At 36.6% G+C, this 72,089-nt stretch overlaps 2 protein-coding genes across 2 annotated transcripts in view; both read left to right on the top strand.

Moving 5' to 3' along the window:
• Nucleotides 1-6,478: 6,478 nt before the first annotated feature.
• LOC131436389 (uncharacterized) lies at nucleotides 6,479-59,980 on the top strand. The gene is made up of 4 exons (XM_058605093.1): nucleotides 6,479-6,717; nucleotides 6,791-7,018; nucleotides 32,889-32,992; nucleotides 59,696-59,980. The coding sequence occupies exons 2-4, from the start codon at nucleotides 6,868-6,870 to the stop codon at nucleotides 59,867-59,869; spliced, it is 429 nt and encodes a 142-aa protein (XP_058461076.1). The 5' UTR covers nucleotides 6,479-6,717; nucleotides 6,791-6,867; the 3' UTR covers nucleotides 59,870-59,980.
• Nucleotides 59,981-66,410: 6,430 nt separating this feature from the next.
• The window catches only part of LOC131436604 (adenosine deaminase 2-like), an 11,790-nt gene continuing 6,111 nt past the window's right edge, over nucleotides 66,411-72,089 (top strand). The window contains exon 1 of the mRNA XM_058605420.1: nucleotides 66,411-66,750. The gene's annotated coding sequence lies outside the window, so the exon portion shown is untranslated. The remainder of the gene's footprint in view (nucleotides 66,751-72,089) is intronic.

Here is a 72,089-nt window from a genome sequence, read left to right on the forward strand (position 1 = left end):
CCGTGCAAATCACTTGTTACCTATGACAATCAGATGGCCACATGTCAGCATTGTCAAAACAACTTACCATCCAACAAACCAGCAACTGCAAACAATGTACAAGGCTCATCTCCAGCAACTAGCAATGAAACCAACAACAATACCATCGATGTGGCAATGGATGACGAGACGAACCACGAACGAAGTGCCCCTCAATCCTCGCAGGAGGGAAATGGAAGCTCCTCTCCCCCTAGAAAAAGGATGAGAACGAGATCCAACTCAAAAAAAAATTTATTTAAAAAATCGGCTCAATCGGCCACGTAAAGCTTGTACGCAAATAGGCCTGAATAAAAAATATCTTTTAAATAAAAAAAAACTAGTTTAAACAATTATTATACTCGGGTCTTTTGATGTTATAACTTTATGCTTCATTTCAGTTGCTTGCATTGTTTGTCATCGATAAGCTGCTAGGATCAGGGTCATTTTGCCGAAAGCCATTTCGCCGAAAGGATAATTTTGTCGAATTCGTCATTAGTCTTAATATCGTAATTGAAATTGATAAAAAAAGACAAATAAAAAATGATTATGTTTACTCCCGTTTCATTGACCTACAATCGTACTTCTGATATGATCCAGAGACTTTGTAATTTTTGTAGGTTTATTCATGGCCCTCAGAACGGAATTCCCAAAATAACTTATTAACTCTACTAGTGTAGCTATCAGGCAATTGTTTGCAGAATTTTCCGATAACTGAGTGCAGATGGAAAAATATCTAATGCGGCTTCGCCACATCGTTTTGTTCGTATGCTACCGCTCGTTCGGACCTAATTGAAACAAGGAAACCCAGCTTTGAGTAGAATGGCTTTGTGTCGCCGAGCCATCTTGGCTTCGGTTATGTGGCTGTGCCACATGCGGAGATATAAAAGCTTTTTCGGCGAAGTGACCCTTTCGGCGAAATGACCCGCTCCCAAGCTGCTACCATGAAAAGTTCAACTAGATTCATAGCTGCTTTGATCACGGGTTATGTTGCTACCTTTCTCGTGGCAGATGAAACACAATGTTCGAGTGAATAATCAGCTGCAAATATTCTCCTTGATTTAAAATAATTGAGTATAGGTTTCAGTGGAATTTATCGAAATCTGGCTTTAAACCAATTTAATTTTACACCAACATAGATTAAGCTCTTCCAAGTGATCTGTGAAACGCTTATGCATAGCAAAGCAATTATAACCATACAATTCCTGCCTGCAGAACTCACGTTTAATTATTCAGATTTATATGATTCACATTAGCACTAAAATATCACAAACAAATCAATAATTGAAAATTTTACCTTCATCCTAATTAAACACATCAATTTTTATCTTACCCTTTGAGCCACTCTAATTAATGTATTAATATTGATATATGAGATTGAGAGAATACTCTACTTATAAGCATGAAGAAAGGAAGAATTGTATTTTACCTTCCACTCGTGTGTTTGCTGAGTGTTTTTCTATTTTACTACCCACTCCTCTATTTATAGCATAGAAAAAAAAAACTTTCACAGAATGTAGTACAAAATGTTGTTCGCAACATTGTACGCAATTTGTTCAACCTTTCTGTGCTACCATATCGTGGTGAGTTTGCATAATTGCTCTATTCAAGAGGTGAGTTGACGACACAAATAACTGTTTCCGGACCTTCATATTGTAACAAGTTTATAATTGAAGGGGATTCTCGTATCGAATACTGGTTTCGTTAGTTTGGGAAATAATAATTTATCACACACAACTTGACTGCTGATATTTTTCTCTCATAAAAAGTATGTATGTGGATTTGAAGAACTTCAAACATTAAATTTTTTATTGATATGCCGTCATTTTCGAATAGAAGAATACTCACACGACAAATGTTGTTAAGAATTAAATGTAAAACAAGCTTACTAGTGTCAGTGGTTTGTGTATTACGATACGTTTGATTTAGTACGTTAACCATAGATCAAACCAACTTGTGAAACCAACTCAAAAACCTCAAAAAATTTTCTAAACTGGTCTCAAAACTACACAAAACGATAGTCATTATCAGTAGGCAACTAAACAAACCGATTCTGGCTATCCTGGTTCCCGGTATCCGATTCCGGAAGTAGCGGAAATAGTGGTCATATATACCAAAATGGATCTCACTTACTTTTCTCAGCGATGGTTTGACCGATTTCCACAAACTTAGATTCAAATAAAAGGTCTTCCGGTCCCATACGGAATTCCTGAATTTCATCCGGATCCGACTTCCGGTTCCGGAATTATAGGGTAAAGTGTGTTCAATATTGTACACCGTCACTTAAACCGGCGAAACAAAAACGTAAAAAAATTCCTAAACTGGTCTCAAAACTACACAAATCGATAGTCATTATCAGTAGGCAACTTAACAAACCGATTCCGGCTATCCTGGTTCCCGGTATCCGGTTCCGGAAGTACCGGAAATAGTGGTCATATATACCAAAATGGATCTCACTCACTTTTCTCAGCGATGGTTTGACCGATTTCCACAAATTTAGATTCAAATGAAAGGTCTTTTGGTCCCATACGGAATTCCTGAATTTCATCCGGATCCGACTTCCGGTTCCGGAATTATAGGGTGCGTACTAGAAGAGTTTGTGTGTCATGTTAGTTGGTGGCCGTACGAACCGACTTCGAATATACCGGTTCTCGGGTTCCGGTGCCGGAAGTGCATATAATAGTGAACCCATTTCGTTCTCTTAATTAAGGATGGCTTACGCAATCAAAGCACTGTTTTATTCTGTATGTTATGCATAAACAATCACTTGGTTTCTTTCAAAAATCGAAGAGAAAATTTGAATAGAATACCACAATATTATATGTACATGAGAAAGGCATCATTACACCACTAGGTGGATTAAAACAGGTTTTTCAATATGTTATTGCAATGTCCCTTCTAAAATGTATGATATTGCATATTCATTACAAGAATTTTTTTGTCCAATCCGTTTCGTTTATAAATAAAAAATATTCCCGTAAAACACAATATCCGCTCAACTCTGTCTTTTTGTGACTTATTCTGCAGTTCAGTGCAACCAGTTTGTCAAAGTGGCATGCACAAGTGAACTTAAAACAACTAATTTGGCAATAATTTGTTCTCAAACAAATGAAAAGCCCGAATTTTGATTAGAATAATTAATTCCTTCAATTTTTGGACAATATTATGAAAATTACATTAATTTTGAAGTTTATGATTTTCATCACTCTGTAAAAAGTTTTGTGACACTGGTTTCCTAAATATGTACACCGAAACCTCCATTTACGAACTAAACGGAGATTCGTAAAAAGAGGTAGCTCGTAAAAAAGGTTTACGTTATTTGGAATTTACTTCGTAAAAAAAGTTTTGTGTAATGAATGTGGAAACCGTTCATCGAATCGAAACGGATGTGAAGAGTAAGTGCACGAAAAATAAAGTTTGCGCTCGTTTCAAAATCCAGGATGGCAGCTTCCGGTTTATTGATATTGCTTACAACTCCTAACAATATGGGTATTTTTGGAAAAAGATTGATGAGTAGATGCCGGAAAACGATTTTTGAGGTTCTGAAATTCAATATGGCGACTTCCGATTTCTTGATATACCTCAAAAACCCTTACAATGTTGGTATTTTCGAAAAGGATTTGATGTGTAGCCTTTAAACGATGTTTATGATCGTTCTGAATCCAAAATGATCACTTCCGCTCTATTGATATTCGTTGAAAATACTCACAACACGGATATTTTCAGAACAGATTTGGTGTGTAGGTACCAAAAAAGCAAGATGTTTGTGATCGTTTTGAAATCTAATTCTTTCCGAAAATACCCATATTGTAAGGGTTTTGAAGGAATGTCAAGAAAACGGACGTCGCCATCTTGAATTTCAGATTTCCTAAAATTTTGCCTAAAAACTGTCATTCCATTAGTTCACGTAAGCTTCGTCCTCCGTGTTCCAAGCCAACAAACAGGTCGATACTTGAATTGCTAGAAAGGAATTGCGAAACCATTTATTTTCGTTAGTTTGGATGGTTTTTGAACTTTTTACTACTGGAAAAAGCAAACGAGACGATAAAATTACCCGCAGATTTGTCTTAATCGCGAAAATCAGTCTTTTTCACGAAAAATGCGCGAGGGTAAACAAATCGAAAAAGGGAGAAACTCTTTTTATGTTGATTCATTCAATGGATATAGAGGAAAAGTGAATAAAATGTACCTTTTAAAGATAAACCAACAGTTCATCGATTTATCAAAAATTTATCTGAGAATATACAATAATTTCTAAATAGGAACTGAACCAAAATCCAAACATTCATTGATGTTTTTCTCCATTTGCTGTCAATGTTAGATTCGCCCTTCTTTGAATAACAGCTGATATGGAATTATGCTAGTAGCTAATGGAGTGTTAGTGCTAGAAAGTTGAAACCGAAAAACTGTTCACAAGTAATTTCCAGGAAAACAGAAAAGTAAATTTACGAAACAGTAAATTTATCGGGATTTATCGGTTATTATTGAACGGCTTGTGGGTTATTTTTGCTCCAAATACGGCAATTTTGCTTATTAGCGTATGTGCCTCATCACTGAAGATAGTTCTGCGGTAAAAAAGCGGAGCTTCGTCCAATTGATTAAGCGATTAATTGATGTTTCCAAACCCAAATCTTAACGCAAAATTTTCCATAGAGTCGATGGAGAAAGTCCAACTTCTTGCCCACGACGACGAATCGATGAGTTGTCGTTTTCTTTGACAGAACGACCGGAATATTTTCTTCTGTACGCACTCTTTTCATTCCTGTCGATGGTTTGGCATCCAATGGAGTAAATGTAAACCTAAATTTGGTAATTAAGTTCTTTATGGTGGTCTCAGATGGACGATTTTATATGCACCATAAAATTCACGAAGTTCTCTACAAACGGTTTAAATTTAATACTGATAAAGAAAATAAATTTCCACTATTTGGAAGCGTTGTTCGGGAGTTAACCTATTAATGATGATTTGCCAAACAATACTGAGTAATGACGTCACTTTACACTGTCAAAACAACTTATAGACAATAGAGTAACCTCTATTGAAAAAGCAAACCAAAAAACACCCAATCTAATAAAAAGGAGTATACATGTTTATGTAACAGAAAACAATATAAATATTTTAAATATTGACAAATTATTGTACGATAATGTTTCTGGATACTAGGGCAATACAATAAGAACACTAGCTGTAAATTCGGCTACCTCGTGAAAAATAGGGAGGCACTGTAAAAACTTCTATTCCCTGGCAAGTTCAGATTTATTTTCGTCAATAAATTCGCTAGAAAGCTGATGATGTTGCAAGACATTTACCGCTGTGGACGAAAAACCCAGATTTTTGTGACAATTTCGACTCAGGATGCTCGAATGTACAAGCAAGAGTTCCTGAAAATAGGTATTCTTCCGTAAATTGAAATGTAACTTTTTTGGCATAATTTGGCATGTTACCGCAATAGCGAAGGAGTGCTACAGTAGTATATACAACGGAATAAATTTCTTCTTTGACAAGAACATCAATCCACTCAGCAGCCCTCAAAGCCGCTCAATTGAGCAGTACTAGTCAATTATCAAGCAAAAGTTGATAAAGAGAAGAAAAGTGAAAGAAGATGCGACAGAGATGAGGTTTTGAGATTTTACCAGAACCAAATTGTTCGTATTTTTTTCCAACTACAATAAATGGGCTCCATTTTGAATCTTCAACATTAGCATTTCATAAGCATTTTTCCTCGACGAATCAGTTTGTGTTGCGACCAGTTATAAAGTAGACACAATAAAATAGATAATCTTTGATAATGCTCAAAGAATTTTAATCCAAAAAGATGTCAAATATTTCTTCAAAATGTCGTCTGCTTCCTCGATTAATTCGAATTATCGAAAATTAGGGCTGAATGAATAAATAAATTCCTACAATGATAACAAATAGGGATCAGCAGGAGAAGTTTGTCGGAAGGTAAAATCCTACCGCCCGTTATGATTAGATCCGGTCATCCACCGACGCCACTTGCAGTGAACGCAGCGAGCAGGAATGTGTTTTTGTTGTCGGCAGGTGCCACATCGTTGTTCCCCATCTGCCAGGACCCGTATCTTGTTTTGCACCAGAAATGTACCTATGACTGCTACTGATAATCCGAACCATAAATGCTTACCACTGATAGGTGCCAATTAGTCGTATTTAATCAGGGATGAAGTCATGCATGTTCGTTTGTTCCTTGTTGAATCCCGCGACCATATCGAAATCATGCCAGATGGAAGCCTGATGTGGATCAAGGACTATCCTTCCAGTGGCGCTGCAACCCTTTCTCGTTCGCCGGCAATCAACTGGCAATTGATATCGCCCAATTGGATCTGCTTTCCTGCTGCCTAATCTGCGATTCATTTCATTGCTTTACACAAGGGCACTTAGGAAATGTTATATGGCTCTGAATTGTTTAAGCAAGATTTAATTTTTATATGAGCTTCAATTGCTTCCTTTTCCAGTAGACCGTTAGAAGCCTTCGGGTGTACACCAGAAGAAGCTACCGAGGATACCGAGAAGTCGTGACAAAGTGAAAAAGCCAAAAAGTAGATTAATTGTCATTTGAGTCTAAAAGCGGTTGGATAATCCCCCAACAAGAATCGCTTCCAGAACGTGTGTTGGAAAAACCATCCGACGAGTAACTAAAGTGCGTGAGAACTAGTGCCATTTGGATTCATCTGGCGGAATAAGTAAGCACGTACCGAAGCAGATTTGATTCCGAGAAGTGGAAATTGAGTTTTTTTTCTTGTCTTCGCAAAACAGAGAAGCGAGATCTTTTTTCTGACTGCGAAATCCGGAAAGTTGCTTTTGCTTCAGCCAGTGTACGAGTAGCAGCAATAATGCCAAGGGTAGTAGGGAAAATGAGCAGCTTAGCGGCCGTAATCCTGCTGATTATCGTCGGATTAGCGGTTGAAGTTCGTACCAAAATGATCGACGTCGGAGGGGAAAAATCTGCTGCACAGAAGTACTTTGATGCCGTTGCACCGGAAGGTAAGTTACGGGTCTATACCAGAAATGCGTTGAAAAGTGTACAGATTCGAAAAAAGATACTCTTGCAATTAAATGTTTATGCCAAATGACTTATTTTATTTATTATTTATTCTCATTTGGCTAATGCGAGTGCAGTCTTCTAAATTATGATGCCTCTTAAGTTTAAAAGATCGTTTAAAAGTTGTTTAGTTTCTCGAGTTCGTCGTTTTTCACATTTTTTCATGCATATTTTATTCGATGGGGAATCATGACCAGGGGAACGTTTCCTTATCGGTGCCGTTCTTTGCTACCTTTATGCGTGTCATGCATCCAAGCACGTGGCTTTATCCAGTCCTCAATCGCATACAACTTTCATTGTAAATACAATCACTGCCACAGGCTCTTTCCTTTCCGAGAACTTTTCGTTTCCTTCTTCTGCGCAGTTGCTCTCTTTCTTCGGTTCAACTATTTTCCGAGACCACAGATGCAAGACTGAGATCACGCTTGTTCCATGTGTGGTTGTAGCAAAGAACAAAAAGCAGGGAAACTCGGGAAATGTATTTCCATTCTGGCGTCGCCGACAGTGCTTCTGGCATCGAACGTGAAAACTTTTACGGGAAATTTCTTGTCGAATTTATTCACATAGTCAGACCTGGTATGAAGTATATCTAATGTTGTTGAAACCGCGAATCTCGATTCGCTTCAAGTTGTGGTTATTCATTCGTACATTGGTCTAATGTGTATCTAAGCTGTATTTATCCAGAACAAAAGATGCAGACTTACCAAAGCTGTGTTTATCTAGAACAGTAATTCCCGTTGTGGTCCCAACATCCCACAAATGGACACTAGTTCAATTTAAGTGGACAGTAAACTCAAAATTGGCCACAGGTAAACGACTAGTTGCCATTAGTTTATTTCGCTCCGACTAAAATCTATCTGAGAAAAGTTCAGAGCAAACGAGTTCATGACAAGTTTATTTATGTAGATATGTGGGAAACTACTCAATGAATCAAAGTTATCAGATCAATCATGTCAATTAAAAGTAATTTTATCGTGAATACGACTAACTTTACTATCGGGTTGCTTTTCAGGCAGCAACATAAGGAGTGTATCGAAAATAAGCTATCCACATTTTTTTCTTTCAAATTATGATAAAAAACGATATTTGATTCAAACTAAAAATTGATCCTTTATTGCACGAGGTTAAACTTGAGCATAATGAAAACCGGATGAAGTTATTTCTTCACGAATTCTCTAACTTTTGATCGAACGCTCTTCATCAAGTTCCGGACAAGTGTTGCATCGCATTTTTTGACGCTTGAGTCCAAAATTTTTTTGAACTCCTACATGTTCCCAGCTGGCTTACCAGTCTTATTGAAGACCCTCTTCACGATTGTCCAGTAACGTTCGATGGGTCGAAGCTGATGACAATTTGGTGGATTCAGTGAATACTATGCTTCTTATATAAAGGCAGCATTCTCTTCTGGAGTCACTAAGATCGATAGATTTCTGCATTTATAGTTCCGGTAGTTCCGGAAATCGCATGCATCCGGACACTGTAAAAGACGCGAATACAATTTCCGGGCTCTTGTTGCTGCTCGCTTCTTCTGTTCTACACTTTGTTTCGAGATTTTCTGCTTTTTGTAGGTCTTCATGTGATTTCGCCTCTTGATACGCTGGATCATTCCGACACTCGTTCCTGCTTTTTTGACAAATCACGTATTGACATTAATTTGTTCTTCATGATTAGAAATACCACTTTCTGGTCCAGTTTAGGGTTTGAAGAACCGGGTTTTTTGCCTCTTCCTTGTAGCTCATCCAAAGAATAGTGTTTCTTAAACTTATTAATGAAGGTTTTAACAGCGCCATGATGAATTCCAAGCCGCTTCGCCCATTTTCGCACAGTAATACCCTTCTTACTTAGCCATGTGTCCAGAACCTTAATTTTCACTTCCTTTTCAATACGCGACATTTTGAAAACGCAGTATTTCAACCGCACAAACAAGTAAACAAACGAAAGCTGACAGCCAAACGCACAGCATGCTGTGATCTGAGCATAAAAAACCGCCACAAATAACACATGCGTACAACACGAATGATTGAGGATAGCTTATTTTTGATACACTCCTTTATTTCTGTTCCATAAAATCGGAAATATAGTCATAAAATTTTCAGTAGTTTTAGATATAAAATAATAACTTAAAACAGAATTTTCCCTACACAAAAATCTCAGAATTGCGGAAGCAAATAATGTCCTCATGGTAATAACCAAATCATATATATAATAGGGCTGAAAAGTCACCACTTGTGGCTGAACACCCAATTTGAATCTTAATAATTTAATTTTAACTCATATTCCAATAAATAATTATTAAAAAAAAAAAAAAAAAAAAATAACTTAAAATTGATGTTTTCCAAAGCTTTTGATATGAACGAGCAAAGAGGTGAAATTCAGAGCCAAAATGAGGCGCACAAAAATTCAAACATATGAATTTAACGAATCATCGCACAAAGCGTATCGTGAAAAACCGACACATATGTTAGAGATACGGAATATTTTCATTGATTGAGTGCTTTGGGCTGACGACTCGTTTTGTTCGCTAATCAAACAGACTGATACTAACTGTGGATGGTTATAAACCATGAGTATTTTTAATTAACTAATATGAGAGAGACATATTTGTCCATGTTGCTCAAGATGGTCGATTTGGTCATTCATTTTATAACCAAAATGCTAAATAAAAATCCTTGAACTTAGCCTCTAATAATGTTTTCTGCTTGTACAACTTAGTTTAAACCTGTATTCGTAAGTTCTCAAAACAAGAGTAATTGGAATAATTTAAAGGTTGAGGAAATTGAGGTGGAATAAATTATTGATTTGTTTCATTGTTGTTTTAATTATGTGCAAAATTTCTTGGTTATAAGTTAATGATATTATACCATTTCTCACGAATTTTTGAAAGAATTTTCTATTTTTTTTGTGCACGTTTGGCAAGTGGACATTGATAACTTATGTTATTAAAATTTTGTAAATTCAAAAATTATAGAAATCTATATACATATATATATATATATATATATATATATATATATATATATATATATATATATATATATATATATATATATATATATATATATATATATATATATATATATATATATATATATATATATATATATATATATATATATATATATATATATATATATATATATATATATATATATATATATATATATATATATATATATATATATATATATATATATAGTTTGTATGTTTGTAACGCCATAACTTTGGAACTACTGAACGGATTGCCAAACTTGGCACAGGTACTTCTTGCATTTCAGAGATGGTTTAAGGAGTATTTTTATAGGGAGGAAGCGTATCAAGTATCATAAACAAGGGGGGTCATGAAAAAATTCATATAATTTGACAATAATCGATACATTTTAAAGACCATTGAAACATTTTGCATACCTTATATATAACTATATATGGTGGACGTAGCAAGTGCCTTTAAAAAGGGGGTTGTAATGTTTGTAATGACATTACTCTGGAATTACTGAACGGATTGCTATCAAACTTGGCACATGTATTTCTTGCTCTTCAGAGATTTTTATAAAAATATTTTCTTCAGAGTCTTCAGAGATGGTCATAAGCGTATTTTTATGGGATGAGGAAGCGTAGCAAGTGTCATTAACAAGGAGGGATCATGAAAAAATTCATATAACTTGACGAAAATCGAAGACCTTAGAAACATTCAGCATACCGTAGATATGATTTAATGGGGGATGGATGTAGCAGCCTTTAAAAAGGGGGGGGGGGGGGGGTTTATGTTTGTACTGGCATAACTCTGGAACTACTTAACGAATTGCTATCAAACTTTTCACATGTATTTCTTGCTCTTCAGAGATTTTTCTAAAAATATTTTCATGGGGAAAGGGAGCGTAGCAAGTGTCCTTATCAAAGGTAGTCGTTAAAAAATATCTAATTTGACGAGAATCGGTACTTTTTTGAGACCATAGATACTTTTTGCACAACTCAGATATGATTATAAGGATATTCGGTGGGGGGTGGATGTAGTAAGTGCCTCTAAAAACGGGAGTGTAATGTTTGTAACGGCATAACTCCGGAACTATGGCACCAATTGCTATCAAATTTGGTACAGGTATTTCTTGCTCTTCAGAAATAGTCATAAAAGTATTTTTATAGGGGAGCAAGTGTAGCAAGTATCATTAATAGGGGGACATAAAAAAATCATAAATTTTGAAAAGAATATAATTTTTGAAGACCATGGAAACATTTCCCATACCCTAGATATGATATATATGGAGGGTGGATGTAGCAAGTGCCTTTAAAAAGGGTAATGTAACGACATAACTCCGAGACTACTGAACGGATTGCTATCACACTTGGCAAAGATACTTTTTGCTCTTCAGAGATAGTTGTACGGGTATTTTTATGGGGGAGGGAACGTAGCAAGTATTCTTAACAGGGGTCATGAAAAAATTTATTTAATTTTACAAGATTCGATACTTTTTGAAGATTAGGGTATTCGTTTGGGGTGGATGGGGGAGGTGGTAAATGACGAAATTTATATAATTTGAAGAGAATCGACATTTAGAATACAAGGAGGGGTTTTTGAAAATAAATTTTCATCTCCCATTTTTTGTAAAACAAGAGAGTGGCAAAAATTTCAAGGTCGTAGTAAATAATATTGCTGTTGTTAATTTGAATGCATCTCAATTTTCTTTAAATAATCCTAAAAGATATGGCTCCATTTTGCCGTGGAATTCAGGGAAAATAATCTTTATCTGCTTATGAACGCGAGTGTATTTAAGTCTCAGCATAACTACGAAACAACTAAACGAATCGTCACCAAGTTTGGCACATGCACGATATTTTTTTTAAAACACAGGAACTTTCTACACTACTCAGAGTAATCATGGAGGAGATCTGTAGTAAGTTCACTGACAAAAAAGAAGTTAAATCAAAATAGATTATTAGGTTATTTTGAGGGTGAAGAAGTGTAGCAAGTGCCCCGAACATGGAAAGTGGAAGGGAAAATTGATCGTGAGCATATTTCTAGCAACTAAGTGAGGTTCACACAAATATTCACAAGAGGGAGGGGGAACAAGTATTCTCAACATTGATCTGAATTGACGAAATCATACAATCAAGGTGCATTTGTTTATGTAAATTGAGAAAACTGTCGACTCAAGGTGATGGAAATAAGTTTACATTTGTATGAACTTAAACTTTATTCTATAGGATTTACTCCCCGGCGAACGACCAAAATTGTTAAAGCCAGGGTAAAATATAAATGATATACAAAAGTTTTTCCATAGTACGCATGTAGTTATGATGTTAAACAGCCTTTCGTTATCGAATAATCATTATTAGATGGAAAATTTTGAGCAATTACGTGGAAATAATGATGTCATAAAAATTTTTATGAAGAGGAGGGAATATCAAGTGTTTAAAGCCATGGAAGCCAAAGGTATTGAATTTCATTCAGTAATAGCCGTTCAACCGAGAAGGTTGTGTATAGAAGCGTACAGTTTAATAACGCTGGTTAGTTTACACGCGTTAAATACGACAACGGTTGAACTACAGGTAGAGACCTGTTGGCAGCAGCCGTTAAAACGTAAAATCGTGCTGCATAAGAGAGCCCTAGTGCTGGGCCAAGCTGGTGAAGGAAACAACAAAGGGCGTTTCCCAAGCTCTACCCAGGCCACAATATACAGCCACAAGTGCTGAGCAGGAGAGTGCAAAGGCACATTGAAGAAGAAGAGTGCAAAGGCACACAGAAGCAGGAGAGTGCAAAAGCACACCGGTGCGAAGGCACTTCGGTGCAGAAGCATATCGGTGCGGAGCACAAGGAAGAAGGAGACAAGACAACTCGGTCTTTCCACTGCCATACAACACGCAGGTATACACCGGTGACCTGCGCTGGTTGCAGCTGGCGAAGACAAAAGTAAATCGGAAATCGAGTGGTGCTGGATGTCAGGTAGCAGTAGCATCACATCCAACAATCAGCATCCAACAAGAACATCTAGAGCAACGAGGATCTACACGGCAGTGCACAACGGAGATAGACAACAATTTCAAGGTAGAAGTTTTTTCTTTTCCTTTTGATTGAGTACTGTGTAGTGTTGGTTTCATTTTTTATTTTAAAGTTTGATTAAAAACATTTTAATGTGATGGATGAATCAATGGACGTAAATCCTAGCATGAATCCTATACCCCCACGAACGAAAAAATATCAGGAGAGCTCTTCTGGGCCTTGGATAGTCTTTTTTAGATGTATATCAAAGCCATTAAACATTTACCAAATTTCTAAAGGTTTGACATCACGATACTCTTCAATCAAAGAGATCATAAAAGTAAATAACTATAAAATTCGTGTTGTGGTAAATAATTTGAAACACGCGAATGATATTGTCTCTTCGGAACATTTCATTAAAGAGTATAAAGTTTACATACCCTCCAAAGATGTCGAAATTGACGGTGTTGTTACCGAAGCGAGTCTTTCGGTAGATGATTTACTCAAGCATGGTGTTGGTCGTTTCAAGAACTCTATGCTTGAGGGTGTGAAAATACTGGAGTGCAAACAACTGTACTCAGTAGTTTATGAAGAGGGAAAAAAAGTTTATCGCCCATCAGACTCGTTTCGAGTGACATTTGCCGGATCTGCGTTGCCGTCCCATGTCTATGTCGATAAAATTCGCCTCCCTGTTCGGCTTTTTGTTCCAAATGTAATGAATTGTACGAACTGCAAAAAATTCGGACACACAGCTACTTACTGTAGTAATAAACCAAAATGTATTAAGTGTGAAGGACCTCATAAAGATAATGATTGCAACAAGGAAATTGAAAAATGTATTTATTGTGGGGAAAGTCCTCATGAGGATATTTCAGTATGCACTGCATTTAAAGTGCACAAAGACAAAATTAAGCTTTCTTTAAAAGCACGGTCTAAGCGCACATATGCAGAAATGCTTAAAACGGTCATTGATGTCCCCCCTTTGGAAACCGAAAACGGGTTTTCAAATCTAGAGGAAACAGAGGACTCTGACTCTGACGAAAATAGTGAAGGTAATTCGTTTATCACTACCCAAGGGTCAGTTAAGAGAAAGAAGTCTTCTTCCAAATTACCAAAAAAGACACCTTAAGTTTCATCTTCAAAAAAAGATCCCCGTGTTAAACAAAAAAAGTCAAAACCAAAGACTGTGCCTCCTGGTTTGTCAAATTCACAAACCAATCCAGGATCTAGCACAGAAAAAGGTAATAATCCTGTGGGCTCCATTTCACAGCCACCAACAGGATTACTGAAGTTTTCGGAAATTGTTGAATGGATTTTCTCAGCATTCAATATATCTGAACCCTTAAAGACCCTCATAATGGCATTCCTTCCAATAGCTAGACATTTTTTGAAGCAGTTATCAGCTCAATGGCCAATTGTCTCAGGTTTTGTATCTTTTGATGGATAATTTATCACCCGCCGCAAATGATACAATCACTGTCCTGCAGTGGAATTGTCGAAGCATCATGCCAAAACTTGATTCATTTAAAATTTTATTGCATAGTCAAAAATGTGATGTATTTGCTTTATGCGAAACATGGCTTACTTCAAACATAGCTTTAAATTTTAATGATTTTAACATTATACGTCTCGATAGAGACTCTCCGTATGGTGGAGTGCTTTTGGGAATTGAGAAATGCTGTTCCTTTTATAGATTAAACATCCCTTCAACTTCTAGTATAGAAGTTGTTGCTTGCCAAATAAACATTAAAGGCAAAGATATTTGCATAGCTTCGGTTTATATTCCTCCAAAAGCACAAGTTGGACAGCGACAGCTTAATGAAATGGTTGAAGCCCTTCCTGCTCCACGATTGATTCTGGGGGATTTAAATTCGCACGGAATGATGTGGGGTTCCGTTTACAATGATAGCAGATCATCTTTAATACAAAACATTTGTGACAATTTTAGCATGACGGTATTAAATATGGGTAGCATGACACGGATCCCAAGACCTCCTGCACGCCCAAGTGCATTAGATCTATCTCTTTGCTCAACATCAATTCGACTAGATTGCACCTGGAAAATATTGCCTGATTTACACGGTAGCGATCATTTACCAATCATCATCTCAATTAGCTGTAACAAATGTATTGCTAATTCAGCTAGTATTCCATATGATTTGACAAAAAATATCGACTGGATTAAATACCAAAGTAGAATCTCTAGTATTTTGAATTCAATGGAAGAGCTTCCTCCACTTGAAGAATATGACTTCCTCATTTGTTCGATTCTGGAGGCAGTAGAACAATCCCAAACTAAACGCTTTCCTGGGCCAACGACTAACAGAAGGCCTCCCAACCCCTGATGGGACAAAGAGTGCTCAGAGGCTAAACTCGCAAAACAAAATGCTTGCAAGTCGTTTCTAAAACGGGGAGGAGGAACTCCTCAGAATTTTGAAAAACTTATGGTTTTAGAAACCAAGTACAAAAGCATACTTCGAGCCAAAAAATGTAGCTATTGGAGACATTTTGTCGAAGGTTTGTCAAGAGAAACCTCAATGAGCACTCTTTGGAATACGGCCAGACGAATGAGGAATCGTAACGTAGGAAATGAGAGTGAGGAATACTCGAACCGATGGATATTTGATTTTGCGAGGAAAGTTTGTCCAGATTCTGTTCCTACGCAAAGCATTATACGGGAATCTCCTCCAAATAATGGTTTTATTAATAACCCATTTTCAATGATGGAATTTTCTATAGCACTCTTGTCTTGTAACAATAACGCCCCTGGGTTGGACAGAATTAAATTCAACTTGGTGAAGAATCTGCCCGACCTCGCAAAAAGACGTTTGTTGGAATTGTTCAACAAGTTTCTTGAGCAAAACATTGTTCCGCCTGACTGGAGACAAGTGAAAGTTATCGCCATTCAAAAGCCGGGGAAACCAGCTTCCAATCACAACTCATATAGACCCATTGCGATGTTGTCCTGCATCAGAAAATTGTTCGAAAAAATTATTCTACGACGTCTCGACACTTGGGTCGAGACGAACGGTTTGTTGTCAGATACTCAGTTTGGCCTCCGTAGAAATAAAGGGACGAATGATTGCCTTGCATTACTTTCGTCTGACATCCAAATTGCCTTCGCTCAAAAGCAACAAATGGCATCTGTATTTTTAGACATTAAAGGAGCATTTGATTCAGTTTCTATTGATGTTCTTTCAGACAAGCTCCACCAACATGGACTTCCAGCGGTTATAAATAATTATTTGCACAACCTTTTTTCAGAGAAGTGCATGTATTTTTCACATGGCGATTTGGCAACATTCAGAATTAGCTACATGGGTCTCCCGCAAGGCTCATGCCTCAGTCCGCTCCTCTATAATTTTTACGTGAATGACATTGACAGCTGTCTAGTAACCCCATGTACACTAAGGCAATTGGCAGATGATGGCGTGGTTTCAGTTACTGGGCCCAAAGCTATTGATCTGCATAAACCATTGCAAGATACCTTAGATAACTTGTCCGTTTGGGCTGTTCATCTTGGTATCGAATTCTCTGCGGAGAAAACAGAGTTAGTCGTCTTTTCACGAAAGCATGATCCCGCGCAGCTTCAGCTTCATATGATGGGAAGAATGATCCAACAGGTTTTGACTTTCAAATACCTTGGGGTGTGGTTTGATTCCAAATGCACGTGGGGAGGACACATTAGGTTTCTGATAACAAAATGCCAACAAAGAGTAAATTTTCTTCGAACAATAACAGGATCTTGGTGGGGTTCTCATCCGGAAGATCTAATAAAATTGTATCAAACAACGATACTTTCAGTGATGGAATATGGATGCGTTTGTTTTCGTTCCGCTGCAAACTCTCATTTTATCAAACTTGAGCGAATTCAGTACCGTTGTTTGCGAATTGCCTTAGGCTGCATGCACTCGACACATACAATGAGTCTTGAAGTTCTGGCGGGAGTTCTTCCATTAAAAGATCGATTTTGGGAGCTTTCATCACGCCTGCTAATAAGATGTGAGGTGCTGAATCCCATGGTAATTAATAATTTCGAACGACTAGTCGAGCTTCGATCTCAAACAAAATTTATGACAGTATATTTTAACCATATGTCACAGGAAATCAACCCTTCAAGATATATTCCTATCCATGTCAGCATCCTAAGTGCCCCTGACTCAACTTTATTTTTCGATACATCCATGCAGCGTGAAGTGCGTGGAATCCCGGATCATCTACGCTCGACGGAAATCCCAAAAATATTTTCAAGTAAGTTCAGGCATATTGACTCTGAGAAAATGTTTTACACGGACGGATCGCGAATTGAAGAAGCGACAGGGTTTGGTATGTTCAACAATAATGTTTCGGCCTCATTTAGGCTTCAAGAACCTGCATCTGTTTATATAGCAGAGCTAGCAGCAGTTCATTATAGTTTGAGTGTAATCGTCACATTATCTCCAAACCATTATTTCCTCTTCACAGATAGTCTGAGTGCAATTGAAGCCATTCGCTCAATCGCTGCTGGCAAAAATGAACCGTTTTTCTTGGGTAAAATAAAACAGTGTCTGAACTACATATTGAATAATAATTATCTAATCACTATAGTCTGGGTCCCGGCTCATTGCTCCATTCCAGGCAATGAAAGAGCCGATAATTTAGCCAAACGTGGTGCTATTGAGGGTGAAATTTATGAGCGACCGATTGCTTTCAACGAATTCTATAGCTCGTCTCGCCAAAGAACACTTGCCAGCTGGCAAGCATCTTGGGATAGAGATGATCTGGGTCGGTGGATACACTCAATTATTCCGAAAATATCGACAAAGGCATGGTTCAGGGGACTGGATGTGAGTAGGGATTTCATTTGTGTGATGTCCAGACTCATGTCCAATCACTACACGTTAGATGCACATCTCCTTCGAATTGGGCTCTCCGAGACTAATCATTGTGCTTGCGGAGAAGGTTATCGCGATATTGATCATGTCGTTTGGACATGCGTGGAGTATCGTGATGTCAGATCTCAACTAATAAATTCTTTGCGTACCTAAGGTAAACTATCCAATATCCCAGTTCGAGACATTCTTGCTTGTCGTGACCTTTCATACATGAAACTTATTTATCATTTCATAAAGAAAATTGGAGTTTCAATTTAATAAAGGCCCCTTTTAAGACTTAGTTCTGATCCCAGCTGCGTCCATGAGTTCAACCAATAGCTAAATTAGAATAAAAATTATGTAATGATACAAACAAACTCGAAACAGTTTATGAAATTGTCAACAAAATGTCTGAAAATAACAGCTTATTTTATAGTTTATAGAAGTTAATCGTTTGGTTCAAATAATATTTCCGAGTAGATTTCATAATTAATGACGAGTTACCTAAGATGATATTTAAGCTATAAGAGAATATGTTTTAATAAATTCAAAACGTTGTGACTATGTTAGAATTAAATTAGGATAAGAATATTATGTAAAAGTGATGCTACGGCGAAGAAAAACTTATGTAAACTGCCTTAAGAAATAAACGTATTTATGGAAAAAAAAGGTATTGAATTTGACGAGGAAGAACGTTACAAGCACATATACATAATAATTCAAGTACGTAACAAGCACATATACATATGAAACTCGGAAGTTACTAAGAAGGTTTTAATAGAGAGAAATGTGTTTTAAATGTTTCTAACAAAAGGATTCAAATATAAAACTGACCTAATTTGTCGAGAATACCATGAAAATTATAATCATTGTGAGATCTGAGATGGGGCACTGATTTTATCGCAATCTGAACATGAACGAAGCATTGTTCAATCGGGTTGTCGTCTAAGTTGTTTTTCTCTACAATCAGAGTATTTCACTAGGCAGGACAATTTCGAGAATTTTTTGTGGCCTTGCTTTCCCGCAAACATTTCCGAGCAACGCCGGGTAATTCAGCTAGTTATAGCTATACAGTTTGTATTTTCGAGACATTGCGAGGGTTTAACAAATAGGTTCTTGAAAATGATGCCATATTAATTCCTAAATTGAATTTTGAAATCCTGGTTGGTTTTTTCAAATTTAAACGGATTTATGAATAAATATGATATGCATTTTTAAAATCATCGTAGCCTTAGATTTCCACCGTACGATTATACAATATTCGAAAGTGTGGAAAAATCATGTTTGTTTCGCTTGTATTAACGTCATTCAGTTATGTCTCTAACATTACCCACCTTAGACTTTTTTCAATAAATCATTGTTGAATCTAATACAAAATCAAGGTAATCTATTAGTTGAAAATATAATGTTCATTTAGGGGTTAGCCAAATTTTGTGCTAGGGCACATTACCGTTACATTTACGAAACGTGTGAACGTATGAAATGAGTGTTCGTCAATTACTGTTTGTTTGAGCCAACACCATGCAGTTTTTTCTGCTATGAAGCGCGCCAAGTTATTTCAAATGATAAGTGGAGATAGCTTTTAATAAAAATCTTCATGCATGAATCGGTACAATTAAAATGTCGAAGTTATTCAATTTCAAAATTTGCAAATCTAAACTACTGACGGTTAGCTGTTTTTTTTGGATGATTAAATAAATGTGTAATTATGTACGAAACTGTCAGTTTTTCGTCTAAGTCGTATATAAAAAATCCCCTAAGAACGATACATAGTTTTGCCCACATATGTCACAAGAAAACACACCCAATGTAGAACTTTTCTTCATTACCCAACGGAAAAACAGACTAAAAATATGACTGGTAAAGTTTTAATAACGATAAACAAATACAGGCGACACAAGGATTTTTTTCGATTATAGAGGTTTTAACCTTAAAGTCATTCTCCTCTTCGGGTCAGAAACACTTTCTGACCCTATGTGCGGGGTTGGAAATCAAACCCAGGTGGACTGCGTGCAAGGTATTGACTTACCCATCACGCTATACCCGTCCCCTTGGCGACACAAGTTTTTGGTGACAGTTATTACTTCGCAACCTTTTCCAATCCGGGGCAATCTTTCTGCCAACTGAGCTACTTTGGATGTGATGAAACACACCACAATTTAACTGAAAAAGTGCTAAATCGATTGACAAATGATTATCGGGTATGAAGGGCACCAGAAACTATAATATATTATGAGCATTCGACAAAAATAGGTTTAAAACCACTGATAAAGAACAAAAGATTCAAAATTACCCAATCGACTACAAGATATGAGAGACGATAAACTAAAATACGTGTACTAATTGAGCGAATTATTTTTATATTTTGATTGTTAGAAGCATGTTTCAAAAAATAGTTTGCATCCATTTAGGAGAACTGCGGACGATTATCAAAATAAGGTAGCTATCCGTATATTCATCAAATGTCAAACAACGTGATGATAAACAAGCTATCAACAAATTGGCTCAAGTGACACGTTTCTAGGATTATTTGAAAATTTCCTCATTGTGTGTGAAATCATGAGAACAATACTTTTCCACTACTTAAGCAGGAATAAATTTGGCAACTAATGAGGAATCCTGTACGTTCAGAAAAAACCTTTTAGGATAAAAGTTCATAATATCATGTATAAATCTGCGGTATTCTTCAAAAAAAAAAATTTTCTTCGATTCTTGAAAGAATAATCGAAATAGGTCTGCTGACAATGACTATCGATTGGAGTGGTTTTGATGCCAATTTAGCAAATTTTTGACGATTTTTGTTTCGCCTAAGTTTGTGAAAGTTAGTTCTGCTATCACCGAGAAAAGTTAGAGCAAAAAAATGTTACATACACACATACACATTTTGCGTACTTGACGAACTGAGTTAAATGGTATTTGACACTCGGTCAAAAAGTCGGTTTTCACAGTGATTGCATAATCTTTCTGTTGTCACTAATAGATTCGAAAACATTTTACATCCGGAAATTGCTTTCCAAATCATTGCTTTTTGTCTAATTTTGCTATAAGAATCGACTTATCGACATCTTCAATACTTCGTTCAGTACTAATAGGCTCAAGTGGCACGTTCCCTTAATTTTACTGGAGATTTTTGCCATGCCATGGCTTCTCTGATTTACCAGATGAAAAGGGAAGGAAAAAAATGAACTTGGAAGGAAATTGTGTAGTGGGTGGAGTGGAAAAAACACAAAACAAAAAGAAGCAAATCGTTCTGTACTCTCCACGAATAATACTCAGAACGCTGAATAGTAGCCATGTGATAGTTGAGTTTTCAATTTCCAGTCAGAGCTCTGACCAGAATACTGCCAAGATGCTTGGAAAAGTGTAGTAGACACTTTGACATTTTCAGATTCAAATCTGGTAAAAATTTTGTTGTCTGGGCTCAAGTTTGTAAGCTGCGTCAGTAGTTGGCATGTTTGGATGCAACCCAAGAACGAATCTTCAGCTTAATTTAACTAGTTGACAGAGGCAAAACTTATTCAGGATCAACAAAATCATTCGTTGCCTCAGCTCTAGCCAACTCATCAGCCCATTTATTTCCAGTAATACCAGAATGACCGGATACCCAAACGAAGTAAACAGAATTTGGAATGCTGAAGGTCTTCAATTTGAGTTCGACATGCGATCACTAGATTCGACCGTGAATCATTCAAACTAAATGCCTTTAAAGCTGTCAGGAACAAAAATAAATTCGTTTACCACCGAATGATCGTGATGATCGAGCAAGTTACTGTTCATGGATTATACCTATAAACAGCTGTAAAATTAAACCAAACATCGTACTCCAAAGTTCAATTTCGCTTTCTCTCATTCTGATTACAAATTTTACCCGTCGCTAACTGAACAATTTGTTACTATTAAAACTTGAGTAATGTTCAATATATGCGTTTGTGTTGATGATATCCTAAGTCTGCTGCCAGGGCCGTATTCATACCAGGGGAAGAAAGAGCCCAACATTTCTGAGGGCCTTAGCGTACTTAAGTATAAGATGAAAATGTTTAACATAATTTTGATAGGATTTTCTATGCTTATTCTAGGCTTTATTTCGGTCCTGCATGAAATGATTGAAGTCAACACTCGACATCAACTGCTGGCGATGACAGACTTGCATGTTAATTCATTTTGTACATCGCTGCATTAGAGTAACATAGTAGATTTGTCGTGTCAAATCACTGGCCAAAATTAATCTACGCGTCGTACAGCACTCTCTAGAGCTGCAATAATTTAAATCTATTTCGAAACGTAGAATGATTGTTTTGTTGATTTATTACTTTTTCTCTTTTTTTAATGACTAAGTATAGTAGTCAGCATTTTCTTTTCTTATCTCGATATTCAGCTAACCGGAGACCATTTGGCAGAAGCAGGAAATGAAATTTATAGAATGGTAGTACTCAAGGGAGAGCAAGGAACGTCTCTTGCTCTCTCTTAAGTACTATCATCCTATAATTTTCATTTCCTGTTTATACCAAATGGTCTCTGGTTAGCTGGATATCACAAAAAAAGAAAAAAAACCTGTTGATTTATTCATTAGAATTTTCCACTAACAATGCTCCGGAAATGAAAATGCAAGATCCGTTACTGTCAGCTATAGCAACTAGTAAAATAAACTTCGTAGCCGTTTGTTTGAATAACAAGTTTGTTTGAGTTGCATCAAATGTGACTTAAACAAATATAAACTCAAGATGGAATGGTCAATGATTTTTCATGTATCGTTCAAATAGGACTCGATAAACTCGATTCACCGTCAGTGACAGTTCAATCAAAAACAAATAATTTTGTATTTGGTTCAAAGATTAGTTTAACCGAAACAGTAAATGTCTGTTCTATGCGCCGTAACTATGATGATGTTAGTTTTCATATTAGTAACAAATCATGTTCAAATATGCATGATATCGAACAATCTCACAACACTTGTCGCGGTTCTTTCTATTTAAGTGTAGAAGTAATTTATAATATTTAACTAGCCCAATATTTTATTACTGTAAGACGGATCCATTCACTTTAGAAATGAAAAAATCGTTTACGGGAAACTTTCGTTTATTTTCTTTCGGTATTATAGCGTAGCCATGCTATTTTTTGTCTCGCTTGTCTATGTTTATCGACGCTTTTTAACAAGGGGCTAATAAAAGTATACTATTACTGAGATCTCGGGTTCACAGTTTTGCCTTTCTCTATAGAAAAGTATAACAATTGCTGGAAAAACCTACTTTCGAACGGAGCCTCGGAGACCCATAGTGTTGTATACCATTCGACTCAGTTCGACGAGATCGGAAAATGTCTGTGTGTATGTGTGTGTGTGCACTTTTCGAAGATATTTTTACCGCTCAAATTTTCTCACTGACTGAATCGATTTTAACAAACTAAGGCTCATTTAAAAGCTACTCTCAAATGGCTGTGACTTCTGGTTCCGAAGATATAACGGTATAAGTGACGTAATCGACAAAACGTGTTGTTTTTCCACCGCGCAAGTTGCTCGGAGATGGCTTAACCGAATTTAAAATGTCTAGACCCGTTTGAAAGCTATTGTTAGGTCATTGATCAAGTTCGAAGATCAAATGGGTGTGAATTTTGGTTCAGGAAATATGATGGTATAGGTGACGTAACCGAGAAAACACGTTGATTTTTATCGCTCTTATATGTAAGGGTGCTAATATTTTGGAATCACCTCTAATTTCGTAAAGCGCTGGCGCTCAAAAATTTAAGCACCTCGAAAAAAGTCCTCATGCAAAATTTGAGCTAAATCGGACATGGGTACATGAAATTTCCGAAATCGAAAATATTTTTTAATGCCAAAAACTATTAAAATTGCATGAAACGTCGAGATTTAGTGATATCTCAAAATAAAATTTCCCAGAAAGACGATTTTAGAAAAAAATTTTCGAGATGACACTAAATCTCGATGTTTTATGCAATTCTAAGACTTTTGACATCAATTTTTTTTTTCGATTTCAGAAATTTCAAATAAAAATTCTTTAGTTTTTATCAGTATAACAGTTCGGCTGAAAAGTTCGTATCGTTTAATAGAAACACACATTTTTTTGCCAACATTCGTTTTTATTATTCAACATAATTGCCATCAGAGGCGATACAGCGATTATAGCGATCTTCCAACTTTTCGATACCATTTTTGTAGTACGATTTGTCCTTTGCCTTAAAATAGGCCTCAGTTTCACCTCTTCATTGCTTCTAAATTTTTCACCAGCGAGCATTCTCTTGAGGTCTGAGAACAGGAAAAAGTCACTGGGGGCTAAATCTGGAGAATACGGTAGATGAGGGAGCAATTCGAAGCCCAATTCGTTCAATTTCAGCATGGTTTTCATTGACTTGTGACACGGTGCATTGTCTTGATAAAACAAAACTTTTTTCTTCTTCAAATGACGCCGTTTTTTTTCAAATTTCGTCCTTCAAACGCTCTAATAACGCTATATAATAGTCACTGTTGATGGTTTTTCCCTTTTCAAGGTAGTCGATGAAAATTATACCATGCGAATCCCAAAATACAGACGTCATAACCTTACCGACCGATTGTTGAGTCTTTCCACGCTTTGGGTTCGGTTCATCGCGTGCAGTCCACTCAGCTGACTGTCGATTGGATTCCGGAGTGAAGTGATGGAGCCATGTTTCGTCCATTGTTATATATCGACGAAAAAAATCGGTTTTATTTCGATATAACAGCTCTAAACACTGCTCAGAATCATCAATTCGTTGTTGTTTTTGATCGATTGTGAGCTCACGCGGCACCCATTTTGCACAAAGCTTTCTCATATCCAAATATTCGTGAATAATATGTCCAACACGTTCCTTTGATATCTTTAGGGTGTCAGCTATCTCGATCATCTTCACTTTACGGTCATTGAAAATCATTTTGTGGATTTTTTTCACGTTTTAATCGGTAACAGCCTCTTTTGGACGTCCACTGCGTTCATCGTCTTCGGTGCTCATATGACCAGTACGAAATTTTGCAAACCACTTACGAATTGTTGCTTCGCCCGGTGCAGAGTCTGGATAACACTCATCAAGCCATTTTTTGGTATCGGCGGCACTTTTTTTCATCAAAAAGTAGTGTTTCATCATCACACGAAATTCCTTTTTTTCCATTTTTTTCACAATAACAAAAGTAGCTTCACTCAAAATGCAATATCTCACAAACTAATAATCGGACAGCTGTCAAATTTATACACGTATCTTTTGAAGGTTGGTACTAACTGAAAATGGTATGGATTTAATTCTAGTGGCGCCCTCTCATAGAAACGATACGAACTTTTCAACCGATCTGTTATAAAGCGTAAGACAGTTTTTAAAAGACTGACGAATACAACAGCAAATATGGAATTTGTGAAACAGTTACCGCTAAGCCGGGATTCGGTCCTGTAAGTTTTTGTATCAGTTTGCAAATAACATTATTCTGCATGTAAACTATACACAGAAACAGATTAAATGAACTGAAAAAACCGAGTCGGTTCTGTTGTAATTTTATCTGAATTTAACTTCTGGTTCCGGAATTACTATGCTACATGTATTTGCACTAGAACTACGATTGACAAAGCAGGTAAAAATTCTTCTGCAATTTGTCTTAAAACCGGTTCAATACGTGAGATCTGTTAGTTGACGGCCAAACTAATCGATTATGACTAAACCAATTTTCCGGTTCCGGAAGTACCCCGTATGTTGCTATTTCTCTAATCCCATATGTGGCTATTGAATTTGTTCCAGAACCGACTTCAGGTTCCGAAATAACAGTGACAAGTGTGATTACCATTACAAACCGCCACTTGTTGAAGTAAGTTTTTCACATCAGAAAACATTCTACACAAAGACTCTGAAAATTTTTTGTCTGAATTGGCTAGCTGCCACTACAATCGAGAGACACTGAAAAACTTGGAAGTACTAATCGGAATGCTTCAGAGAAATTTTATAGAAACGAAAATAGTGGGTGGGTAATTTCAGGGACATAACTGGAGCACGTGAATCCGAACGAAACTGGCATGTTTCTTACACACATCCGGATATTAATAATCGTTCTTATTAGTTGATTGAATGAGAGATTTTACTTTTGCTGTTCCGCTTCCAGAATCTATACCGAAGTATGATATTTTGACAACAAATGTATTCTACCACACCAGTTTTGGTACTTTTTGCTATCATTTTTATATCTACACCAGAATCTGAATTCTGAAATTGATGCTAGAATTTTGGAATTTAACTAATGTTTAGAAAATAGGTTCATAACTTAATTCTAAAACTGAATCCTGAGTTGAGTTCCAGTCCCAGAAACAAAATACCAAATTCAATTTTAGCATGCAGATTCTGAATTCTTAACCTGAATCGTAGAAACGAATTAAGAAACTGAATTTTGTTCCAGAATTTTGAAGTCGAATTCCTGAACTGGAATTCTGTATACGAATCTCGAACATAAATTGAGATACTAAATTCAGTTTACACAATCTAGAATTAGGATTTAGTTTCAGAGTCCTAGTTTTAATTGAACCTGTATTCTGGAATTAAATTGTAAATCTAAATAGTTCAGGAATCAGGCTCTGAAATTCAGTTCCAGAATCCAATTAAAATGAGATTTACCTATGATACTCTTCCAGCTGAACATCAGGAATGAGAGTACTTCAAAACTAGCGTCCGAATGCGAAAAAGACAAGCACGCGTGATGAGCTTTTCTTATTGTTTCGAAAAATTTGAGAAACTCTTGTGTTACTTATGGCTATCGAACAGTATTGAAAATTCAATCATAAATTACTGATCACATTCCTGATGACGTGGAAGAAAGAATTATGTTGTTACCGTTTAGTACAACTCGAAATGTTCAGATTTAAGTCCTACCCATGCTTCCGCAAGGCCAATTTTCAATTGGCGTCCCTTATTAAGGTAAGACGCATTCACGTTAAAACGGGTCTTTCATATATTGCCCGGAGAGTGCAGTTTACGCCATTTTGACTGCTCGACTATTTGAATTCATGGAAACAATCTCGATATAGAGTATTGCGTCTTACGTCCAGGTAGAAGGTGAATCGAGTTCTATATTCCCAATATAAAATGATATTATAATAATAATGATAATGAGTTTTGAAATCTATAAAATAATAGTGGAAAAAGTGTGTGTTGCTAATGTTCTCTGATATGCGTGGACCGATTTATGCAAAAAAATTTGTGCAAAAATTTCACCGAGCCTACTTGATTTACTTCGAATCACATGTTCAATTAAGTAAGGGCACCCAATGAATAGCATAAAGGTTTCCATTTTCCGATATAAAAATTCGATGCCTTTAAGTCAAATTTTAGAACGGCATTTTTTATGACTCGTTGTTTTCCTAAACCTCCAGAAATGTGAATCCTATCTTCACGATAGATATAATTATGGCTGTCACAATGCGCTGAAATTTTATTCAGAGACAACAGAATTGAGGTGTTCTAGCACTTCAAATTAACACCGTTAATTCAAACACCAAAATTGTTCGGCTCTCTACTTTTTGGAACAATTCCATTCGAATTAGAAGGATGTTTTCTGTTTTTTTCCGGCATAAATTTTTCATAAGCATTTCCCATGCTATACATTTGAAGGATTCTTTGGACGAGATTTTGTGTAAATTTTTCGAAACAACCTCAAAATTTCGTCAATTGCTTCAAATTGCAATTTATTTGAATCCAAACGTCTTCAATTGGTCCAAACACGATCCAAATTATATCAACCCGAGTACTTCGAAATTTCAAATTATTAGCGTTTGAGTTACTATGATGTATCCAATGTACTCGAGCCATCCCGTTTGCCTCCTGTTATTAAATTACATCGATGGAACCACATGTTTTACCTATTCGAACGATTCACTCTCTTGCTCATGAACTGTCAAACTGGTTTTAGTTGTATTTTGCTTGGGTCATTTGGGACCTTTAGGAGCAGAAAAAACAGCTTTAAAGTGCGAAGTGTACCTGTTTTGGGGATAAATTATGAGATCGAATCAAAAACAATTGTCAGATGATTTATTTTCACAGAACATGAAGGATAATACTTCTAACTGTGCGAGGAAAATACCATTCTGTACTTCACTGATCGCGAGCAATCATGAGGGTTGCTCGATTAATAATAATAATTTTTTATCTGTGCGAAGTTCACCGAGAGAGCTACAGGTACAGAAATAAGAGGAACAAGTATAGAAGGTAAGTTCAGGGAAAAGTAACGAAGGTACAGGAACAAGTGCAGAAGCTACAAAACCAAGTACAGAAATGAGAGAAACAAGTATAGGAAGTACTGGCACAATTGCAGAGTGCAGAAAAAGGTACAGAATGTGCAGATGGTACAGATATAAGTACAGAAGTTACAGGATCAAATACAGAAAATACTGGAGCAGGTACAGAAAGTACAAGAACAAATTCTGAAACAAGTACAGAAAGTACAGGAGCAAACACACAAATTACAGGAACAAGAACACAAAGTACAAAATAATGTGCAGAAAATAGAGGAACATGTAATGAAAAAAGTTTAAAGTTCAAAAGTAAATCGCAAATGTAGTCAAGGTAAAAATTTTGAATGGCAAATTAGAAGAAGAAAAAGTTTCCATTCCACGCATTCCAATGATGCCATGTCATTTTAATTTGAATGTCATTTTCTCATCCGTTTCAGTTTTCTGTTACCGTCAATAATCGTTATGAGTCTGTAGCGTGAATTTGTTTTTTTTGTGATGGTAAATTGTACGCTGCCAGTTCGCGTTTCGGGAAACCATCGGTTTTTATATATTTTGTTCTGTTGTCCGCGACATGAAAAGGTTGGGGCCACTATTATAGAGCATTATAGTGATATTTTTCTTCAATAATCGTTGAAATTGATAAGCAGTTTTGATTTTCTACATCCAATCGAATATTATTGCGCTACAATGTGTGCAGGGGTCCGCTAGTTAATTTTTAAATTCAAAAAACCATTTTTAATCCACCTAGTGGTGTAATGTTGCCTTTCTCCTGTTACTTTTATTTTCAGAAACATCACTAGAATATTCTGTCAAGATGTTTCATTTCAAACTTGATTAAAACCAAAAACTTTCTTTGGGTATAAACTACATTATCTTTTCAATATGTAAACAGTTAATATAGATCTAAATGTGGCAACCCTGAACGCTATACAACATTGAACAAAGAACGCTGTGTGCAAGGTGGTTGTGTTTTCTTCTTCCGTACCAGAACGTATCGATGTGTATCGGAACCGGAAGTCGGCTCTGGATGAAACTGCACAGTATCTTTTAAGAGCTTTAATTTGAATCATGACTTTGGAAATCGGTTGCTAAGAAATAGAAGTGAGTTCCGTTTTTGGAGCTTTTTTTCACTACTACCGGTGCATTCGGAAGCGGAAACCAGGGACTAGTAGTCCCAAAGTAAATTTTTATATCCTCTAACTAACAACATCTGCCAACTAGATGAATTTATCAAACAAATTTTTCTAAAAATTCGCTATCACTTTTGAAATAATCCTCATGAAATTGAGCTTTTTTCACTTATCTCGCTGTAATACCGGAACCGAAAGTCGGATCTGGATCAACTTTCTGAGACTTTTTTAAGAATTCTATTTGGATTTATTTGAGGGCAAAGTTTTCTCATAGATTTGCACATATTGCCTTGTAAGTCCAGAACCGAAAGTCGGATCGGGGTTAAACTCAACAGCAGTCTATGAGACTATAAGACCTATAATTTGAGTCTGAGTTTGTGAAAATCGGTTACGCCATTTCTGAGAAAATGTAGTGACATTATTTGTCACATACACACATATATACATTCAGAAACACACATACATACACAGATATTTTATGATCTCGATGAAATGAGTCGAATGAAATATGACACTCGGTCCTCCGGGCCGCCGTTCAAAAGTCGGTTTCCACAGTGATTGCATAGCTTTTGTACATGAGAAATGCAAACAGATATACTCCACATAAAAAAAACATTCAACCCTTTATCGAAGCACACAAAGGCTCGTACCAGATTTGGTTGGATTTTGCTAGCTGCCCCTACAATCGAGATAAACAAGAGAAACTTAGAATTTTGACCGCTCAATCCCGATACAGAATCTCACGTCTTACGTCCAGATATGTAGTGAATCAGATTTTATATTCGCAATATAAAATGATGGTGGCTTTAGAAATGCTTTATAAACTCAAAAAAACTTTAATAAATTTTCATTGAAACGATAATCAACTAATAATCGGATAATTTTTTGTCCACATAATTATTCAAGGCTTAAATAGGGAAACTATTTGGGTCGGAATTCGAAAAATCGCTCAAAAAACATTTTCAATGTATATTTTTTATTATTTATTTTTTTTATTCAAGTTTTGTTATAATTTGGTTCTATTTGATCATTAAAATGTATTTCTGAAAAAAATGCCTATAACATATAAACATATTTGCATGAAACTTTCACAGTTCGTAGATTATGCAATAAACTTAAATTATTTCATATTTTTTCTATACAATTTTTGAAAGCAATTGATTTTTTTCAATGCTCTGGACTTATTAAAAATCGAGAAAATTGTATCAAAATACAATAAACACCGTAGAATATAAAACCGTTGAAAAATTTATGGGCCAGCAATTAATTCAAAACCTATGATTAAAAGTATGACTCCCGGTATGGTGTTTTCATAAGTGCTGGATGTTGCGAAGTGCACATTTGTCAGCGCACATGAAAATTTAGATTCTACGATGAAGTATTATGATAAATTTTTTTTCGATTTTAAAAAAATTCAGAATGTTTTGTTTGGAAAGTCATTTTAATAATAAAAATATACCGAATTATCAACACTTGTACAAGATATAAAAAAATGATTTTTTTTGCGATTTTACGTATTCTGACCTACTTACTAAACGCGCATCCGTTTTCCAACGTCTTCTCCAAAACGAAAAGTTTTGTTTTAGGTGAAGAACTTAGATAAAACTTATTAATGTGGATTACACTATTTCTTGCTTTAAGTGTTTAATCGACGACATTTATCTATCACTTCTCATTAGTTGAAGTCCTTGTTTTGACACAAAAAGTGTCTTTTCATAACTAATGCTACATTTGTGGAGTTCTTGTTTTAAAAGATGAAAAAATTGCAAAATAAATGCTCAAATTTTCGGCATTCTACCTCAGATAACTGGTTTTATAAGTTGTGAATTTCAGGAGAGTAAATAACAAAAATACCCACTTTAGTCATCTTCTTCAAAGCTTCTTGGGCGAGTACGACGGTTCTTCTTCTGTTTTCCAGGGATCAGGGTCATTTAGCCGAAAACAGTTTCCCCGAATCCATTTCGCCGAAAGAGTCATTTCGCCGACACGCAATTCGGCCAAAGGGTAATTTCGCCCAATTCTTCGTTAGTCTTAATATCGTGATTAGAATTGATAAAAAAAGACAAAAGCAAACAATTATTTTAACTCCCGTTTCTCCAGTTTCTAAAATGATCCAGAGACTTGAATAATTTTTGTAAGTTTATTCATGATCCTCAGTACTGAATTCCCAAGAAAAAACATGTTGATTTTATTACTGTACCTATCAGGCAATTGTTTGCGATACTTTCCGATAACTGAGTGCAGATGAAAAAATATCTATTGCGGCTGCGCCACATCAATTATCTAGTGATATATAATAGATATTTTTGATGTATTCAAAATTACTTTTGCAGCGAAATAACCCTTTCGGCGAAACGACTTTCGGTGAAATGGCGTTCGGCGAAACGACTTTCGGCGAAACGATTTTCGGTGAAATGACCCGCTCCCGTTTCCCAGTATGCAACAGTCCTATAAAAACAATTATTAGAATAATTTATCGAACGATAGAAACAAAATGTATATTTTCTTCATAGCTAATTTGATTAACTTTTTGTCTTTCTCACAAAAAACTCCCGTCAGATGAGGAGATTTTATGCCTGCTGTAGAAAGAGATTGCTAAATTTTCTCTCCATGGGGCTTTTTCCTGCTCCCCAAAACAAACAAAACAAACCAAATAAAAAGGTTTTACGATCACCGTGAAAACCGATTTTAGAACCGAATTTACGTACCATTCGATTCAGTTCGTCGTGTTCAGCTAATATCTGAATGTGTGGGTATGTATGTAATATTTTCATGGACAAATTAAACTCATAAATTGCTTAACCGAACTTAGATTCACAAGCTTATTTTAAAATGAAAGGCATTAAAATGCAATACAAAATTCCTGATTTTTATTTTGGCACGATGTTTTGTTTTGGAGGTAAAATTTTTGATTTTAAGGGTGCTGTATCTTAAATGACTATATAAAGAACTGTAATTACCTTGGAAATTGTTCATAAATTTCTCTAGTTCTCAGATCTTATTAACAAATGTCCTGATAATCTCATTTCAGTTAATCCCATAATAATCTCACTACCAGTCCTCAGTTCCTGGCCATAGCGGTCCAATAGATCACTCCGATTTCTCAGAGATGACTGAATCAATTTTCTTCCCCGTATTAGATTCGAATTTTATACCCAAATGAACTTTCTTGCTTCCATTAAGGATTCAACGATTTTTTTTTTTTGAAAAATCCCTTAAATTTTTAAATTAATAAGAGTAAAATGAGAAATGCATCAAAACATCACTAGTTGGTTTAAACTTGTTTTGTTTACTTTGAAGTGAACCGTCTAACATCATTTGATGCCATATCATGAGGCCGATTTAGGAAGCTTTCGCAAATAATTTCAAGGCCTTTTCCACAATTGTTCGATACTATTAAATAAATAAACAATTAAAATCAATCGAGTTTTGGCCATCAACTGAAATAATTTCTTGCCATGTGCGTTCGGCAAACTCGTCGTCATTCAGTTCAATCGGGAATGTTCACATCAATATCATACGTTGAAATAAACCAGAAAATTAGAGCAAATCAGCAATTCCAATCAGTAAGCAATTTCCCCAATAAATCTAATCAGAACCGATTTCTCATATGTTTCACTTTTCAGATCATGAAAGATTCATCAAATATCACTTGGACAAGGGCCTGGAGCAACGTATACCGCATCATGTCAGCACCACTCCGGATGACTTCGATTTCATCGAATTCCAGGTAAGTCGATCCGATAACGAACACAATTTCGTTAAGATTCCTCTTCAGCCATGATGCTTTCTATCCCTGCCATCTCACACGTGAATTCCGTACGGTCGAGCACATTGTCATCGTCATCTTCTTCGGCTTCATCATTCCGTCAGCAGCTTTATCGGCTGTCGACGGCAAACAACGGCAATTTTGCCAAAATAAGTTGTAAAACGTTTTCTATGTTTCTCGATCAATAAATGGCCTCATCGTTAAGGCCTATGTGGACGAAATTTGATAACCTCCCTGGTAGCAAAACACCAAACGGTGGAAAACAGTGATAAGCAGCACGAATCAATCCTGTTTAGCTCGCCATAAATTCTATGGCGCCTCATCACTCCAACTCCAGCGCACCAACCAAATATGTCAATTTAAGGTTGGGATATCGATAACGTTTGATTTTGGTGGTGGTGGTGGGGGTGTTACATTTGTTTCGGTTGTTTCACTTGCTGGCTTGATACCACATTTATTGATTGTGGTGCTAAAAATCTAAGGAAAATTGTTGGCTTTATGGCCATTCTTTGTTCCACCAATAATTATTTTATGTTACTCGTTTCCGGTTTCTGGTAAAACCAATGAAGTATCAAAACGAAAGATTTTTTTTAATCTTACAGCTGAGAAAAACTCAGCGAAAGAAAGAAGCAGAAAGACTAATGCAAAAGCTTTTATGATCAAATGAGTTACAATATAATTTTATTTAATTTTCATGGCCGAGCTTGACAGTCTAAGAAGCGTGTCGTTGTCATTAAGTAAGAGCAAGAAAAGATTTCTTTTTCGATTCGTTTCGATCGATTCGAAAACGCTTTCAATCTTCACGAACCAAAACTTCCCTTAACCTTATTAAAGTGATGCTTTGATGGCTCCTAAACCATACAGTCAGCTTCGTCGGAGAACTGACAAATCGTTACTCTGGTTTTTATGGGGCGCTTTCAATGAACCGGGTGGCCTTCTGCCATCGCGTTCCGTCACCCAGATGATCGTTGGCACATTCGGTGACGCGCTATCCAGTGTTTTACGATCCTGAAATACTGCGCTCAATACGGGATGACGAGCGCTATCGGAAGACGTTTTATATTCAATAACGGAAAATGAAGCGGAAAACCCATCTCCTCCGGCATGCCAGTCCATGTCAATCCAAAACTATGTAGCTGTTGGCTTCTGCAACGTACGTTACATTGTTGGAATCCTGAACGCTTTTGGCTTGGATTGGATCCGGAAACTTGATCAATTTAACATTGTCGTGGGTAATGACGATTATGAAATGGAGCCTTTGGAAACAGCTCATATTTTTTTCCGTTTCAATAATGGAAAACAACTTGAGATTGATTGCTGCTGTTTGTGTTATACAAAACTAGCTGACCCATCAAACTTCGTCTCGCCCGAATTTGTTTTTTGAATTTATGTTTTCGGACAGTAGGATTCAAACGTCTTATGCTGTTGAGGAGCAAGACTCTTTGCAAGCGTATGAGTAATGTCAACAATGTGTGCGTAAAAACAAATTCTGGCACTTCTTTTCCTGATTTTAATCAATAAATCTTCCACATGCTTGAAAAATAAACCAACCAGTTTATTCTGCTTAAAATTGCAATTCAAGAAAAGCGAAAATCTTAGTTCAAAACTCTTCCGTTTTCCTTAAAACTACTCGTGTAAAATTATTTCAGTTTCAGCTTACTTCCACTAACACATTTGATTAGCAACAAACACATTGCTAAATAGATTTCCTCTTGCAGAAATTATTGCGATATAAAGATTTACGTACCTTCTATAAGTAAACCCGCAGAACCTTTAATTTAACACGCGAAAGTAATGGATATGGAATGTTGTCGTAAAATTATTTATATTAATATTTAGTTTTGTTTATTTGGTGTAGTGCAATCTAATACAAATGCAATGAAGCAGTGTTGCTAACTGTTTTGTTAGGGGATTTAAATCTACATTCATAAAATGTAAGTAATTTTCCATCAAACGTTGGTAAAACATTGATCAAAACTGATATTTCATCCAAAAAGATAGGTTTAACATTCATTTGAGAATAAATTATTGTTAAAAAATATTGTTTGAAACTCAATCGTTCAAGCTGCTTTGATAAACTGGTTGCTCTGCATATATGAATACATATGTTAGATCTTAATGTATCTTTCTATTATTTTACTGAGCCAGCCAAGTGCGATGAATTCATAAAAAAAATTGTGATATGTTAAAAGCTTTTGTTACGCAAAAATTAAGCGAATGCACCGATCACCATATCATCTTTAGAATCAGTGCATCGAACAGCGATTATAGATCTCTCTCAAACTATAGTTTATAAAAAGTGAACTATAGGAATAAAAAGTGAAGCAAAAATAAATAAGATGACTACTTTAAATTGATTCCACAAATCTACAAAAGCTGCCCTCGCGACTTGAAGTTCATCACTTCTCGCTAGTCTGATGGTATTATTTAGTCGTGTTTGATGAATGTTCGTAGCGTGACTATCACAGGAATAAATTTCGATTAACAATTTAGCGATAAAACTTTATTTTTACTTTTAATTTATGACTTCTGGTCAGTCAGTAATTATTCAGTAAATTTTTGACATATCAGAGAATCGGATGTTTCGCATCGCTAAGTTCGACTCCTCTGGTAGAAGGTAAAAGTTTAGTTTAGTTTCATATTCTTTCTTCTCTCACAATCTCTAGTTAGTTTGATATTGTTTAAAAACCGAAAGATAAAATGAGTAATTCTTGGACATTCGAAAGTTCAAGCTACCATTCTTTTAAATATTGTGTCCATTAACTTTTACATGAACACTGCATTCGTTTAATAGTTTTATCAATAGTCGTCTCATTATTTAAACAGCAGAGTCCTTTCATTGATTCGTACAAAAATCGTTCTATAATGTGATTTGTTCAACTCACGCCTACGATGGCCAACAATAATCATCTAACTGATTACATTGCACACAATGCATCTTCTGGTAAACAGTATCTTCTGGTATAGCTAGAACACTCACATGCGTTCCATCATTATACCCAATTAAGCACGTGGCTCGGAATGATGATGGTTCAAGTGCGTATGTTAAAAACTTCACACAAAACAACTCGTTGCGCGCCAAAAGATTCTTTCAACGATCTAGTATTCCTTTCTTCGACGGCCAAACACTTATACAACTCGTTGCGCGCCAAACACCTATCGATGATCTAGCAATCATTGGCCACTTTTTAGTGGAAAATTCCATTGTCCATACAAAACAACTTTATGGATTTTTCCTACTTTTCCGGCAAGTTTTCCTAATTTTTTTGATGTACGAACCCGGTGGGGGTAAAAACTGATCAAACAAAAAAAAATCATCTCAATCCGTCCATCCGTTCTTACGCGATGCGATTACAAAGAATGACCTCTGCATTTTTATATACATAGACTAGCTGACCCGTCGAACTTCGTCTCGCCCAAAATTTTTTTGTTCGAATTTATGTTTTCGGACAGCAGGATTGTCAAACGACTAAGTGCTTCACGTATGTCTCCATTGTTTTTCTGTTTACCTAACCTACAATCGACGGAATGCGACACACACACACGCTTTAGCTCAAAAAAGGAGTATCACAAAAAAATGTGAAAATGTGAAATACTTATATTAAAATTGAGCAAACGCATAGGTTTTCATCTCATCCTTTGAGTCAATGAACTGAACAGAGATCCTTCTCTAACGGCTTCGACGAAATGGATATAAGGGGCCACGTTTTCCGTTACAGATGTGACTCTTACTTCCGGTAATCGATAAAAAAAGCTCACTAACCATAATGTTGCAGAGTTTCTCTTCTGAAGATGTTCATTCGGTAGAGTAAGATATATATACAATTTGTTTTTAGCCCAAGTAACCAAAACTTCGTAAAAAGGATTTGGCTTAAGTAGCATACAAAACATTCCCAACAGTCCGTTTTTAAGGAATTACTCAAACTTGAATGTTCATCCGACGCAACAGAACAAACTTTGCAGAAGTTCCTTGTACAGCTTTAAAGCAGCGAGAAAGTTTTCTGGGAACATTTTCTGTACGTTCTAGTTGCTAAAAAGTACCACGCGTACATTAAAGCTCTAATAAAGTCGATACTTTTCAGGTACTGTGGAACTTTTGGTTGCCTGGAGAGACGACGCCTAAATTTTAATTTGATATTTATCTTACCAATTTCAACATTCTTCACAGAATATGAAATAGAAAATGGCAGTCTCAATCCATTATGGTGATCATCTTGAACATTGATCAAATTGCCACTTATTATGTGTGACCTTAGCTTCTACAGCACAATCTTTTCATTGAATCATTAAAAAATTTTCTAATTTTTTAAACTCGCACTCACAATGATCAATATTATTCATCTGATTTCATTACACACAATTCTTCTACTCTAAATCAGATTTTTTCTTCTACCTGCATCGGTCATACAGTCATATGCATTCTGTCATTATTTTTTTACCAAGCAATATTTTTGATACCCTATTAATCACGTATGCATGCGAATTCTCCACTCAAAACATCTCGTTGCGCGCCAAAAAATTTATTCGACGTTCTAGTATTCTTTCCTTCGACGGCTAAGCACTTATGCAACTCGTTGCGCGCCAAACATCAATCGTAAATCTAGCAAGCATTGGCGACTTTTTCAGTGGAAAATTCCATTGTCCGTACAAAATAACTTTATTGGTTTTTCCCACTTTTCCGGTAAGTTTTTCTAATTTTTTTGATGTACGAACCCGGGGGGGGGGGGGGGGGGGGTGGGGGGGGGGGGTAAAAAGTGATCAAACAAAAAAAATCATCTCAATCCGTCCATCCGTTCTTACGTGATGCGATTACAAAGAATGATCTCTGCATTTTTATATATACTAGCTGACCCGTCGAACTTCGTCTCGCCTAAAATTATTTTTTGTCATTTATATTTTCGGACGGCAGAGTGGTCAAACGTCTAATGTCGTTGACGTTTCTCTCCATTATGTGGCTGACTACTTGGTCTACAACGAATTCAGAGACGACATATTATTTTCCACACAAATTGTCATCTTCGAATGCATTAAACATATATAGCAGATCTCTTTCCAACAAATGGTGTCGACATATTAGAATAAGAGTGGTCCCGAGATGATTATAATTTAATGGGAAATCCTTGGAGATTATCGGAAGGATTTTTTTGAGATTGTTTGTCCAAATAATGCTCCTTCGCTAATCTAATGTTCAAAGCATTGCATTGCAGGATCAATCTTTGAATCCAAAATTTAGCGATAAATTCTACATTCAATAGTTAAAACGATAATTTTATCCATGTAGTGTTCTTTAACTTGTACATGAACACTGAAGCCGTCAAATAATCATAGTCATATCATTAGTTGAGTCACCACATCGTTTTGCTGAGTACTCCGTCTAAAATTAGGAAATAAGTTGACATCTGATAATCAATATCATACAAAATTGAAGGAAAAATGTGCAATACTTCTGTTATGGCGAAGCGAATATGTGAAATAAATATACCAGTTGTCGTCCTTTTCGTTAGCTAATATGTATTTGTTCGAGTAACCCAAAGTTCGGAAAGAGGGAATGATTTGTCTTAAGCTACTTTCAAAGTAAATGAATAGTATCCTAAGGCACCCGTTTTCAAGTCATAATCCTCCGTTCAAAATTAACCAAACACAACTGAACGAACTATAGCTCGGTACAGCTGAAAAAAATAGCTCAAAACTTGTTCTGTTCCTTCAAGTTGCCAGAAACTCCTCGTCTACTTTGAAGCAACAAAAAGTGATTATTTTTATATATTGTGAAACTTTTGATTGCTTGGGGAAACTCTGCTATAATTTTAATTTGATCTTTATCTTACCAATTTGAAAATACTTCACAAAAATAAGCAACTTAAAATCAAATATTTACGCTAATCATCATCTACCGATTGGTATTTAATTACTATTTATTATGTGCGCCTATCTACATAATTTGTAAGATAAATGCTGGGAACATCTCTTTGTTTGTCCTAATTGTTTCAACAGCGGAATCGTAACATTGATTTTTCGTAATTTCATTTGTTTAACTCACGCCCACGATGACCAATATCATTTATCTAACTGATTACATGGCACACATTGCATCTAGTAAACGAAATCAGAACTTTTGCTCCTGCTTACGGTACGGCTTGAATAGTATATCGACATAGCTAGAACAGTATTATGCATTCCACCAAGTCATTTTGCAAACAATGATTTTGATACCCAATTAACTGCCCATACTCGCATATCAGTCCCATATCGATTTTCGCTAATTTTGAATTAGCTTGAGGAATGAAATCTCTCTTCAATATACTCTCAGAATTTGCAATAAAAGTTGAGGGTTTGTTCAGTAAAATGTGAAAAAAATATCAACTCATGTCTGTCCCATATGCAGAGTACCCGCATATCAGTCCCATTCAGTGCAAATTTCAATAATTTCATTTGTTGCATCATTGGAATAGCAAAAGTGTATTACCGATATTTTATGTAATAATACCATGATTTAGCCTTAGGTAGCACAATAAATCAAAAAAATCGAAAATAAAATTTTAATCGTCTTGTTCTCGACATGCCGATTTTCCATATGGGACTGATATGCAAGTATGGGCAGTTAAGCACGTGGCTCGAAATAACAAATCATATACATCAAGTATGCCTGTGAATTCTCCACACGAAACATCTCGTTGCGCGCCAAACAATTTTTTCAACAATCTAGTATTCCTTTCTTCGACGGCCAAACACTCATGCAACTCGTTGCGCGCCAAACATCAATCGTAGATCTAGCAATCATTGGCGACTTTTTCAGTAGAAAATTCCATTGTCCATACAAAATAACTTTATGGATTTTTCCTACTTTTCCGACAAATTTTCCTAATTTTTTTGATGTACGAACCCGGCGGCGGTAGAAACTAATCAAACAAAAAAAGAATCATGTAAATTCGTCCATCCGTTCTCAAGTGATGCGATTACAAAGAATGATCTCTGCATTTTTATATATATACTAGCTGACCCGTCGAACTTCGTCTCGCCTGAAATTATTTTTTTAAATTTGTGTTTTCGAACAGCAGAGTTGCCAAACGTTAATGTTTCTTTCCATTATTTTACTGATTACTTGGCTTACAATAAACGAATTACGACAAATTCATATACAACACAATAACTTCGTCCCGAAGAAGAAATATTATCAAGAATTATTGTAGATATGTTCAATGCTTTTGTTACGCAAAAACTAAACAAATACACCGTTTGCCATCTCATCCTTCGAGTCAGTGTATTAAACAGAGATTGTAGATCTCTCTCAAACTAAAGATTTGACATGTGAGATGATGGATTGGATTAAATCATATCTGACTGGTCGTAGTACGACCGTGAAATTTAGCGACTGCGTTACTCCATCATTCATCGTGAGCTCTGGCGTTCCTCAGGGAAGCCATCTAGGACCATTCATATTTTTGCTATATATAAATGATCTGAATTTCGCATTGCAATGTATGAAGTTATCATTCGTCGACGATTTCAAGCTGTTTCATCTTATCAAAGATCTGAAAGACTCAAATTTCTTGCAGTTACAGTTGGAGGTATTTTCTAACTGGTGCAACGTCAACAGAATGGTTATCAACGCCTTCAAATGCTTCGTTATCTCCTTCTCTCGTAAACGAACCACGATCATGTATGATTACACTATTTCGCAAGCTGTACTAAAACGGGAGACATCAATTAAGGATCTAGGAGTGTTATTGGATTCAAAACTTAGTTTACAAGATCACATAGAATATACCCTCTCTAAAGCATTAAAGATGCTAGGATTCATCTTTCGCATCTCAAAAAATTTCAATAACATATACTGCCTGAAATCGTTATATTGCGCTCTAGTTCGCGAGTATGCTGTTGTTGTTTGGGCACCATATTATCAAACAGATAAGCTACGCATTGAAACTGTTCAGTGCAAGTTCATTCGTTTTGCTTTGCGTTGCCTGCCCTGGAGAGATCCATTTAATCTTCCAAGCTACGAAAATCGTTGTAGACATACACTTCGATTTGCTATCTGTCCGCCGTGATACACAAATAGCTGTTTTCGTCGCGGACCTCATCCAATCTCGAATTGATAGTGCAGATCTCCTACAACAGCTAAGTTTTGACATTCTTCGGCGTAATTTGCGGTTTAATCCCTTTCTCAGAATTCCTCGTGCTAGAACTAACTATGGGTTCATTGAACCGTTTTCGAGTACAGGGTCCGGCACTCGAAGTGTAACCAATTAAAAAGGCCATAAATTCAGTTTGGAAAATTACTTTTACTTAATTCAAAGTACAAAATGTGTAAAAATAATACAAAATTCAGAATCAATTCTCTTTTGCTCGATATGACATCCTTTTGCCTTGACCATGGCCTTGAGACGGTCAAAAAACGAATCGCAAGCTGCCCGAATGTGACTTGCAGGTGTATTTTGGCCCACTCGCGGACAATAACTTTTTTCAGCGCCTCGAGACTGGTGTATCTTTTAGTTCGGACTTTGCTCTCCAAAATGGCCCAAAGAGAATAATCCATTGGATCCGCATCTGGTGAATTCGAGAGCCATTGTGTGAACGTGATGAAGTTCGGAACGTTGTTTTTCAGCCATTTATGGTTCACTCGAGCTTTGTGAGACGGTGCCGAGTCCTGCTGAAACGTCCATGGTCTGCCACCGAAATGTTTGTCTGCCCACGGCTTCAAAGCAACCTGCAGAATACTTTCCCGATAATATGTCGCATTTACCTTGACGCCAGGCTCGATGAAAACGATTGGAGAGCGCCCATCTGCGGTTACAGCGGCCCAAACCATTATCTGTTGCGGGTGCTGCCTCCTGGTGGCCAATCGATGACTCAAATTCTCGTATGAACGGTCGGTCAAGTAAACCCTATCGTTTTGAGAGTTTACGAATTGCTCAATTGGAAAAAATTTCTCGTCAGAAAATACAATGTTCGGAAATTAACCGCTTTCGGCCAAACGAAGCAACTCCTTCGCTCTCTCAAGTCAAGATTTTTTTTTCGCGTTCACTTTTGGCAAAATGCTTTCTTGCGCTTGTAAACAATACAACTCCGAACTGTCATTTAGCAAATTTCTAGAGAGCTGATGCCCGTGCGTCAGCTGCGCGAGCGGTCTGAAGTTGGTTACACTTCGAGTGCCGGACCCTGTATATGTCGCGTATTCAATACTTGTTCTGATGGATTTAATTTCAATTTATCTCGTAACGCCATTGAAATCCGTTTTCTCCAAATATTTTCCCGCTAGTTTTATTAGGATAATTAGTCAATACGAATAGTTGTTAGTTAGCTTTGTAGTTTAAATAAGGGTAATTTAAGATTCGTTATGTATCATTTGGTCAAATGTTTTTTGTTGATATAAAAGATGAGAAGGTTTTATGCCTGCTAGAGAAGGAGAACCAAAATCTCAGCTCTACCAGGCTTTTCCCTTGCTTCTAAATAAACAAATAAATAAATTAACAGATGGATGAAAAAAAGATGACCAAGATAAGCATGTACTAAAGACGTTTAAAATTTAATAGCAAATCCTTAGGGATTATCGAAAGTAATAAACTAATTTTGAACGGTTGTCCATAACCTACTTCACCGCTAGTGATATTACTTAGTCGTGTTTGATGAATATTCGTAGCAGGATAATGACAGGATCAATTTTCGATTAACGAATTAGCGATAAAATGAAAAATACTTGGACATTCGAAAGTTCAAATTACCCTTTTATTAAATATTGTGTCCATTAACTTTGACGTGAACGCTATATTCGTTCAAGAATTGTATCAAAAGGCCTCTCATTCGTCGAGCCACCACATCGGTTTGCTTAATATTCAGTCCTGAGAATCAATATTCTGTTCTAGCGGAGTGAACATGAGGAGTGATTATACCAGTATTCTTCTTATCGTTAAAGCCAATGTATAAAACAGCAGATCTCACAACTAATGGCTCTTACATGCCACGCAATCTCCTTCAGATATGATATTCACGATTCGCATATGGTAATTCGTCAAATAATCCAAAGCTGGGAAAATGAAATGATTTGGTTTAAGCAGCTTACAAATGTCATGAATACCATCCGTTTTGAAGTAAACCACTCTTGAAAACTCACTCGAATCGGCTGAACAAACGTCAGCATGCTAAATGCAAGGAAAATATTTTCATCTGAACTCATTATTTCAACAGCAGAATCCTATCATTGATACGTAAAAAAATCGTTACATTATTTGATTTGTTCAACTCACGGCCACGATGGCCAACATAATTCATCTAACTACATCTACTGTCAAATGACATTAGAACTTGTGCTTCTGTTTACGGTATAGCTAAAACAGTCATTTGGCAAGTAATGATTTTGATACCCTATTAAGCACGTGTTTCCAAATGACGAATCAATCATGCATGTAAAATCTCCACCCAAATCTACTCGTTGCGCGCCAAACAATTTTCCAAAGATCTAGTATTCTTTTCTTCAACGGCGAAATACTGAGCATCTCCTTGCGCGCCAAACATCAATTGTAGATCTAGCAATCATTGGCGACTTTTGCAGTGGAAAATTCCATTGTCCATACAAAATAATTTTATTGGTTTTTCCCACTTTTCCGGTAAGTTTTCCTAATTTTTTTGATGTACGAACCCGGTGGGGGTAAAAACTGATCAAACAAAAAAAAGCATCTCAATCCGTCCATCCGTTCTTACGTGATGCGATTACAAAGAATGATCTCTGCATTTTTATATATATAGATATAGATAGATAGATAGATGAAGTGTTTATAATACAACATAACGGATACCATTTTCGTGCATTAGATTTTCCAAGTTTGTTGCAGTGATCAGGCCCGGCAAGTAATGTGGGTACATTCTGACATACAATTTGAAATATTAAAGATTTGTATGCAAGACCCGACCGAGCACGATTACATTAAAAATGAAATAATAATAATAAATACAAAAATAAAAATGGTGGTGGATGCACAAACTTACTCAAAATTGCCAATTAGATTCTTTCAGAACAATTGATTCTACTCTATTTTGATGTCTTTCACAAATTTTTACATTTTAAAATTTTGGAAAAACATCCTTTAAATAAAAGTAAATTATAATGATTCAAAGTTTCTTAAAAGATCAGTTTTGGATACGAACAACCTCAAGATATAAATCTGAACAAAAGAAACGATTTTATATCATCTTAATTTTCAAGACAGCGAACGTACAAAATTCATTTGATAAACAGTGATTAGAGAAGATTTTATATATTTTGATCGAAAAATGTGAAAAATGTGAATAACCACTAACCAATAAACTCAGCAATAGTGTAGTTTGAATGATCCCTCGTTAAAAGGCATATATTCGTAGATTCCCTTTTCTGCTATAGTTCATACTGCGCAAATCGGACGAGAAGATGACATCATCGGCTGCGACTGTGATTGGCTCGTGAAAACATAGGTCGATTAAAAACAATTTTTCAATGGTATGCAATTGATATACTTAAATGACGTAACTCCGTAAGTTTTAGTTAAATGTTTCCGAATCGATTAATAGTTAAATTATATGAATCCATCAACAAATGACTGAGTTATAAGCGCTCAAAATTATGACAGAAAAAAGGTTACGCGGTTACTAATCATGTACTTTTTTCAACTAACACTCAGTCTCGTATAGTGAAGAGTGAGCCATTTTTAATACCAAAAAATTGCGGTACTAACACCTGCAAAAATACAACAAACAATTTTATAGCTCACTATTCTTTACGTTTCGTCTTTGACTCGTCAGTGCAGAGCAGTTCAAATTGAACTGCTTATTGCAAACTTAAACAGTTCAATTTGAACCGCTAAGCAGACGTAAAGTTAATGCTACTTGCAAAACACTTATTCAGTTGGTACCGAAGTACCACGTCTTTCCTGACGTGCCGAACGAAAACGTTGTTTTCGGCTTATACTGGCCGATTCAGGTATGGTCATTTAGGGGTTAGTCTATGTTTGTACTTAGGGAATTTTTTAGTTGTTTATTGTAGATTTACATACTACTGGAGGAAAACTTTGCATAGTTATTTGGAAATATTGTGGAATTTATTTGGAGCTTAGAACTGTTATAGATTTTCGTCTTTCTCTCATGCTATGCAATCACCGTGTAAGCGACTGTTGAACAGAGGTCCGAGTGACATATACCATTCGACTCAATTCGACGAGATTGCAAAATGTCAATGTTTGTATGTATGTATGTTTGTGTGTATCACTCGATTTAATCAGAGATGGCTGAACCGATTTTTACAAACTCAAATTCAAATGAAAGTTCTTATGGTCTCATAGCTCGCTATTGAATTTTATTCCGATTCGACTTCTGATTCCGAAATTACATGGAAGATGGCGTGACCGAAATCATTATTCTGGAAGATGGCGTGACCGATTTTCACAAACTTAGATTTAAACAAAAGGTCTTATGGTTCCTTAGCTCGCTATTGAATTCTAATTGTATCCAACTTCCGGTTCCGGAATTACAAGGCGATATGCGCAAATCCATGAGATTATGCGCACTTTCTGAATTTTAACATATGTCTTTTGGTCAGCAACAACACTGGCAACAGTGTCCTTCAAATCCGATGCAAACATTTTACCTTCTATCAATTGATTAAAATGTTAGGCTATTTTTTTTTCAACTCGTACGTAACCTGAATATCGATTTCAAGACGTCTTCTGTGATATAGTCTAAAATACAGTTGAGAACAGAATTGCGCGGAAATCATTTTTTCAACAGTCTCATAGAATACACTACCAAATCTCAGAAGAAGAAAAATTTCAATATTAACATAACGAAACAAATGTAGCGCTACTCACGGATGCAATCCGAAACTTCTTTCCTACCAATGCAATATATGATTCTGTTAAATTGGTGAGATCGAAAAAAATTCAACATCTTTGAACTAGAAAAATTGCACACAAAAGAAAGAGAGAAAGGAAACGAATCAAATTCTCATTACCCAGCTAACATTCAATCAAGGATACAAATCGATCGATCCGTAGCGAATCAAACGCCTAGTTCTTTGTAGTTTTCCGAGTCATGAAATCCAGAATGCATTATTCCATGCCGGTACATCAACATTGCTCATTGCGCTGCAACCGTTCTCATCTAATTTCTTTCAGTGTTCCGCTGCTTCGGTATCAAATCAACTGATCCAAAGACAAAGCCTAGCGCCGATTCACGTGCATCGACACCCAGGAAGGAAATTGAAAAACGATATCGTTAATTTTCCGCCCTAGATTCCGTAGTCTGCTAACTGTTCGAATTGTAAAGGGGGAAAAGCACTTCGTCTGAAGAACATCAAGACTGCAAGGAAAGTGGCACACATCTATTTGAATAACTATTTTGCCCCCGGCTCTACCAGCCGGAATCGGAGGATAGCAGAAACAGGAGCAGCTTGAGCTGAGTGTTCAAAAGTATTTTCCCCGGCATCTTGAAGTTTTGCCTGTGTTTGTATGTTATCCGGTGTAGGTGGAAAGTCTCGCTAGAATCAGCTTACATACCTTCTGCTGGCAGTGTGCGCACATGCACATCTATCTGTAGCTCCGTTATGAGGTAGTTTGGATAGATTTTAACACTGTGTTTTCCACAGTCTGGGAGGTGAATAATTTATTTAAATTCATTTGACTGCGATGCTGTGAGATGGTTGTTAGTGATAAATCTGTTTTAATTCATAATAGCAATCTACGTTATCAATTTAAACTCTTCATTAACTGGAGCGACCGATTCTAGACGGTAGATACCAGATAACCTAGACTCTCTATTCTGTGAAATCAATGCCGTGATTGTACCAGTATGACAAACTTTGGTGAGTTGATTGAACTTTTCTTTGCACAAGTTGAGCTAACCAATGATGATTCGAAAGACAAAGGAGACTCTGGAGAAGTACTAATTTATAGATTAGTTTGGATATCAATTTGCCCTAAAACTGTTAATTTCTAGCCAATTTTCATATACTGAGCCACTCAAACAGCATAAGTGGCTGATGGCGGCGAAGACGTAGAGCACTTCCCGTAACAGATGAGGACAAAGTTTAGGAAAATATTTCACTTGCGACCTACAGGAACGATGGTGCCAAGGAATGTGCGGTCGCATTACCGACTCACGCTGCTGCTGTAGGAAGTCAGTTTCCACTCTGTTTGAGTGGAAATTGCATCGACATCGACAACCGGCGAACGATGACTCCATATAAGTGTCAAAGTTCGACGTTCAGCGAACAGTTTCCGTACTTCAGATGGCATATTTTACGCGAAGTGCTCCTGTTGCTGATTCATTCGCAATGCAATGCAGGCAGGATCCGAACGAAGGGTGACAGCACTCAGTGGATCGTACAAATTGATTGCGCTTTATTTGATGGTAGTATGACATTGTGCTCGGATCGCGACCCGTCACTGTTTGTCTCCGGTAATTCAAAGAAAGGAATGCAGCGTGGTTAACAGCTGCCAACGATTGTGATATATTTGAGCTGTGCTGATATTTGCTGTGCCGAAATGTTTGTTGTTCTCATCTTCCGGGCTGAATGCGATAATGCTCATTTCCGTACAGAACTATTTTCCAAGCGCAAAGACAAGTTCGGTTACTTTCAAATCATTCAAATTTTGCAATTTGTATGAAGCTGCTAGGTGTAGTGAAAAGGAAACTGTTCTGATCACGTTGCTTGGTAATAGCAAACTAAAAGTGGAGTCACCGAAACCTGTGATGTGGTTATGTAGGGCAATATTGAAAGCCTGTTTTAATCCTTCTAGTGGTATAATGATGCCTTTTTCATAGTACTGAGGATTTTTCTCAAAACACTTTCCGCTGATTCTTGTAGGAAAGCAAGAAAGTTAGTTTCGCCAGCAATCAACATAACCTTCGCAATAAAACACTTAGTCACTCTGAATAACGGTTTGAAACATTTATCACACTTCACACTGTAATTCTGGAACCGGAAGTTTGAAGCGAATGAAATTCAATGTAAGCCTTTGGGGGATTGTTTGAACCTAAGTTTGCGTGTATCTAACAAAAATGTGCTCTCGATTTTCTCGGAGATGGTTGGACCGATTTTCACAAACTTAGATGCAAATGAAAGATCTCTTGGTTCCTATTGAATTTTATCGAGATCGAACGGAGTAAAATGTGAAAAAAATAAAAATGAAAAAGCGTACTCGATTTCTCCGCGACCGCTCAGCCTAACTTTTAGTCCCATAGATTACTATTGAATTTCATCTGGACCCGACTTTCGGTTCCGGAGTTACGGAGTTTAATGTGCAAAATGAAATGAAAAACCTGTTTAAATCCATCTTGTGGTGTAATGATGCCTTTCTCATATTACTCATAACATCATAAATATTACGGTGGAATTCGCAGAAAAAACTGTTTATTGAATAGAAATAGAGGGGACGGGTATAGCGTGATGGGTAAGTCGATGCCTTTCACGCAGCCCACCTGGGTTCGATTCCCAACCCCGCACATAGGGTTAGAAATTTTTCTGGCCCGAAGAGTCGAATGACCTTAAGGTTAAAACCTCTATAATCGAAACAAAAAAAAATAGAAATAGGAAAGTTTGTTCGGACTTAATCTAACAAACTCTACAAATCCTGTTCACTCTGTAGTCATAATTCTTCTGAAACCGGATTCAGATGACCGGTAAAACCGAAGTTGGTTTGTTTGCCAGCAACAAATATGACCTAAAAATTGGAACAGTTTTGAACATAGTTAAACCTAGACTTACTATCTCATGCTTTATTTGGATTAAATAAATTAAACGAAATTTAATAAACGAAGCGAACCTGCATTTCTGTTACTTCTGCATATGTAAGTTAATCTAAACAGCATGAATCAGCAGCATAAAACATGTAGTAGGATTATTACTTTTAGTATTATTATTGACATCATTCTACCTCCGGCACTGTATTACTATACTACCGAATGTGAAAATTGCATATTTTTACCTTTTTTATATATATATATATAAAAATAGGTATAGAATTCGCTCAAACTTTAGAAAAATTTTCCGAGGCCCAGAGGGCCGAATGACATATACCAATTGATTCAGCTCGACGAACTGAGCAAATGTCCGTGTGTGTGTGTGTGTGTGTGTGTGTGTGTATGTGTGTGTGTCTGTATGTGTGTTGTCAACTAAGAGGTCGAGATCTCGGAGGTGGCTGGACCGATTTTGATCAAGCTAGTCGCAAATGAAAGGTCTCCCCGTCACCCTGAACGCTATTGAATGGTTTTGAGATCGGATGTTTACTTTTTGAGTTATACGAAGTTTTATGTCAAAATTTTCAGTTTTTTGACAGTATCTGTCACCAAAGATGTCTATCTCCTCTGTGTGACGAAGAGCAAGCAAAATTTCTCCCCTCGCACTGACAACTTCAACGAGAGCTCTTCTCTTTCACATTTATACACCACTGTTGTGTAAAGTGTGCACGCATCATGAGTGCGTTTGTTTATTTCCTTTTACCTCTTCCACTGAATCGCACCAAAGTGCTAGAGCATTAGCTAATAAATTCTCTGAGGTGGATGCAGATACTTTCACAGAGGTGTACACGCCGGTGAGCACTCTGCTGTATGGTTTTCGTAGATGAAGCGTGGACACGCAAAATCAGCAAAATAAAACAATTTATCGTAAAATTTTCGGTTTTCCTTGCCAATTTTTCATAGCAAGGCTAGATCTACTCTCTATTAATTGAAGTTCACAGAAGTGTTCGCTCACAATCACTCGCCAGTGGTCACTTGGGTGTATTTAGACGAGAGCGCGTGTGAGCGATTCATGCGAAGAGAATGTGTTTCACTCGCGCCAGCTGCTTTAACCACAAGCACACACTCAAATGCTGTCTATTCGACACTGAGAAGAAGTGCGCTTTCCTCTTTGTGCGGTGCTTCGTTTTTTTCATCCTCGGTGTGGCAAAAATCTGACTCTAGCGTGTATCACTCTGGTGAAATGCCATCTCTGTCTGTCACAATTGACCTTGAAAACATAATATATTTTCCGAAGTAGATTCCGCACGGTAATACCTATCCAACAAGCCATAGATTGTTAAAATCCCTCCATTTTCAACGGAGATAACGAAATTTGTGTGTTAGCGACTTTTTCCCCTATTCCAGCAGTAGAAGTTTTGAGCGCTGTCTGGCAAAGAAATGCTTGGGAACAACATAAAACATGATTTTTTATACTGTTACATACATTTGTTTCTAAGTACCCAAAAGACTGTGTACAGCATGATATTTTGCCTTGGACCGATTTTAGCACGGTTCGTTTTTGACAACATAATCGTTCGAATACGACATATGTAAACCAGAATTTTCGAGTTGAAAGCAATTCCATAATTATATATATTTATATTTAAACTACTTACAGCAATAAATGCTGGAAGAACATAACAGCCATATACCATTCCAATCAGTTCGTCGAGATCAGTAAATGCGTGTGTGACAAATAATTTCACTCAATCTTCTCGAAGATGACTCAACCGTTTTCTACAAACTCAGATTCATATGAAAAGTCTTCCTAAACAATTATGTTAAAGAATTATGTTTGGTTCCGACCTCTGGTTCCGGAACTACAGGATGATATGTCAAACGATATTAAAATAGTGTAACTCATTTTTCTCGTGGATGGCTGAACCGATCTAAAATTCAAATGAAATCTAAGATTCAAATGAAAAGTTTTAAGATTCTTTAAAACATCTTGTTTTTCAGTCAGATCCAACTTCCGGTTTCGAAGATACAGAGTGATTAGTATAAAAATGTCTATTTCACATAAATTAATCAGGTTTATCGGGTTAGCAGATTTAGATATTCGATAACCAAATATACTTATTCAGTTTTTGTTTCGGAAAACACCCAAAAATTTAATTCGCACTACGATTCCTCAAAGATGTCTACATTGATTTTCAAACATTTTGAAACAAATGTAAACTATACAGCTACTCAGGTGAATTTGTCTGACTTCGGCTACACCGAATTTCGAATTCCGATTCCAGTATCGAATCGTTTCTCAAAGCTCAATCGTTTTCTCAAAAAAAGCCAAATCGAATTTCAGAAACAAAAGCTTTAAAGTTGGACTCAAAAATACGAATAGGTTTGGGTTCTGCTGGTTCCTGAATACCGGCTCTAGAAGTACCTTAAATTACCGTAAACTCTAAAGTGGAGCTTACTTCGACATATCATGGAATGTTTAATCGATTGTCACACTTTTAGATTCAAATTCGATCCGATTTGCAATTTCGACATTACAGAGTAATGAGTGATTAAAATCTCAAATTGCCACTTAAAACGACGGACATTAGAATAATGTCATGAAAGCTGAAACACCGAAGAATATTCATGCAAAAAACACATGCGGATTGATAAAAAGAGGTATCATCTAACTGCTAGGTGGATAAGGCACGTTTTTCAAATAAATTTGAATTCATTGACATTCGTTTATTCTTTCGGTCGTACTGTTCATAAAATAGCTAAAATTTTAATCAACCATAGGACAGTCTTTTACCAGTATTACAGTAGACATCCGTAACCGTTTCGTTTTCTTTATAGCGTGTACGAAATAGAACAAAGCACGCATCGTTTGTTTTGTGTTTTCTTATTCTTTCGATGTGATACATATTGTCATTTTATATGGCGATCCGAAAACTTTGACACTCATCGCTCTGTAACTGCGGAACCGGAAGTGGGATCCGTATGAAATTTCACAGTAGCTTTGAATATAATATGAGCTTTAATTCAAATCAATATATGTGAAAATCGGATTGCAGAGAAATCGAAGTGAGTTCTATTTTTTAAGTTATTCTGCACCACTTTCGGTGCTTCCGGAACAGGAAAAGAGGGGACCAGTGGGGCCGAATTAAGGTTTTATGTCCACAAACTAACAAGTTCTACAAACTAGAAGAATTTATCATGCAGTTTTATGGAATTTGTACCTGTTTTTGACCATCTTTTGTGAAAAAATACTAATGAAATTCGTAATTTTCCACTTATCACGCTTTAGTTCCGTAACCGAAAGTCGGATCTGGATAAAATGTTCTAGAAATTTTTAGGAAACTATAAGACTTTTCATTTGAATCTTAGTTTGTGAAAATCGGTTCAGCTGTTTCAGAGAAAATTGAATGCACACCTTTTCTCTAATTTTCGCACATTACCATGTAACTCCGGAACCGGAAGTCAGATCCAAATGAAATTCAATAGCAAGCTATGAGACCATAAGACCTTTTATTTGAATCTTAGTTTGTAAAAATCGGTTCAGCCATTTCTAAAAAAGTGAGTGCATATTTTTTCCATTTTTTGGTGCATATCATCCTATATCTATGAAACCGGAAGTCGGATCGAGATGAAATTCAATATGAAAAGTTTGGGTAATTGACTCACGTAAAAGGAAAACTTTTTATCAAAGTAGATTTAGTATTGATTCAACTCGCACAGGAAGCAGTTCTGCCGCAGGAAGTTCGCAGAACCAGTTTCGTTTCAAACAAAAGCTATTGCGTCATCCTACTGCTGGTCGTTTACATTGCGCAGTGGTTCAAACCTCCAATTTCAAGGCTTTAATTATTTGGCAGCCTTACCGTAAACTTGTTGGTATTTTCTGCAAAATTGTAGGAGTTATTGACGCGGTCTTATGGAAATGAAAAGAACGACCATGTTCTGGCGCGTGTGTGAAGATAAATAGAAAATACTTTTTACTAAGGGCAGATATGTTTTCATCAGCAAAGTTACCAGAAATTGAAATGACTACAATATTGTCGAAGACGAAAGCTCTCTATCTGCCTTCAGTAAAAAGTAAATTTTTTTACATATCTTTACACAGGCGCTGAAACATGGTCGTTCATTTCCCCATAAGACCGCGTCAATAACTCCTACAACTTTGCAGAAAATACCAACAAGTTTACGGTAAGGCCGCCAAATGATTGAAGGCTTGAAATTGCAGTTTTGAATCTTTGTGCATTGGAGCAAAATACAATGAAAAGTGGATAACGATGGGAAACCTTATGCAAAATCAGCCTTTTTAATGGCTCTAAATGTTATCTAAAGAACTACTAGAATTACAATATGCAGTTTAGTGAAGGTTTACAGTCTGTTAGATTGTAATTATAACATTTTCTCATTTTTGTGTGTTTAAACCAATTTAAATGCGTTTTGTTGACTTTAGAGTGATACAGGGGGCTCCATCTTTTATATCGGTATGTAAACATTGAATAACTGAGAAAAAACAACCGATTTCTATAAGTGATGTATTTTTGGTCAGTTTGATTCCTTACAATCTTTTTGAATAAGTTTTTGAACACAATATCAATTAAGTGACCACCTTCATTAGCAATTACAATGTGACTTCTTTTTTCTGCCGTTTACCTTTTCGAGCATCTCGTGTGTTATAGCGTCGATTTCAGTACGAATGTTTGCCTTCAGCTCGTCTATAGTTTGAGGCTGGTTGGCGTAAGCCTCGCTTTTCCGATAACTCCACAAAAATAAATCTGGGGGGATTAAATCAGGTGATCTGGGTGGCCAGCGATATTTTTTCCAATATGCACGTTGAGTTAACACAATGGAGCGACTGTTTTCGATGTAAAGTGACACTATTTCAGCGCGTTATTTCGGTGTAAAGCGACCCGTGGAAAAAATTGTACTGAATTGACGTAACACGTTTGTAGCACAAATGAGCGGTCCCAACGACCACTAAAATAGCAACATACAGAATTTTTATGTCGATTACTTCAATTCGAATTTGCATATTTCAGTGAAAAAAACTATGAAAATTTTGTACTGAGGTTCATTTTTTTCATTTAGAAGGGCCAATTTGTGGAAATCTCTGCGATACTAAACACTGTTCGGAGAATTTTTCTCAAAAGCGAAGCAGTCAAATGCTGGCTATATTCACACTCGTAATTCTAATTATTCTAGATTTGCACTAAACTGATGATTTTTATCTCTGATTTGCAAAGAAGCAATCTTTATAAGGAGTGTATCGAAAATAAGCTATCCACAAATTTTTCTTTGTAATTATGACAAAAAACGTTATTTTCTCTAGACTAAAAATTGATCCTTTATTGTACGAGATTAAACTTGAGCAAAATGAAAACCGGATGAAATTTAAGTTATTTCATCACGAATTTTAGAACTTTTGTTCGAACGCCCTTCATCAAGTTCCGGACAGGACAGGTGTTGCATCGCATTTTTTGGACGCTTGAGCCCAAATTTTTTTTGAACTCCTTCATGTTCGCAGCTGCCTTACCAGTCTTCTTGAAGACCCTCTTCACGATTGCCCAGTAACGTTCGATGGGTTGAAGCTGAGGGCAATTTGGTGGATTGATATTTTTTTCAACGAAATTTATACCCTTTTCCGCAAGCCAATTGAGAGTTGTTTTGGCATAGTGAACCGACGCCAAATCCCACCAAATCAGTGAAGGTGTAGTATGCTTCTTATATAAAGGCAGAAATCTCTTCTGGAGACACTCAGATTGATAGATTTCTGCATTTATAGTTCCGGTAGTGTAAAAAATGGTTGACTTCAAACCACAGGAACATATTGCTTGCCATTCCAGTACCTTTCGACCGAATTGCTCCACTTGAATCGACCTGTCCGCATCGCTCACATCCTCCCCAACGACGACAGTAAAGTATTGTGGACCTGGAAGGGTTTTTGGGTCCTGCTTTACATAAGTCTCAACGTCCATCAAAACGTATGCATCCGGACACTGCAAAAGACGCGAATACAATTTCCGGGCCCTTGTTGCTGCTCGCTTCTTCTGTTCTACACTTTGTTTCGAAATTTTCTGCTTCTTGTAGGTCTTCAGGTGATTTCGCCTCTTGATACGCTGGATCATTCCGACACTCGTTCCTGCTTTTTTGACCAAATCACGTATTGATATTGATTTGTTCTTCATGATTAGAGATACCACTTTCTGGTCCAGTTTCGGGTTGGAAGAACCGAGATTTCTGCCTCTTCCTGGTTGCTCATCCAAAGAATTGTGTTCCCCAAATTTATTAATGATGGTTTTAACACTGGCATGATGAATTCCAAACCATTTCGCTAATTTTCTCATAGTAATACCTTTCTCACTTAGCCATGTGTCCAGAACCTTGATTTTCACTTCCTTTTCAATACGCGACATTTTGAAAACGCATAATTTCAACCGCACAAACAAATAAACAAACGAAAGCTGACAGCCGAACGCACAGCATGATGTTATCTGAGCATAAAAAAAACCATCACAAATACATGCGTACAACTCAAATGTATGTGGATAGCTTATTTTTGATACACTCCTTAGTAATACTTTAGATTACGTTTGGAGCCATACGAAGCGCTGGTTTTGCATAATGGCCCTCATCGTTGTTCACTTTTAGTTGTATTTTTCTCCAAAGCAAACGACCAGCAGCAGGATGACGCAATCGCTCTTGTTTGAAGTGAAACTAGTTCTGCGAACGTTCCACAATTGATTCAATACTGAACTGAATTCTTGGTACTGGAACTGGAACTGAGCTCTGGACCTGAACCAACCGAAATGATGCATTTGCTTTACTTGCTGCTCAGTCAACTGCGCCGGCTGGTATGAAATAAATAGTGAAAGTAAAAAAGTACAACAGTACGCCACAAAACATTTTAGCGTCAATAGGATCGTAGTACTAGCCAAAAACTGATTCTGTACGCTAAGAATCGGCTGCGAAGTCTGTAGAAACCGAAAGGCCAAATTCTAAGAAAAAAATATATTCCCATGACTTTACTTTTCACATCACTTTTGCTCGGTTCGTGGATGCCGCTTTCCTTTCTCGATCACGTCATATGCTTGCAAATTACGTTCTTTTCAGTTCCAACCGGATCTATGACGAACACACCAGTTTTGCTGTGTCGTTATCCGAAATTAGCTTCTCTTTACATCTTTTTTCTAGTAGATCCAACTATTGACAAGAGTGCCTTTAATTTGAAGCTTAGTTTGTGATTTCGAGACTGGTTTATATATCTCTTATTAAACGACATGATGATCTTAACATTCACCCCAACTGGTAAGGAAAAATTATAATTCCTGATGCATTTTCAACGGTGCGCCAATGAATTAATATTCTCCATTATCGATACAGAGTCAATTTAACGCAGGTCGAATATCACATTATCATCGCAATCATTCCGTCCGTTATGTCGAATCGTCTCACAGTAGTCCAAAACTGGAATAAGACGGTCAAAAGTCTGTACTGACTTTCACTGATTTTTAAGAGCTAACGTGTCTTCGCAGAAGTTTTACTAGATTATATTACGCTTCTTTTGAAAGTGGCACCTTAATTTCTGTTAAGGGGGTAGCACCAATTTCGAATAAAAATAAATTAAAATCTTAAAAAAACATTTTAAGTATTTTTGCTGAAGATATAAATAGTGTAAAAAAATTAGTGCTTGAGATATATTTACTTTATTTTAAAAACATTTTTTTGGATTAATCTACGTAGAATCGACCTCTATTACCTAAGTATCTACTACAAAGTGCGCATAAATACACATAAACAAGCTCATGCTTGCACGCGCAACTTAAGCAAATTGTTGTGATTATTATTTTGTTTACTTTTTGATAATTAACAATATTAGAAAAAATCCAAGTGGAACTCGATGACATTTTTTAGGCCTTTTCAAACTTAGTTTTAAATATTCAAAATCCGAAAAATTATCAAAAGTTCAACACATTAAAAAAATTATATGAAAAATAAAATTAAAAAAAATGAAAAAGCATTGTAAAAGTACAAACCTTTACAAAGAGATATAATTTTTAAACGTGTAAATAAATTGAGTTATCGCGAAGCAACACGTTTTTTAAGACGGCATGTTGATCGTGCGACGCTCACTTAGAGATGTTCGAAGCAGCTCATACCGGTGAGCAGCTCCGAACCGATCAGCTAACTAAAGGGAGTCTATTCAATGTATCAGCTCATCAGCTCATTTATATTGAACTGAAGGTTCGTTTTGAGTGCCGTTTTTTGCGCCGTTTTTCTTATTCCGTTTTCCTTTGATATGCATGATCGAAATCATTGATACACAAAGAACAATGCTATACGAACTAACTTGCCTGCGAATTATTATGTAATATTAGTGAATATCTGCAAAAGTGGCATCCCTGAATGTACCTTAGCCTACTGAGTGAGAGGTAAGATTTTTTTTATTGACAATGGCTCGTTCAATCTGTTAAAGAAGGATAGATACACATTTGGAAGAACGAACAAAAGCTCATCCACACATTTCTTCTCAATTATAACTCGCTCTTCAAGAGCCGAAGATCCGTTTAGCTCGTAGCTTGTTTCTACCTTACCAGCAGGGATGCCAGATCATTTTTCCAAAAATCTGTGACCATCCAAAAACTCTCACTATTTCCTACCGCTCTGTAATTTTTAGTGCTAAACTGTGATCAATTTCAAAAATCTGTGATCAATTTCAGAATCTGTCTAAATCTGTGACCATTTTCAGAGGTTTGTGAAAATCTGTGCCATATTTCAAATCTGTGCAAAAGGTTGAAAATCTGCGAAACACAGATTAATCTGTGAACCTGGCATCCCTGCTTGCCAGTACGGTGAGCTGGTGAGCTGCGGTTCTTTTAAAAAGAGCTGTGAGCTATCAGCTCACTTTAAAGATTCGATTCACTGGAATAGTTCAGGAGAGAACTGCACATCTCTACGCTCACTGCAAAAGTGAGTTACAGAAATAGCAGATGCGTGACGCCCTCCTTTTCTTGAGCATTCAGCATGGCCATAGTGAAAATGAGTCACAAGTCTTCAGTACAAGGTTTCCTATGTAAAGAATAGGTAAAATGATGTATAACTTTTCCTGAAAAGAATACCCCTATGCATTACCTTCTACAAAATTATGAGATTTTATATTTTCTACAAATATTCCGAACAAAGTATGTATAAAAAACTAACTTGAAACAAGTTATGATTAGAAAACTTGTTTTAAGGGGGTTGTCATAATTCAATAACTAAAATTAACTTTGAAAAGGTCTAAAAAAAAGTTCCATCGAGTTCCACTTAGATTTTTTTATAGTATTGAGCATATCTTTTCCTATAAATTTTGTAAAATTCAGCTGCATAAAGTTGCATATTCCGGTTTGGTGTGAGGTTATCATAGGTAAAAAAAGATAAAATGATGTATAACTTTGCCAGGAAACAACAAACCTATGCACTACCTTCAACAAAAATATGGGATTTTTTATTTTCTTCAATTATTCCAAACAAAGTATGCATAAAAAAGTAACTCGAAACAAGTTTTGAATAAAAAACTAATTTTAAGGGGGTTGCCATGAAAACGCTTTGTATATTGGAAACGGTGCGACCTAGGCTTTTGGTATATTTGACAAAGTAAATTATTTTCAATAGTTCTAAAACTTTGTAGAAGCAAAAAAATTTCTATCTCTTCAGAAAAAAAGTGATGGTTATATTTTTTGTCAAAGTAGGCCATGAACAATAAGGGATAGAATCAAATTACGCGGTATATATAGGAAAAAAAAATTTTTTAAAAGCAACTATATGCATTGAAAAACGGTTTGGCAGCTATTGATTTTTGTCCACGTTGTTATTGATTCGAACCACTGTACTAAATCACGTTCTACCTGGTCCACCCATCTTGCCCGCTGCGCTCTGCCCTCCGAAATTAGCTTCTCTTTAAATATTTTTTTCTAAAAGAGCCAACTATTGACAAGAGTGCCTTTAATTTGAAGCTTAGTTTGTGGTTTCGAGACTGGTTTATATATCTCTTATTAAACGACATGATGATCTTAACATTCACCCCAACTGGTAAGGGAAAATAATAATTCCTGATGCATTTTCACCCGGTGCATCAATGAATTAATACTCTCCATTATCGAAACAGAGTCAATTTAACGCAGGTCGAAAAAATTTTCACATTATCCTCGCAAGCATTCCGTCCGTTATGTCGAATCGTCTCATAAAGCTCCCAATCAATGCATACACATATCATACTTTAACATTTGTCCGTTCTATCGCATAAAACATGAACTGCCATCGATTTCATATCCATAACATGAGTAAAAAATATTTGATGCTTCGCCTTTATTTTCGCTTTTTATCGCTGACATACACATTCCCGCCACCCGAATCCCCCACACACGCGGTCCCGGACAGAAAGGCGGAACAAACGGCAACCGAACCGGAACGCCGGAGCGCAGAAGAACTACAGCCGAACAGTCGCAACGAGGTGGATCGGACATTTCAAACGGGTTCCGGCACCGATGCCAACCTCCAGCATTATGTCAAGTACTCGTTGGTTTGCTACAGTTCCGGTTGCATTGATCCGGCCGACATTGGCAGTCTTTGCTGTCCATTTTAATTAAACACGAATTGATCCCGGCGAACGTGCGAAAGGGGGCAGTTCTTTGTTCGACCTCAAGCTAATTGATCTGATTGGAAAAACATTTCAACACTCGGAATTAACAGCAGCTGTGACGGAGAACTATCCCGGAAAAAAATAATATGCGCAAAGGCGAAATAATATTTTCCGGATATTTTTTCCCACATAAATTTATTGCTAATTGCCATTTCATGTCTGTTTCAATGTGCGGTATACTTGGGAGCAATCATCAAAAATGAATTATTGTTGGCACTGGTGACGATATCAATAGCTTAATCGAAATTAAAACTTATTCAACTGATGAACAAAAAAATTCCAATCGATATTTTCAGGGAAGCGTTCGTCAACCGGAAAACTTCTCCGTTAATTTGCTGAACCACTTCAAGAGTGTTTTCGGACTAACGGATCGCGATGTGTACAACTACGTAAGCCGCAACGTGGTATGCACTCCGCAAGGCCAGTGCTTCAACCCGGGAGATATCGGTCAAATTTGCTGTCCATTCTGATGCGTGAGCTGATTAACGTGTCGTAAAATTATATACATTTTTAAAGCAAAGCTATTTTAACTATTCGATTTGATATATATTAAGATGCAGAAATAAAATTTTTTATCGGACACGAAATTCTCTTTTAAGTTATTCATTTGCCACTTGATTCCCTATTAACCAGAATCCTTCATGCAACGATGATAATGGTACATATTCAAGGCATCGCATAGGAGATTAACCGTGAGGTGCCGCTCCGTGTTCTATCATTTCTTCACTCACTGGATAGCAATGGAAGTGCATCACTCCCGTGGAAAAGGATAACAACGATATCAAACACGGTGATTTTTTTCACACAATATGTAAAGATAAGCCAGCTCTTCTTTAGCCTTTAGATTCTGGAACCATGTCAAACTAATCAAAACTAATTAATTAAGAACAAGCAATTATTGTTACAAAAAAAATTGTTTCGAAAAACAAGACTTTACATTGAAACGCGAAAGCATTGTGAAGTTATATAGTAATAGTTTGTGCGATAGTTTTTCCCTAATCGAAGAAATCTTGAGACTAGTTGTCGTTATCGATGTTGAAAGTTAGGTGTACTCCAATTGGTCTTTCAATTATTGTTTCTGTAAATTCCATCAATTCCCTCGGAGCAGATAAAAAATTGACGATTTTTGTCATTATCCTATGACTGTTTTGTATAAGGGAGAGTGTTCGGTTACGGGCACCCTTTTATTTTATGCTCATAACTTCTGACTTATTATTTTATGCTCTTAACTCCTGACATTATGACGACATCTATACATCAATGGAAAGCTAAAGTCCCTGATTAAGAAACTAAGTTGATTCATTCGATAGAAAAAAAAATATTATCAATTTAGTAAAGCGATAAATTTTGGCCATTTTAAAAAAGGTGTTCGGTTACCGGCACTCAAAGAAATTTCACTAAAAATCAAAAAATATAAGTAAAGACTGCAGTTAATCAAAGAAAAAACACTATCGTCCCAAAAGACATGAATCCACCAAATTGCTCACAACTTCGACCGATAGAGGAATTTTGAGCATTAACGAAGGCACATCTTAGGAAACATGTCTCGGCAGCCGAAATCATTCAACAGTTCGAAAAAGATTAGAAAAAAGTGTCAAAACATGTCGCCAAGAAGTCTGTACGGAATTTAATGAGGAACGTTCGCAAGAAGGTGCGCCAGCTAGTCTACAATGGCTAAGTAGCAAATATTGAGAATAATATTCTGTTGTTGTAGTCTAATATTATCAGTAAAATTTGAATATCAAACACTTGTGAATTATTTACAGTGAAATCAAAGTGCGTCCATACTTTCTGGGACAGTCTTTAGTGTTCAAGCTTATTCTCTTCGTATTCGACCGGGATTTTTTCATCGGCCTAAAGAAAGATAGGAGTTTCAAAGATATTCCCCGTTTAGGTCGATATGTACCTCATTCAATGATTTTTTTTTTTTTCATTTTTTTTTCATGACGATCTAACTATTTATATACGCACCTATACCGTAGAAAAATTATTAGGATAAATATTTTACCATTTGTTTCAGTTTTTCAATGTAATGTGAGTTTTTGAAAAAAAAATACAGGTTTTGTGCCTATTTGAGAATGGTACAACTCAAGCCTACTCAAGCGGGTTTTTCCCTGTCAATAGTTATTAGAAAAATCATTAAGACATAAGTCGGATGATAAAATGATGTTTTAATGTGTAGGTAGCAGGGTTTGTATGAATGAAGCAGTGAAGATGAGTATACATGCTTCACGGCGTATGATATTCATGAATATACCTGCTTTATGAACCATGTCGCTTTTGAAGAAATGTGAGCCTTGTTGGTTTATTGGAATGGCTGCCCATGCACGAGAATGGAAGAGAGCAATCAATATTCACCCCTACTACTGTTTCTCCTTCTGACGGTTTCTCAATATTCACGGGGCTGGAAAGTGACAAAGATTATATATTCAATTTTCGCTAACAGACTGATGACTGGCTCTTAACTGTCGAATCGGAATCAGCAGGAACTTGATTTACAGAAGAAACAAGAGTGCAGGAGCTAGTTTCTCCATAAAACCCAGCAAACGAAGCGTTTGTTTGTTTGCAGTATTTGCTGAGATCACCAAATCGCCATTGCTAATTCCTGCACTCCTGCTACTTCCGTTTATAATACTCAAGTATAACTAAGAATTCTCACCCTCTATTAACTTGACACGAATTAAATAAGTGATATGCAACAGTTTTAGTGGCATAAAGTCATCAATAACATCCGTTCGCGCTCGGAGAGCCAGTCATCAGTCTGTTAGCGAAAACTGAATATATAATCTACATCACTTCCTAGCCCCGTGAAAATTGTTAGCTTGCAGTTAAATATTTTGTTAGAAGAACGACGCTCAGACCAACGAGAGAGAAAATTATATTCACGGCTTCTGTGCTTCATGAAGACTCTAACACCAGCACACTCTACCATCTGTGCATATATGGAATATATTTGCTTCCACTAGCGTTTTGTTTATGTGGTTCTTTTTGGCTGGAAAGGCGTTCTCTTTGTGAGCGGTGGAATTGTTCGTTCACAATGCAATGGAAACTATATATTCATTCATCGGTGAATGAATATTCCAAACCCTGGTAGGTAGCAAAAAACGATCTTTGAGTTCGATCCAAAATCCAAGATGGCGACTTCCGGTATATTGATATTCCGTGAAAACCCTTATAAAGTGGATATTTTATGAACGGGTTTGAAGAGCAGATTCTGGAAAGCTATGTTTGGTTTCTTCCATTTAATCAGAAATTCGGTTTCAAAAGTATTCCAATTTAAGAGTTTTTATAGAATATGTATGAACCGAAAGTCACCATCTTTGGTTTCTAAACGACCACAAACATCATTTTCCGGCTCCTGCTAGTTTAATCCGTTACGTTAATATTACGTATATTGTAAGGGTTTTCAAGAAATACCACTAAACAGGAAGTCGCCATCTTGGATTTCAGAATGACCCCAAACATCGTTTTCCGGATTCTACTCTTCAAACACGTTCCAAAAATACCCATATTATAGTGGAATTTCAATACTCGGAAATTGTTTTCATTTTATGCAAAAACCTCTTTTTATGAAGTACACAGAAAAAATGAATTCTACAGGTTACATAATTCTACAAACGATACAATTTATAACTACTTAACGTGTCAAATGATGCAATATTCCATTAGTACAGAATTTTACAGGATCCGAGTGTTATTTGCAATTGCCGCTGTATGGATTTATAGATATCAATTATTCATCATGCAGATATGTGCTTCTGTGGCTCAGTCAATTAACTGACGATCTTATATTTTAACTGATGATCTAATGTTTTTTATTTCATTCGATTTCAAGCTATGTAATTTTCAAATCACACAATTTCACATGTTCTTGAATATAAATTTGTGTGAACTACGACGCTCCATTTATGTGCATCTTATAAGATGTAAAATCACACGACTTTTTCGATCTGTGTAGGTTTGTGAAAAAAAGTTCACGTTATATGAGACCAGGTTCGTAAAAAACAGATTACGTCATTTGGGATTTAACGTAAAAAAAGTATTAGTAAACGAAGGTTTGGGTGTATTGGAAATGTTTGTCCAAAGCCTGCTCACGTTAAATTTCGAACCCCAAAATAGTATCAGAAAAACGATTCACATTGGAGTTTTGAAAAAAAAATATGTTTTCAGTGGATACATTCGGAATGAACTGTCACTCGTCACAGAATACAACGGTGAATAACTATTTTATGAAGATGGCACAATTTATAATTCAAAATTTTAATATACGAGGTTTGACAATTAACTAATTACTTAACCTCTTAGATATCAAGTACTGCGATACGCTGATGATGGTGTGGCACGGAGCGTTGTCGTGGTGAAGGATCCAGTTACAAACGCCGTTTGAGCGCACGCTGTAGACTCGTTTCCGTAATCTTTCGAGTACTTGGCGATAGTAGATGTGATTTACTGTAGTCCCGATGGACCTTCAGTGAGTCCGCACCTAGACTGAACTTCCGCACCGCGTCTCGTCTTTTATGCTTCAACATTCCTATTTAAACTTAAACACCTTCGCACGACCAGCAGCACTATCACCGCAAATTTTGGTCACGATGCATTGCTCTTGAGAAGAAACGCATTATTTTCGTGACGAGCACTACCAACACACGTCTATTCAATACGACACAGCAGGCAAACTAAATTTGCTAGAGCGACAGTGTAGAAAAGTAAGATTCAGGGAAAGGGGAGAAAAATTCCGAGATCTTTGGTTGACCACAAGCACGAAAATAAAATCTGTATCTTTAGTTAATCGTCACATCTCGTATATAACTCGAAATTCGAATTTTCCTAGCATTTTCCCAAATGATTCACAAAAATTTCGTAGCTTTTCAGGAAATTTCCTAAGTTTGCTAAGAATGTATCTAATATGTTAATCTTTAACAAACACTAATTATACTTTTTTACTTTATTTTATTGGTGCACATCCCTTCTCCGGAACATGACCAATTGTAGACTTCCAGGATACTCACTTAGATACTGTAGACTTCCAGGATAGTCACCCTCTACTCAAGCTGCAAGTGCATCTCCTCCAGCGAGTGCGAGGTCTGTCCCGCAATCGACGATCTCTTCCAGGATCTCTGCCGAGCATCTTACCTTACCTTATCTTACCTAACCGCTATAGTCCTGGGGTGTCTTTTGCTGTATCAAGCATACGTATCTACATAACTCGGTCCATGGCTGCTCGTTGCCAACCACTCAAGGCACGGATGCTGTGTACTGAAACACTTGATTGGTCCACCTTACTCGCTACGCTCCTCTTCTTCTTGTCCCAGCTGGATTAGATTCAAGAACCATTCTCACTGGTTTGTTGTCCGCTATCCTAATGACATGTCCAGCCTATCGTATCTGTCCAATTTTAGCTGTCCGTACGATGGGTGGTTCTCCTAGCAGCTGTTGTAATTCGTGATTCGTACGCCGTCTCTACATACCGTTTTCCATCTGTACTCCGCCATAGATGATCCGCAGCATTTTTCTTTCGAAAATACTAAAAGCGTTGGTCCTCAGCCAACATAGTCCAGGTCTCGTGGTCATAGAGAACAACCGGTCTAATGAGCGTTTTGTAGATGGTCAATTTTGGACGATGGTGTGTTTCTCTCGATCGAAGGGTTATTCTGAGTCCAAAGAACGCACGATTTCCTGCCAAAATACTCCTCTGAATTTCTCTGCTGGTAAGCCCAAAAACTCGAACTTGTCAATCACCTCGATATCATCACCGTCTATCAATATTCGTAGTGAGAGGCTTAATGTTTCTTCTCTAGAACCTCTTCCTCTCATGTATTTTGCATTCGACGCATTTATATCCAGTCCGATACACCTAGCTTAAACTTTCAGTCCGATGTATGTTTTCGTCATCTTCTCAAGGTTACGTGTCATAATATCAACATTATTAGCGAAGCCAAAACGCTATACGGGCTTTCGGAAGATCGTACCACTCGTGTCGATCTTCGCTCTTCGAATTACACCTTCCAAAGCAATATTAACCAAGAGACATCACCATGTCGTGGCCCTTTCCGAGATTCGACGAGTCTCGAGAGTGTCCCAGATATCCATAGTGGCTTTGAGCAATCGTATCAGTTTATCCGTGAAACCATATTCGTGCATAACCTGCCATAGCTGTTCTCGATCGATTGTGTGGTATGCCGCTTTGAATTCAATGAATAGGTGACGCGTGGGTACGTTGTATTCACGACACTTCTGGAGTATTTGTCTTATCGTGAATATGAAGCCCGTTTGGTATAGCCCTACGAATTCCTTACCTATTGGTGATAGACGACAGAAAATTATTAAGTAAAGATAGTACAGAGATATTATTATATTAGTTTGTTATCGCTTTTCATTCGGGAAGACGATTCTTATTACTTATTTCAAAGGAACTGAAAAAAATAAACAACTCTCTGTCGCAATACAAGAAGAAGTATCATTATAAAACACTAGTGAGCTGGTTTCATGTTTTCATCAATGGTGCTTGAGACGAGTGCTAATATTATATGTTGCCCTAGAATCTTACAGAAGCTGACACTAGAAGTAGAAGTGAATGGTTCATTGCCCTTTCAAGATCCAGTGCCCAAGCAATAACAGAACTTTTTTTCAATATGGATGTACATTAATGAAGATCTCACTCAAACTAGACATTGAAATTAAGATGTGGGAAAGAAAATATTAGTTACAACCTCTCAATCAAACGCAGCGAACGGTGTGAAAAGTGGAGATAGAATTCGTAAATTACTGTCTAGAGCTTGCGATTCCTTCCCGACAAATACCATCCGCGAGATGCATCGTGCCGTAAAAGTTTGTTATGTTTATGACTCCGGTTCTCTATGTCTCCGTGACACACGTCGTCTCTTTCCCTTCTAGATACATATTGCCTTTCAGCATGATGTGATTGTAAATTAAATTATGGGTGACTGACTCCGGCTTCACTAGCTCCAACTGAATTCATTCGTTCAGCCCGCGTTCGAACGGGAGAATGAGTGATCCTACCGCACCGGGATCGAGTCGGTGCTCAATGGGCAGAGTGACGGGGACGGGTGTTGTGGTTTGTATATCAGCAGAGTCAACCCGGCCTATCCAGTACCGCACCGATAGCATTAGCGGCCGGTCGTTATACATATAGTCGCGCTGATATAGGATAGTGATTGGAATAACGTGTTCGACTTCTAATTTAGTTTAACCTTTCGCATGAGCTGTGAGCTCTTTGGGGCGGGATTTGCTTCCATTGCTGAACTTCCCGGGAAGGCGAAGGCTCGTTTGTTCATCAACTGAAACATTTGCTGAATGTTCGTACTGCCGTTTTCGAATCCACACTTGATTGGTAAGTATTGATCAGAACCCAGAGTGCTCATTCAAAAGCTGTACAATTTGGTGCAACTGATTGACTGGTTCACTTTGTAAGTGAAGACGATGTGATTGCAAATTGCTTATTTGGTGTTTTATATGGGATTCGGATGTGCCTTTGCGTGGCACAGTTGTAGTTGTTTAATTTACTTTGGAATTCCGGCTTCTTCAACGCAATTTATGTCATATTAAGTGTGCTTTGTTCTCTTTGATTTATTCTATCTGATAAATTGATTGTTACTGGCTATCGTAGGAGTGAAGATGTCATAAAAATATTATTGGCGATTTTGCCTTGTTTTGACTGTGAACCAGAGTCGTAGAGCGTCTACACAGCAATCGTATTTGCATTTCGTCACTTAATTTGCTCGTTTGTTTTGTATTCGTTTCTCCGGTGCTTTCAAAATTTCATAGTCAAACGCGATATTGAACTCAAGAACGTCACCGTTTACTTGAAACTGATCTATGAATCACGATGCAATGAATAAAACAAAATAATAAACAGGTTTAAGTTTCAGTTGGGAATTCCAGGGTAATAGAAATAAAAACAATAATTTCTATTTTGATTCCGGTATTTAACAACAGTGCGCTTACGTCACCTTAATGGGTAATAATTGCGAAGCCGAAAGCAGTCAAAATAATTCATTTAAACCTAAACATTGACCAGTTTGCAACTTTCAAATGAGTTCAAGTTTGTCGACAATACGAGAAAATTATGTGAATTCAAAATAAATATGGTTTGTCGGTTACATCACTTATCCCAGTGTATCTCCGGAACATGAAGTGTCAGTCATGCTATGTTCGAAATTCATCAATAATCTAATAATAGCTTTCAAGCGAGCGGACGATTGTCTAGATCGAATATGTCATGTTCGAGATAACTGAGCGCATTTCTAAAGTAACTACCAAATCCTATATTCGATTTACATACGTATTTGAGGCAGATATAGTACACTATTGTCTTATATCTGCATTAGATGCTTCCATTGAGTATACATACGACTTTTTGTTTTCTTTGATTTGTCCGCTACGTAACTTATACCGTTATATCTCTGAACCCTAAAGTGTCCGTCTGGGGTCTGATCAAAATTTGGGGTTTTCAGTATATTTATATCTTTTATATAGAGATAGCCAAAAAGAGAATATTCGGTACGTTTTACAGTATGAGACGGCTAGATACGGTTAGATTAGACAATTAAGCACTAATTCTCATTTACTTAGTCTTCATATAATCAATTAGTAGGAGAGACTGGGTCAAAAAGGTAAATTTTTTAGTATTGTTAAATTGTCACAGATATTCATATAATTATATTCATTTTAAAGAGTAATCTTTTCTCTGTGATTGATAATGGATTTTTGCCTTTTTCATATAGAAAGGTTATGCAATCACTGTGAAAACCGACTTTTGAACCGAGGCCCGGAGGGCCGAGTGTCATATACCATTCGACTCAGTTCGTCGAGTACGCAAAATGTCTGTGTGTGTATGTGTGTGTATGTGTGTGTGTGTGTATGTGCGTATGTGTGTATGAAACGTTTTTTTGCACTAACTTTTCTCGGAGATGGCTAAACCGATTTTCACAAACTTAGATTCAAATGAAAGGTCTTGTGGTCCCATACAAAATTCCTGAATATTATTTGGATCCGACTTCCGGTTCCGGAATTATGGGGTAAAATGTGCAAAAAATTGTGAAAATAAGTGCACTAACTTTTCTCAGAGATGGCTTAATCGATTTTCACAAACTTTGATTCAAATGAAAGGTCTTGAGGTCCCATACAAAATTCCTGAATATTATTTCTATCCGACTTCCGGTTCGAGAGTTATGGGGTAAAATGTGCAAAAAAAAGAAAATATGTGTTTTAACTTTTCTCATAGATGGCGCGACCGATTTTCACAAACTTAGGTTCAAATGAAAGGTCCTTTGGTCCGATGCGTTATTCCTGAATTTCATGCGGATCCGACTTCCGGATCCGGAAATATAGGGTAAAGTGTGTTAAAAATTGTACACCATAACTGAAAATGGGGAAAAACCTAAAAAAAATTTCTAAATCGACCTCAAATCTTTTCCAATTTGATGGTTTTTATCAGTAGACGGTCAAATAAACCGATTTCGGTTGTTCTTTTAAGAATCGATGAAAATTTTTTTTTGCCTTTTTTGGTTATGCAATCACTGTGAAAACCGACGTTTGAACCAAGGCCCGGAGGGCCGAGTGTCATATACCATTCGACTCAGTTCGTCAAGTACGCAAAATGTCTGTGTGTGTATGTGTAACGTTTTTTGCACTAACTTTATGGGGTAAAATGTGCAAAAAAATGAAAATATGTGTTCTAACTTTTCTCATAGATGGCGCGACCGATTTTCACAAACTTAGGTTCAAATGAAAGTTCCTGTGGTCCCATACGTAATTCCTGAATTTTATTCGGATCCGACTTCCGGATCCGGAAATATAGGGTAAAGTGTGTTAAAAATTTTATACCATCACTGAAAAGAGTAAAAAGTTTTCTAAATCGACCTCAAAACTTTTCCAATTGATAGTTTTTATCAGTAGACGGTCAAACAAATCTATTTCGATTTTTCTTTTAAGAATCGAAGAAAAATAATTTTGAAGAATACCACAGTATTATATAGGTATGATTGATATGAGAAAGGCATCATTACACCACTAGGTGGATTAAGATAGGTTTTTTTTAATATCATCTCGGATGGGTTGGGTTGAGCAAAATGAAAAAAACAAGTCTGCAGCTCTTCAAAAAAAATTTTTCCAATTCAAATGAATAAGAGAAGCGGTGTCTCATCCCGGGTAAATGTAAATAACAAACAAAGATCAAAATAATACACATTCTACCATCATATCTTGTCTTGATGTTTTCTGTGCTGTCATAGAGATGTTTGATATTTTATTGATATTTCATCTAAGGAATCAATAAATTGTACATCTGTTCAGCATCAAAATTAGTTATTATATCTTATTTCGCCAAGTTATTCCAATTTGATAAGTGAGCGCTAAATCATAAAATAAGTGAAAAATTCTTCTTCTATAAACATTTTGTTTGTTAAAATCGGTTCAGCCATCTCTGAGATAATTGAGCGGTAAAAATATCTTCGGAAATTGCACACAAACACACACACACACTATCTCTCTCTCACCCACACACAGAACCACCCTACCACATCCACCCACCACCCACACACACACTTTCTCTCTCTCTCTCTCACACACACACACAGAGACATTTTCCGAATTCGTCGAACTGAGTCGAATGGTATATAACACTATGGGTCTCCGAGGCTCCGTTCGAAAGTCGGTTTTTCCAGCAATTCTAACACCTTTCTATAGAGATAGGCAGTGGCTTATATACCAGTACCTCAAACACATTAATATCCAAGTGTAATCTGTTATACCTCGCTCAGAAAGTATAATCTCCACCTACAGGTTAGACACTAACATCCGCCCGATTCTCTCGATCACCGTCCCTGTCCACCATCTTCATTGGAACTAACAAGATCTTTTTTTGTCACTAACTTTTCGTTCCCCCTTTTTTCGTCTCTTCACCATCTCGATGGCAACTAATTAGATCTCTGTAGTTTTCAGACATTTTGTTTCCATACCCCCTATTTACCTCGGTTTCCACAATATTTACTTTTTTTTCTCTCATTCTCTTCGTAACATCACCATCACCGCCTACGGTCCTACGCTCCAGTCGATGACCAGCATGCGGGCCACCCGCCGGGCCTTCGTAGCCTGGGGGTGTTTCCCGCGGACCCACACGAACCGAAAGGAAGCGGCCATAGATAGCGCCATCTGGAAGTCATGCAATCAATTCACCGACCACTGCCGAACGCCAACTGAAAGCTGGATTTTCGAAAATTCGAGACGACATAATCTAATGATACTATTCTAGTTTTAAGTTAGTCGTTAATTAAGATTAGAAAATACCCTTGGCATCTTAGAGCTTAAGCAGTGTGCCTAAATATATATAAAAAATATGGAGATAGGCAAAAATTATTGTTGACAAATTTGGGATTTTTCTATAAGAGAAATAACTAAATGACGCCCGAGCTAGTTTTTCAACCCAGGTGTCGTATGTTCGTGCCCCGACCCGGAAGGATTCTTAGTGTCAGTAGGATCGTAGTTCTAGCCATGCAATGATTCTGTACACTCTGAATCGGCGCCGAAGTCTGTTTAAACATAAAAGCCAAATTCCACAAAAGGAATGTCAAAGGCTTTTCTTTGAATGAATAAAATATCCTATTTTCTTATGTGATTCACGCGAAAATAATGACATGCGAGAATAGGGTAACAAAGATTTTTTTAAATTACTCCATTTTTTAACACATTAGGTGTGAATATGTGCTATGTTTTGGTTTCAACCAAAAACGTTTTTTACCAATTTGCCTCACAGAACTTTCTTGGCAACTATGACAAATACCTACAATAATCTTGCCCAAAATAGTTTTCTTGAAATCTGTGTGAATTTTTTAAATGCGCGCATAAACAAGTGACTTTATCTATTCCTTTATCTAACACTAAACCGTTTCTAAATAAACAGGATTTGAAGAACTATTACTCTTATTCAATTTGATTTCGCAAATGGCTGCTTCAATACAACAAACTCGAAATCATTTTCTGTCAAAAATTTTTCAATGAAATGATAAATTTCAAGACATTCAAAAATTTTAATGATCCATTTAAATATAAGACGATCGTATTATTTAGCAACCACATCATTTTGCGGAATACTCGACCTACAATCAACTAATTTGCGATGAGAATAAATATTAGAGGTGTTTTGACAATCTGTTTCAAAAATTTCGTACTTTTTTGTGTTGTCAACTATATGAAGGTTAGACACTTTTGTCTTGAATACGACTTACTTTACTATGGGGCGCCTTTTCAAAATTTGCCATATGGAAGAATGGGCAGAACTTAATCGTTAATATTTCGACTTGTATTAATGGCAGCAACATAATTCTTTCACTATTTCATCAAAAATATGATCAGGAATTTAGGATAATATTTTCAACAGTGTGCGATAACCACAATTAAAAATTAAGTTTTCTGAAAATTTTAAAACATCGCGGAAAACTCTTTACTTTTGCTTGGGTTTTTCGCGCAAAGACGACGATTTTGAGGTAGTCAGGCACATATCTTCAGCTGAACGTTATAAAAGGGGAACCGTGGTCGAAAATCGATAATTTCTCCTTGTGTGTTGGATGGAAGCGGACGTCGGGGCGAGAAGACGTGTTCAAACAGCGGCATCGGAGAGCGCATCTTCTGCGTGGTTGAAATCTCAAACGCTCAGGTCGTAGTTCTCATTTG

This window comes from Malaya genurostris, chromosome 3, assembly GCF_030247185.1.
Source record: "Malaya genurostris strain Urasoe2022 chromosome 3, Malgen_1.1, whole genome shotgun sequence".
Taxonomy (NCBI): domain Eukaryota; kingdom Metazoa; phylum Arthropoda; class Insecta; order Diptera; family Culicidae; genus Malaya; species Malaya genurostris.

What these genes read in the sequence shown, in the direction of transcription:
- LOC131436389 (XM_058605093.1), top strand. Translation starts at nt 6,868, where the DNA reads ATGCCAAGGGTAGTAGGGAAAATGAGCAGCTTAGCGGCCGTAATCCTG. An exon ending in TGATGCCGTTGCACCGGAAG is followed by an intron (nt 7,019 to 32,888) that starts GTAAGTTACGGG and finishes TTCACTTTTCAG; the next exon opens with ATCATGAAAGATTCATCAAA. An exon ending in TCGATTTCATCGAATTCCAG is followed by an intron (nt 32,993 to 59,695) that starts GTAAGTCGATCC and finishes CGATATTTTCAG; the next exon opens with GGAAGCGTTCGTCAACCGGA.